The sequence below is a fragment of the Pan paniscus genome, chromosome 1 (assembly GCF_029289425.2).
Source record: "Pan paniscus chromosome 1, NHGRI_mPanPan1-v2.0_pri, whole genome shotgun sequence".
Taxonomy (NCBI): domain Eukaryota; kingdom Metazoa; phylum Chordata; class Mammalia; order Primates; family Hominidae; genus Pan; species Pan paniscus.
The window spans coordinates 37721070-37792661 of record NC_073249.2 but is presented as its reverse complement, the minus strand read 5'-3'; the positions used below and the strand labels follow the sequence as shown (position 1 = coordinate 37792661).

The 71592-nt window shown below is 46.2% G+C and overlaps 1 protein-coding gene, 1 long non-coding RNA gene and 1 pseudogene across 4 annotated transcripts; 1 reads left to right on the top strand and 2 right to left on the bottom strand.

Annotated features, from left to right (window-relative positions):
* Positions 1-47805: 47805 nt before the first annotated feature.
* On the bottom strand, positions 47806-66416 carry NEK2 (NIMA related kinase 2). Of its 3 annotated transcripts, none has more exons than XM_008966804.5 (8): positions 64926-65219; positions 63837-64054; positions 63024-63264; positions 60746-60828; positions 59835-59961; positions 58665-58884; positions 56654-56779; positions 47806-48280 (listed from the first exon to the last, which is right to left on the bottom strand). In XM_008966804.5, the coding sequence occupies exons 1-8, from the start codon at positions 65019-65021 to the stop codon at positions 48225-48227; spliced, it is 1167 nt and encodes a 388-aa protein (XP_008965052.1). In that variant the 5' UTR covers positions 65022-65219; the 3' UTR covers positions 47806-48224. The 3 variants fall into 3 exon arrangements, with proteins under 3 accessions (XP_008965052.1, XP_003814241.1, XP_008965051.1); XM_003814193.5 differs by lacking the exon at positions 47806-48280 and adding an exon at positions 52325-53205 and having other exon boundaries at positions 64926-66416; XM_008966803.5 differs by lacking the exon at positions 47806-48280 and adding an exon at positions 52325-53181 and having other exon boundaries at positions 64926-65319.
* LOC100974869 (farnesyl pyrophosphate synthase-like) lies at positions 49415-50811 on the bottom strand (annotated as a pseudogene).
* On the top strand, positions 65302-69132 carry LOC106634186 (uncharacterized). Its single transcript, XR_001337541.4, has 3 exons — positions 65302-65409; positions 66611-66700; positions 66868-69132. It is a non-coding gene; the product is annotated as an uncharacterized LOC106634186 (long non-coding RNA).
* The last annotated feature ends 2460 nt before the right edge of the window (positions 69133-71592 follow it).

The window sequence follows — 71592 nt, the reverse complement described above, 5'->3', positions numbered from 1 at the left end:
TCCCACCCATTTGGCCGTCAATCACACACCCCACTGTGTGCTGTATATGGAGCTATTTAAATGTTTATTATTTAAATATTTGTTATCAGCCAGGCTCGGTGGCTCACGCTTGTAATCCTATCACCTTGGGAGGCCGAAGCGGGCGGATCACTTGAGGTCAGGAGTTCAAGACCAGCCTGGCCAACATGATGAAACCCTGTCTCTACTAAAAATACAAAAATTACTCGGGCGTGGAGACACATGCCTGTAGTCCCAGCTACGGGGGAGGCTGAGGCAGGAGAATTGCTCGAACCCAGGAGGTGGAGGTTGCAGTGTGCCGAGATCATGCCTCTGCACTCCAGTCTGGGCGACAGAGTGAGACTTCATCTTTTAAAAAAATGTTTTTTAGCTACATTTTTTGTATGTTTGTTTCTTATCTCCTTAACTAGATCATTAGTATTATTATTATTTTTGACTACTCCATAGACAGAGCAGGGCTACCCCATACATAGAGTAGCCCAACTAGATTATAAAATTCCTTAACAATAGAGATGACGACACTAAATTTCTATAATAAAATGATAACAATAAGCAATAGTTACTGAGCATTTACCATGTACCAGGTACAGTTCTAACTGCTTTATAGAACAATTAAAAACACCTTGGTGTAAAGCCCCATCTATCTTATCCCCACTTTACTGATGAGGAAGTTGAGGCCATGACTCACAACCAGTCAGAGGGCTGGTGATTTGCACCCAACCAGTTTGATTCCAGAATCTATGCTCTTAGCACATTGCCCCTTCTCCTGTTGGTGCTGACTACATATTTATTGTGATGAAAAGGAAAACTACCCTCTCTCTTTATGTTGGGTTAGTCCTCACCGACCAATTTGTTCTATGAACACTTACTTTTTGGCCAAAAGCCTCCCTTTCACAGCTAGGAAACTAATGCCAGAGCAACAGAGCAAAAGACAATCCATTTTGAACCAAAACTCCCTCTTGGCTTGAAGCGAGCTCATCAGCCAGATGCTCCACCTCCCTCCCATGTTTTCCTGGCACTGCTTTGTAGAAATCTGGATCCAGGGGCCGTGTGCAAGGTGGCTTCCGCAGGCACAACCAATTGCCAGACAGACATGTAGGCTGAAACGCCAGCCAGCAAATCATTTCAGCCACTTTCATCTTCCCTGCATGCCAAGTTCAGGGGGCAGGGGAGGGGCATCTTAGCCTGGATTCCCCTTGACTGGTGTTGAGGTATCCTGGAGCTAGGGGCTGAGCTATTCCCACCCCAGCAGTCAAACCATTAACCCATGGTCCGCTGGGTCCCCATGGTCACCCCCTGCCAGAGGCAGCTGCACCTCCCTCTCTCCGACCTCTCTGCCAAGGCTGGAAAATCAGCAGGCTGTTTGGCTGTTTGGGGCTGTGGATGCTTCCAACCAACCTCCTGAGGCAGAAGGGCAGGTTTGCCCACTTTACAGATGGAGAGATGAAGGCAGACAACTTATTTAGGGCCACGCAGGTCTGGATGGTTGTCACGGGGAGCACTGAGGTTACCTCCTCTGTCAAGGTCTCATCTAGCTCTAAGCTTTCTCTCCCTCTCTCTCCCTCTCTTCCCAGCACCCGAGTCCCTGTAGGCCAAGCTTTCTGTTTATCACCAAGACCCCCTTCACCTCACTCTCCCTTTTTCGCAAAGCCCTCCCATGCCCTGGGAGCCTTCTGAATCCTGACTTGAGCATAAAGGAGTTAGGGGAAAAGAGAAGAACTGGGTGAGAGGGGGGATGGAAGAGGAAGCAGAGATTCAGCTGACAGTGTCTAATGGTGGAAGGCATGTCTCAGGCCCAGAAAAGCCACACCATGGCCTCTGTTTTTCTGTGCAGCAGTGGCCCTGCCAGGGAGACGGTGTGGGGAACCTGCAGGGAAGCTTTTCTAATGAAAGGGATTGGGGAGGACTTCTAAGGGAGAGAGGGAGAAAGTCCTCAATTCAATCTCTTCCCCCTTCTCTTCCCGCAACCTGTTTGTCTACTGACTTCTTTAGCTGCTCCTCTGTCATTTCCTGAACAGATCAACATTTTCTGAACAGGCACAAGATATGAACTAGGAAGCTCAGGTGTGGAAGAGCAGAGACCTCAGAACTCACCCCACCCTGTCCAAAACTTTTTCTTTTTTTTTTTTTTTCTTTTTGAGATAGGGTCTCGCTCTGTTCCCCAGGCTGGAGTGCAGTGTCACCATCATGGCTCACGGCAGCCTCGGACTCCTGGACTCAAGCGATCTTCCTTCCTCAGCCTCCCAAGTGGCTGGAACTATAGGCATATGATGCCATGCTGAGCTAATTTTTAATTTTTTTTGTAGAGATGGGGTCTCATTATGTTGCCCAGGCTCTACACTATCATTTTATAGCTGAGGAAACTAATGCTCAGAGCGGAGTGTATCTTGACCAAGATCACACAGCTTATGAGTGATAAAGCTGAGATGAAAAAACATGTTCTTTATACTATATGGGGCTGTCTTATTCATCCACACATACAAGATGTCCCCATGGAGAGCATGCAGGGGAGTCTCCCAGTACAGTGACTGAGAACCAGGGCTGCTTCTTACCTCTTCAAGCCTGCCCAGGGGGCCTCAACTTGTCCTGCCATGGATTCTACTTTACCCAGTCACTGTGGGAGCGGAAGACACTCCCAAAGCAGGTCATTCTGTGAAGGCTATGCCCAGAGAGGCAGCCACGGCCCTCCTCACAACACAGCCCAGATGCTCTCTGCAGCCCTTGGCCTGTTTGCCAGGCCAGGTTCTGCTTATGCCCTGGAGTGAGCAATGCCCAGGGCCTACAAAGCCTGTTCCCGTGCAAACTCGGCCACTGGCTGGTGCTGTGCTTCCTGCCCTGCAGGCTGGGCGCTTTGAGGGTTCTGCATCCTCCTCCTCACCACTACCAACAGCTTCTCATCTGGCAACTGGGTGGAGATCCTGCGGACCCCGCTGGACCACTGTAAGAAGAGCTTCACCTCAGCCTTGCTCTCTGACCAAAACTGACAGGCCACCATTTTGAAATGCTGACACATCCAGAAGTGACAGAATGGAAACTCCAGCACTCTCTGGGCACCAGTCAGTGTCCAGCACTGTTACTTCAGGGTCTGTGAGGAGAGTGCTGGTGGCGTGAGGGTGAGAATGAGGGGTAGGGCAGCAAGCTTGTAGTCAAACTGCCTTAGAGAAAGACACCATGAGTGTCCCAGGAAGAGGCTATTAATAGGCCTCCCTGAACACACTCAGCGGTCCTGGGCTGGGGCTGTGAGAGCATGAGTCAGCAGATGGAAGGGCTGATGGTGAGCCCAGGACACAGAGCCAGCTCCCCACAGGGGAAGTGGAGGCTGTGAGACTGCACTTTTGAGCAACCCTGGTCTCGTGCTGCCCCACCCTCTTTTGAGTATGTAATCTGTTTGGATGGTATATTACCAGTGTTGTAAATTCCAATTCTGGAGCCAGAATTTTTTTTTTTTTTTTTTTTTTTTAAGAGACAGAGTTTCACTCTGTCACCCAGGCTGGAATGCAGTGGTGCAATCCTGGCTCACTGCAGCCTCAACCTCCTGGGCTCAAGCAATCCTCCCACCTCAGCCTCCCAAATAGCTGGGACTACAGGCACGTGCCACTATGCCTGGCTGATTTTGAAGCCAGAATTTAAAGCAGCAAAAAATCCAGAAAATCCTTTCCCCCCACTTACCCTCTCTTACTTTCTCTTCATTGACAAAGCTGGGCACAGGAAAAAGGACTCCATCCCCTGCAATGTGAAGGGCTGCTCAGCCATTATGAATGCCCCTCTCCACACCTACCCAGCCACTGACTCACTCCGGGACGAGTTCCCAATGTAGATTAAACATATGTTGAGTGCCAGGCCCTGTGACGGGCGGTTTCACACATATTATCTCATCCTCATAATGACCCCGGGACACAGATATATTGATATCTCACTTTCACAGATGAAGAATCAAAGCTGAGAGTGATTAAGCTATTTGTCCAAGGAGCTGTAGCCACTGTCATTTATCAAGTATCTAACAGATGCCAGGGACTTGCATACAGTTTTTTCTGTTTGTTTGTTTTTGAGACAGAGTTTCCCTCTTGTTGCCCAGGCTGGAGTGCAGTGGCACACTCTTGGCTCACTGCAACCTCCGCCTCCCAGGTTCAAGCAATTCTCCTGCCTCAGCCTCCTGAGTAGCTGGGATTACAGGCACCCACCACCATGCCCAGCTAATTTTTTGTGTTTTTAGTAGAGACGGGGTTTCACCATGTTGGCCAGGCTGGTTTTGAACTCCTGACCTCCGGTGCTCCACCTGCCTCAGCCTCCCAAAGTGCTGGGATTACAGGCGTGAGCCACTGCACCCAGCCTCACAGTTTCTTTAAGGAAGTTAAAGGTCCTCACTTTCCTGATGAGGAAACTGAGGCTCAGAGGGGCTGGGCAGCCTGGGAAGTGGCAGCACCGTGCGTGGGTCTGCCTGCCTCTCAAACCTACGCTGCCTCCAGGCTACAGGGCAGCCGGGACTCCAGCCGCATCTCTGCCTCTAAGTCCACCACACCCACTGCCTTCCTGGCGAAGGACGGCCTTGTGTGCCCTGACTGAACACCTATCAGTCTATGGTACCCGTCGTTATCAGAACCAGCAGAGTGACCTCAGGGCAGATCTTCCTATCTCGCACATTACACCTGTGCACCTCCGTCCTTCTGAAAGGAGACAGCCTGGCAGGCTGATTCCAAGGTCAGGAGAGTTGAAGTTAAAAGAACCTAAAGGGAACACTTTTCAGTGGCCTAAAGGGGACACTTTCCTGCCATCAAGCCCATGGCCATGTGAGCAGAGCTTCCTGTCAGCCCCAGATTTGACTGCAGTGGCCTTAAAGGAAACAGACATAACATCTACCTGCTAATTTCTATCACATCACAAAAGTTCTGTGGTTTGTGGTTGGTAAATTTAGATATGGGAATATTCGACTCCCAGGAAAGGAATATATAGAGGGAATTATGGGGAGATGAAAAAAGGTCTCCAATGGGTATTTTAACTTTTGATTTTTTTTTTTTTTTTTTTGAGATGGAGTCTCGCTCTGTTGCCCAGGCTGGAGTGTGGTGGCACAATCTCAGCTCACTGCAACTTCCACCCACCGGGTTCAAGCAATTCTCGTGTCTCAGCCTCCCAAGTAGCTGGGATTACAGGCACCTGCCACCATGCCTGGCTAATTTTTGTATTTTTAGGAGAAATGGGGTTTTGCCATGTTGGCCAGGCTGGTCTCAAACTCCTGACCTCAAGTAATCCACCTGCCTTGGCCTCCCAAAATGCTGGGATTACAGGCGTGAGCCACTGCACCCGGGCAAAACTTTTGGTTTCTAAGATGCTGCAAGTGGTGGGGACAATGGTGAGTCAAGGATGTTTTAATGCATCCTTGAAAAGGTGGGATGAGTCTTTCTTCAGCCAGTTTCCCCAAGTGCCATTGGCTGGGGAAATCAACAAAAGCCATTTGGCTGAGTGCCGTGGCTCACTCACACCTGTAATCCCAGCACTTTGGGAGGCTTGAGGTCAGGAGTTCGACACCAGCCTGGACAACATAGTGAGACCCTGTCTCTAGAGAAAAAAATAAAAAATGAAATCAATAGCTCTTCCTCTTCCTGTCTATACTCTGCTTTAATTTTTTTCATAGCCCTTTTCTCTAACTCACATTGCACATTGCATTATATGTGTGTGTGTATGTATGTGTGTGTATATATACATATATATATATATACCCCTGTTTATTTTTTTATTTATTTTCTATCTCTCCACTCCCCTGTAAGAATGTAAGCTCCACAAGGACAAGGACTGTGTTTCTTGTTCACCACAGTTTCCCAGGGACTAGAAACATAAGAAGCCTTCAGTAGAGATGTGCTGAATGAATGAGTGAGTGAAGGAGTGAATGCACCCTGAGGGGTAGTTTAACCCCCTGTAAATATCTTCCATGTCAGTTTCTCTGAGGAGTGGGTGTCAGAACCCACAGTCCTCTGAGCCTGCACCCCCTCTCAGCATGAGCCAGAAGAGAGTCTCCTTGGGCTCTGCTCTCTGGGGTGAGGGAGACAGGCTGGTGCTTGTGATAAGCCTTCTGTTGGGACCTACCAAGCCCTGAGCAGAGGATGGAGGAGACACAATTCCCACCGCATCCCAAGGGAATCCCCATCTTGTGAGTTTCCTGACAGGAATGGGGCAGGGTCTGCAGCCAGTCGTCAAGAGCAGGGAAGCTTTCAGAAAGGGCCACCGCCAGTGATTACGGGCCATTCAGTTGTCCACCCCCAGCCTAAGCCCCCTACAGCCCTGCTTCGTTAACCAGTTTTCAGAACGACAGCTAAGCTGCATGTACACAGGAGGCAGACACCAGCCTGTTGTCTCTGTTCCCAGGCCCCAGGATGACAAGACACTTGGTGTGTTCATATGAAAGGGCTCTCATTGCAAAGGGCAGGATTGCCAATCCCACTGAGCTCCCTGGAATGGAAAGCTGGACTCTCCGAACTCGTGATTACCACTGTTGTGGAGATTAAAGACTTCCTGTCAGAGAGAGCAGTCCTCCCGAGCCAAATAACACAAAGGCCTGGCTGGCGGCCATCTTGTGGGGCCTCCCTGGCAGCCAGAGCTGGAGGGACTTGGCTCCCTTGTCGAGGGCTAACCTGCTTGAGGCAAAGTCAAGGTGTCTGGGCCAAAAACAGTCCCTGAGGGAGCCTTGGGCTGAGGCCTGGGCACTCTGTTGGCCTCCTCAGCCCCAGCCCAACCCACCTTGTTGAAAGCAGCTGCTGTGGCACATCCAGTGGGAGTAGGCCAAGGTCCCCGCTCACTTGCCTTTCCTGAGGATTTCTGATGTGTGTGGTGAGGTGGAAGAAGGGCATGCTGGGGAAGCCAGCTCAGGGGAGCCTGGGGGATGGGGGAAGGCCATGGCTTCCTCATTTGCTCCACCAAGGACCTGAACCAGTCAGACCCTAGGCGGCTGGTGCATGTGACAAGCACTCCCTGTTGAGACCTACAAAGTCCTGAGCAGAGGATGGAGGAGACACAGTTCCCTTCAAACTGTGCCCCAACCTGGCTAATGATCAAAAGCATCTAGAGCTCTTAGTAAAAAAGCAGATATCAGGCCGGGAGCAAGGGCTCACACCCTGTAATCCCAACACTTTGGGAGGCCAAGGCAGGAAGATTGCTTAAGGCCAGGAGTTTTTGACCAGTCTAGGCAACAAAGTGAGACCTCATTTCTACAAAAAGTTAAAAAATCAGCCACCAGGCATGGTGGTGCCTGTGGTCTTAGCTACACGGGAGGCTGAGGCAGGAGGATTGCTTAAGCCTGGATGTCGAGGCTGCAGTGAGCTGTGTTTGCGCCACTGCACTCGGGCCTGGGTGATGACAGAGGAAGACCCTGTCTCAAAAAACAAACAAACAAACAAACCATACCTCAGGCCATACCCTGTGAGTTCTGGCTCACTCTATCTCAGGTAGGTCCTAAAAATCTATTTTTTTTAAGAAGATAATCCTGGTGTGCCTGCTCTGAGTGCCTGTGAACAGGGAAAGTAGAATGGGGCACTGGGCGAGGGTCAGCAAACAGGATTCTGGCCTCTGTTCTTTCAGATGACTTTGGGAAAGTTACTTTGCTTCTCTGGGCCTCAGTCTCATCAGGAAAGCACAGAGGTCGAACAATGTGTCCCCAGTCTCAGAGTGTGGCTCAAGGGGATGTGTCACCATGCATGGCCATGGTCCCAAGGAATGCTCTGATCTCTAGGCCACCTTTAGCTGGAAGGAGAACCCCTTAGAAGGCTCTGATAACAACAGTGACAGCCGGCATCACTGATGCAGAGCCAGGCTCTGAGCCCAGCACTTGATCTGCATTGTCTCATTTTGTCTTCACAAACAACCTTTGGAGGCCACACTTGCCCATAGAATTCTCTGAAATAATGGAAATATTCTGTCTGCACTGCCTGAAAACAGTGACCACTAGCTACCTGTGGCTATTGAGCATCTGAAATGTGGCTAGTGCAACTAAGAAAATGCATGTTAAATTTTATTTAATTTTACTTGAATTTAAATGGCTACACATGGCTGGGCACAGTGACTCACACCTGTAATCCCAGCACTTTGGGAGGCCAAGGCAGGCGGATCACCTGAGGCCAGGAGTTCAAGACTAGCCAGGCCAACATAGTGAAACCCTGTCTCTACTAAAAATACAAAAATTAGCCAGGTGTGGTGGCAGGCACCTGTAATTCCAGCTACTTGGGAGGCTAAGGCAGGAGAATCACTTGAACCTGGGAGGCGGAGGTTGCAGTGAGCAGAGATCACGCCATTGCACTCCAGCCTGGGTGACAAGAGTGAAAGTCCATCTCAAAAATAAATAAATAAATAAATAGCTACACATACCCAGTGGCTACCATATTGACCAGCATGACTCCAAGATGTGGCCTAGTAGTATTTTCATCTTACGGATGAGAGAAAAAGATTAGAGAGGTGAAGTGATGTGGTTGAGCTGGGATTTGAATCTGGATCTGAGAGGGACTCCAGAAGTGGTTCTCCTAATCACTGTAAAGTCCCACCAAGTCTGGACGGCAGGATTCTAGTCCCAGCCCTGTGCCTGAGGAGCAGGTTGACACTTCTTTCAGCCGGGGGTAGTGTCCAAGGTCCTTCTAGCTTGGACACCCCTGGCCAGTGTATTTGGGGTGAGGCATGGAGAGAATAAGGGGAATGCAGTTGCCTGGTGTCTACAGCCTCCCAGACACAGAGGCATCTGTGTCTGCCCACCCAGGTCCCTCCTGCCACAGTTCTCACAAGTCACTGGTCTCCTCCATGTCCCGAATGTTAGATGCTTCTAAAGATGGACTACTCCTCATAACACTTCTACGATGTAAGTAGTATCATACCCATTGTACAGCTGCAGAAACTGAGCTTCAGAGCAATGAAGTAACTCATCCAATTTCCCACAGCACAGGGAGTGGTAGAGCCCAGAATTGAACTCTGATCTGTGTGATCCCAGAGGCTGAGCCTTTCACCTCTGCCCTGTGTGGTCAGAGGGTTGAGCTGAGGCCCCAGGAACCTAAGCAGCTGAAAGTCTGCTTTGTTACCAAGACACATTCATCCCCAGCAGGATCCTCTCACCCTGTCTGAATCCAAAAGGGATTCTGTTCTTCCACCAAAGGCCTGGCTTCTGGACCCACCTAGGCCCATGAAGACTCTGGTGTACAGGAGTCTCTAGCTGGAGAACCAAAGAGGAGGAAGAAGCTGCTGGGGGCTCTGTGGGCCAGCCCTTCCCACCTCCAGAGCCCAAACATACTGTATGTGGGGCTGAGAGGAAGCAGAGGCCTCAGTGGCCCAGGCAGTGGGCTTGATTCCTAAGGGGCCACACTGTGCTCTCAGCTTCAAGGCAACGCCCTGCCTGCAGGCCAGTGTCCCTGTTGGAGCCTGTCAGGGACTCAAAGTCCTGACAAAGCTCAAAGGCGAATGTCTTCTATATCTGGAGAGGCTGGAAACTGCCCTCACCAACAACAGTGAGACATATGCTCTGTTCACACTGGCGGCTTGGGGCCTGGGGTCAGCTCCACAGAGTCCCACAGAGTCCCACAGGGCCCCACAGGCAGTGACTACACAGTGCACTTGTGTGCACTTGCAGGCACACGCACATTCTTGGGATGGAAGTCAGAGGCAGAAGGCAAAGGCAGGAAGCCATCAGTCCCTTTAGCCACAAAGGATCCACTCTCTAGGCAATTGGAGAAAGAGCTCCAGAATGCTGGACCTTCCAGAAACAATCTCTGCATCCCACCAACCGTGGCTCCAGGGGAGCACCAGGATCAACTGCAAGGGGACTTTGTGGGGAACACAGGGCCCAGCAGGCTGGGGAATCTCCTCGCACACTCACACTCGCTGTATAGACACCCATTCACACCTACCCACACTCACCACACACAGGCTCACCTCCACACACTGCCGCACATAGGTCATGCACATACTGCAGACACCAACACGTGTGTTCACACACACACACCCCATGCTCACATATGTTCTCATGCATACATTCACACATACACACACACACGCACACACCCACACACACATTCACACACAACCCCACACTGGCTCACACATGGCACACATACACATTCACAGTCACTCATGCAGACTCAGCACAGGTTTGAGCCAAGGAGTGGCATAGAGACAAGACCTTGTTCATTTATAGTTTCTGTGAGCGTGGGGGAAGTAGGGCTCTGCCCCCTCCCGCCCTTGGAGGTGTTCAAGACAAAGGGACGCAGAGAAATACCCAGGAGGGCTTCCCCACACCAGCAGGGAGGCGCCCAGCCTTGGTGGGCTGGCCTGGGCCACCTCCAGAAAGGTCTCAGGAGCTGCCTTTCTCCCCGTTTGTCTGAGGATGAACTGGGCCTTCACTGCTGCTCCTGCCCCTGGGGCTCAGGTCGGGGCTGGACACCACCACAGTCACCCCCCGGTCACGGCTTCTTGGAATTGCTGGGGAAGGGGAGGTGGCACTGGGGAAGGGGAAACACCGATTTCTCAAGGGCTTATGAAAAGCACATAAATGGAAAGAGCTTCTCAAGTTGCTGCTCTTTTCCTGAAGACAATTCTGTCTTCACCACAAGGTCTCTGGGAGCCATATCCCTGTGTCCCCTTTATGGTCAGTCCTGCCCCCACCCCAATATGAGCCCGAGGAAGGTCTTCCCGCCTAATCAGCCAGAGACCCTGAGCCCGCAAGAGGTTTGCCACAGGAAGCCTACCTACCCACCTTCCTGGGGCCTCCCAAGACCCCCTCCCCCGCCCCCGCCACCCCATAAGCACAATGTTGTAAGCTTTGGGTGAGGTTGGGGGCTCTGGAACCAGGAGCAGGAGGTGCTCCTGGGCTGGCTGTGAGGCAGCTGGGCCTCCGGGTCCTGGCATCCACCCTCCAGACCATTTATTTCCTCAAGCTCCTTCCCAGGCAACTCATCCATCTGGGCATGCCCAAGCCACCCTGCGTTCAGGCCCCCCTGTGCTCAGGCCCAGCAGCCATGGCCCTACAAATAGGACCTGTGTATTTTGTATGGTCCCTGGATGTTCACAGGGCCACAGCCCTAGCCTCGGATCCCCCATGTCTGGGCCCATCCGCCCATTGTTCCTGCCTGACTGTGTTCTTGCCAAGAGCTGCCACAGGGAGCCAGTCGGGGGAGGTTCCCATAGCTTCTTCATGCATCCTGGAGGAAGCCAGTTCCGCTTCTGGATTCCCGGCCACGACTTCCCAGAACTCAGCATCTACACCTCCAGCCCAGCCCTGCTGCACAAGAGCATGGCTAAGAGAGGACTGATGACTTCTCAGAGAAGGGCCTCCCCACCTCCTGGGAAGCAAATGGGAGAACCTATGCTCCGACAGGCCAGTTGCTTCTGACAGGAGAAAGGGGGAATTCCAGTGTCACCCATCATTGGCCAGTGACTTCACAGATCAGTTTGGCTCTGGGACCGTGCCTGGCAGAACGCCCTGATGAAGCCCAAGCCTCCTCTGTGCTTGCCATAGCCTCAGCCTCAGAACAGGCAGCACAGACTTTAGGCCCTGGCCCCAATGTTAACATGTGTTTTTCTTTCTTTAACCCTATAATGGATCAGCAGCAACTCCTTGCACCCTGGAGCCTCCCTTCACCCACCCTCCACCCCTTTACTCCCGCTGCCCTCACCCTCTTGGGCTGGCTGTCTGGGCTGGTTAATGAGACTTTGCATTTCTCATGCTCACTTTGATCCCAATTTTAACAAGCCCAGCCCTCCCCAGTGGGGTGCCTGGGTCTGGAGTCAACTCCTCCCTAGGGTGAGTCTATGGAAGAAGTAGGAAGGCTGCAGAGAATTTGGGTCTCTCTTTGCTTGCCATGGGTCTCAAACTCTTATTGGGATTCTGTGATACTTAGGGAGTTGGCAATGGGTCCCTTCAGAGTGCAGAAGCGGGGCATGTCCCACCATGCTAGGCAATGCTACTTATTCATTCATTCACTCATTCATACAACCAACAATATCTACTGAGTGCCAACCTAAGGAGGCAGTAGTCTAATGTGGGGACAGGCCCACAAACAGAGATCAAATTCAATGGAAGCACATGGTTAAGGAAGGTAAGACCCTGCTGCTTATTCCTGGAGAAATGTCAAATAATTTACTTACAGTCTCCCAGACTGTAAACTCCTGGAAGGTGGGCACCATATCTAATTTTTTGTTTCCAGAGCCTAGCACTACGTCTAACACACAAGATTTCCTTAATAAAGGATTGATGAACTGGGCATGGTGGCACATGCCTCTAGTTGCAGCTACTTGGGAGGCTGAGGCAGGAGGATTTCTTTTTCTTTTTCTTTTTTTTTTAAGAAGGAATTTTGCTCTTGTTGCCCAGGCTGGAGTGCAGTGGTGCGATCTCAGCTCACTGCAACCCCTGCCTCCTGGGTTCAAGCAATTCTCCTGCCTCAGCCTCCTGAGTAGCTGGGATTACAGGCCCGTGCCACCATGCTCGGCTATTTTTTGTATTTTTAGTAGAGATGGGGTTTCATCATATTGGCCAGGCTGGTCTCCAACTCCTGACCTCAGGGGACCCACCCGCCTTGGCCTCCCAAAGTGCTGGGATTACAGGTGTGAGCCACCACGCCCAGCCTGCAGGAAGATTTCTTGAGGTTAGGAGTTCGAGGCTGCAGTGAGGTATGATTATACTTGGAGCCACTCATAGCAAGACCACATCTGTAGAAAAAAAAGATTGATGGCTGGCTGAATGAATGAATGCATGAACTAATGAAAGTATTGAAGTTGTAGACCCATGGGCCATGCCCTCTGGAAGGAGGCCTCCATCTCGGGAAGGGCAGATAAGTACACTCCTGCCCACCCTCCTTTTAAAAAATGATTGAGTACAGAATTACAGGTTTTCACACTTTACAAGGGAGAAGGTTGGATGCCAAGAAACTCCAGGCAAAAGTGAGGGTTTGTAGCTGTTGGAGAGAGAAGAGGCAATGGTGGCCTTGGTGTTTATTTAAATGTGAATGGAGTGTGAGCAGGATGGGCAGTGAGCTTGGGGTAACTCACATTCTCATGCTCCTCCAAAACCTTTCAGAAGAATGCCGTTTGGTCATGGTCTTTCTTATCCTTCCAGCAGCCCCCAGCACACCTCTACATCATCTGTGAGTGTGTGCATGTGTAAATATATCAACCATCACAAAACTCAGTTCAGTTCTATTTAACCCAAGAGTTATCAAACTTTTACCAAGGGCCTACTTGTGATAAATATATCAACAAGACACAGTCATGGTTCTCAAGCCCCTGCTCACAGCCTAGTGGGTCTGGCAGACAAGAAGCCAAAATGTTAAGTACAGGGTGGTCCAATGCTCAGCAAATCTGATCTGTCAGAATAGAGTCTATTGAGAAATGGAAAGCCCCATGAGGACGGGCGCTTGTCAACCTCATATTTCCAGCCCAGGCAAAGCACCCCACAGAGACAGAGTACAGGCTCAATGAGAGTAGCTTAAACAAATGAGTACTGAGTGTGAGCTGATTTCAAAGAACCAAAGGAAACAGTCAAATCAAGATAAGAACCAGAACAACTGGCCCCAAAGGAAATGAAGCTAATTCAAGGAACTCTATGATAATTTTAATTTGTAACTTCAGAGCAACCCAAGAAGATATGAATGGAGGCTATAAACCAAAAGCAGGTTGATGTGGAATAGGAACAATTAAAGAAGAAGAAAGTTTCTTGGAAATTAAAAGTATAATCGCTAAAATGAAAGATTTACTACAAGGGCTAGAAGAAAAAGGTGAATCAATCTCCCAGAATATAAGCCAGGAAGACAGAAATGGAGACAGAGAACCAACCTAAGAAGTCCAAACTCCAACAGAGAAAATAAAAGAGAAGAAGTTATCAAAGAAATAATGAAAGAAAGTTTTCCAAATCTGAAAAAGGACTGAAACCTTCCAGTTTGAAGGGGTCCATCCAACAAATACCATGAAAGAAAAATGGGTGGGGGGAAAGCCCACATCATAGGTATATCTTCATTAAATCACTGGGGTCTTCATATGCAAATACAAATGATATTTTGTCCACAGACCATTAGCAGCTCCCATCTGCCATACTTCTTGTGGTGGACAGTGTCCTGAGCCATTCTAGCCCAACAATAAGCTTTGTGGGCATCTCTGTCTACATGAAAGAGCAGACATATGCTTGTATAGACATCATCCCTCACCTGACTTGGTTTTTTCTAAGGGCAATAAAGCAAATAGGCTGCAGTTTGCTTATCTATTTATACTCATATTGTCATTTCCCTTGCAACTGTCCCCCCAACACTAAGTAACTTTCTATAACCTTCTTCTGAGAGGTTAAAAACATGGACTCTGGGCCGTGCGCGGTGGCTCACGCCTGTAATCTCAGCACTTTGGGAGGCCGAGGCGGGCGGATCACGAGACCATCCTGGCTAACACGGTGAAACCCCGTCTCTACTAAAAACACAAAAAATTAGCCAGGAGCGGTCGCAGGTGCCTGTAGTCCCAGCTACTCGGGAGGCTGAGGCAAGAGAATGGCATGAACCCGGGAGGCGGAGCTTGCAGTGAGCCAAGATCGCGCCACTGCCCTCCAGCCTGGGCAACAGAGAGAAACTCCATCTCAAAAACAAAACAAAAACAAAACAAAACAAAAAAACATGGACTCTGCAGCCACACTGTCTGGGTCTGAATCCTGTCTCTGCCTTTTACTAGCTTGGGCAAGTTATTTAACTTCTCTGTGCTTCAGTTTTCTCATCTATAAAATGAGAATGAAAATAGTACCTACCTCTGAAGGTCACTGTGAGGATTCAATCATTAATGTCTTAAGTGCTTATAACAGCCCCTGTTCTAACAATAAGCACTAGATAAGTGACTGCTATCATTACTTAAAAGCAAAGAAGTAACCAATAGAACAATTGCAAAATATCATCAAAATAGCCAGGTGGATGGAGGAGTGCGGTGGGGAGTGAGCAGTGCTGGAGATGAGCTAGGTTCCTGGTCTTCCAAGCCATGGCATTGGTGCCCCCTGTGGATGACAGACCAATATGTGCTGCTTTAAGTGCACCATTTGTAGCTATGGAAGGGATCTTCAGTAGAACTAAAACCAGAAAAGATGATTCCCTCTGGAGGTGGGACTCAGGGTGCCGGGGGAAGATTTCTCATTTTAGGCCCTCTGTGCTGTTTGATTTTCGTATAATATATATATATTAAACACACACACACACACACACACACATATATATATATATAACTTGTATGCTTTAAAGACAAGTAGTCTTTCAGTTTTAAAGAAGTTGCTAACAAAGCCTTCCAGGGCCAGTTGTATGCTGCAGCAGGCTCCCATCGGCTCATGATTTGAAAATCCATGGGCCGTGGTGGAAGTATTTACACCAAGGGACTTAGCAAATGCTACAAGTCAGGGCTTTCTATACAGAGACTTGGTTTCTCAGCACATCACTAGAAAAGCCAGTTATCCCTATGGTAACTTAATCTTTTTGACACCTCCTGCTTAAAACTCCAAAGATCATTCAACCATTGTGGAAGTCAGTGTGGCGATTCCTCAGGGATCTAGAACTAGAAATACCATTTGACCCAGCCATTCCATTACTGGGTATATACCCAAAGGACTATAAATCATGCTGCTATAAAGACACATGGACACGTATGTTTATTGCGGCATTATTCACAATAGCAAAGACTTGGAACCAACCCAAATGTCCAACAATGATAGACTGGATTAAGAAAATGTGGCACATATACACCATGGAATACTATGCAGCCATAAAAAATGATGAGTTCACGTCCTTTGTAGGGACATGGATGAAATTGGAAATCATCATTCTCAGTAAACTATCGCAAGAACAAAAAACCAAACACCGCATATTCTCACTCATAGGTGGGAATTGAACAATGAGAACACATGGACACAGGAAGGGGAACATCACACTCTGGGGCCTGTTGTGGGGTGGGGGGAGGGGGGAGGGATAGCATTGGGAGATATACCTAATGCTAGATGACGAGTTAGTGGGTGCAGCGCACCAGCATGGCACATGTATACATATGTAACTAACCTGAACATTGTGCACATGTACCCTAAAACTTAAAGTATAATAATAAAAATAATAATAATAAATAAATAAATAAAAATAATTTTTAAAAAAACTCCAAAGATCAGAAGGATGGTGAGCCCCTCTCATGGTCTGTGTTCATCCTGAAACTCAAGTGGACATAAAATTTCATCCTTCTGCTCTTCAAGGTGCTTCTGGTCAGCCTGAACTCCTGAGAATTCTGGCATGGCCAGTTGAGCCAAGGTGCCATCCTACTGACATTCTGCTCCTGTCATAGTAACAGAGATTTGGGACACTGGGTGCCATTTACTCATTTATCCAAAATACACATATTGAGTATCTATCACATGTCAGGTGCACTAGACCAAGGGAGCCCTAGTCCCAGCCACAAACCCCTTAGGGCTGCCTTCTGCCTCATTGATAGAGCAAAGGCCCGAGAAACTTCGTAGCAGCTGGAAAGTGATGCTGCCTCCAGAACATCGGAATCACCTGGGCTTGTTAAACGCAGACGGCTGGGCCCTACCTCACCTCCCACCCTCAGTTTCTGAATCGGTAGAAATCACAGGTGGGGCCAGAAAATGTCACATTTCTCACAAGTTTCCAGGTAATGGTGATGCTGCTGGTTTGGGGACTGCACTTTAAGAAATACCAGTTCTAGAAATTCCAAACCAGACTGTGATCCTCCAAGGCAGGAGAGAACAATGAGGGGAGGTTTGTGTTTCTACCCTTGAGCTAATTTACTTAATTACTGTCTCGGCTTAATTACTGCCCTTAGCCAGTGAAAGGATTGGTTGAGAGCAGTTCCTTGATGTGGACTACAAACACACTTGTGAAAATGCACACACATTTGCATTTACTCACAGGCAATTCCAGTCTTCAGCGATAATCCCTCCAGGTCTTTAGCACTGTGGTTAAGTGTGTGAGGCCTGCAGTCTCAAACCCTAAACTTCAGTCCCAGCCCTGTCACTTGCCAGCTGTCAGACTCTGGGCAAATCCTCCACTCTCTCTGAGCTGTCATTTCTTCAACTGTAGGCTAATAATAGTATCAAACTCACAGGACTGTTCTGGGGCATCTGCTGAAGTGGGCGATGCATGGAAAGCACTCGGTACTCAGAACATGTCCAGCACCTGGAGGCCAGCATTAGCCTTGACAGAAATAACAGTACTGCTGCTACTGATTTGTGTTTCTAACTAAATATTAATATTTGTACTAGAGGTAGTTTGGCAGGGGCGGTGTTCTGGTTTTTTTGTGTTAATTTTTTTTTTCTTTTGAGATGGAGTCTCGCTCTGTTGCCCAGGCTGCAGTGCACTGGCACGATCTCGGCTCACTGCAACCTCCACCTCCCGAGTTCAAGCGATTCTCCTGCCTCAGCCTCCTGAGTAGCTGGGATTACAAGTGCCCACCACAATGCCCGGCTAATTTTTGTATTTTTAGTAGAGACAGGGTTTTGCCATGTTGGCCAGGCTGGTCTCGAACTCCTGACCTCGTGATCTGCCCACCTCGGCCTTCCAAAGTGCTGCTGGGATTATAGGCATGAGCCACCACACCCAGCTGGTGTTCTGTTTTTAATGTGTGCTCTGTGTCTGTCACCAGACTAGTATTGGGGGGCTAGGACAGTCACCTTCTTCCTTCCTCTGTGTCCTCTGTGTTCTCAATCCAGTGCATGAGATAGAAGGAACAGAGAAAACTTGGAAAACTCAGTTGTTCTAGGTCCATGCTGCAAATGCAGAAGGAGTTAAGAATTACAGAGATGTCTCAGAAATTTCCTTTCTCTAAAATAGCTATTTTTTTAAAAAAAGGATGGGAGAAATTTAGTTTGTATATGTGTTTGTGTATTTCTTACTGTCTGCTCCCACTCACCATGTATACTGTCAAAAGAGGTTTTAAAATGTGTGTTGTAAATTCCATGTGGTCAAGGGCTATGTCTGTCCCATGTGCCACTGAATCCCCAATGTCAAGCACATTGCCTGGCACAGGACTGGCATTCAATGTATGCTGGGTGGCTTGAATGAATACTGACCCAAGGGAAGGGACTAGACACAGAAGCTTCAGGAAGAAAAGAATGAATTATGAATACTTGAAACTGGATTTCTCCAGCTGGTGACGAGGTGGTCCTGAAAGAAAGAGCTGAAGCAGTAGCTAAGAGCAACGGGTGTGGGCACTTGCTGGCAGGTGGTCTGTAATCCTGAGCTAAGTCAGGACCTCCCAGTGAAAGCAATCACAGCTGCTGATGGCCCAAGGCCCGGTGGAACCACTCCTCCTTCCCACAAATGCCATTTCTGTCTTCGCTCTTGCTGTTTCCTGGATCTAGGATTGCCAGATTTAGCAAATCAAAATGCAGAATGTCCAGTTAAATTTAAATTTCAGATAAATGATGAACACCTTTTTAGTATAAGCATGTCTCATGCAATATTTGGGACATGTACTAAAATTGTTTTACTGTTCATCTGAAGTTTAAATTTAACTGGGTGTTCTGTATTTCTTCTGGCGACTCTGCCTGGGCCCAGAGTACCCTCTTCAACTTGTCCACTGGGGGAACTTCTCCTCCTTTCAGGAGCTTCCTCTAATACTCCACTCCACCCTAGGCAGAACTCACCATTCTAGCCTGTGCTCCACCTCATACCTGGTCATCACGCACAGATGGCCATCTCCCTCCTATGGCCCCCTCTGCATCCCCTGCCTGTGGGTAAACCTGTCACTTAACACCCCAGAACATAGAAGGGTGAGTGTTGAGAAAAGGGATGGGAAAAAGTCAGAAATACATAGAGGATAAAGAGAGCAAGTCTTAGACTTTGTAGGTGTGTCCTGCCTTTCATGGGTGAAAGGCACTCTAGCACTTGATTTCCTTACATGATTCTTTGTAGATTCTCTGAATGGTGAAAAAGGGAAGATGGCTTACCAAAATCCAACGGCAACTTTCTTCCCTAGCAACTCAAGCCGTCCTTCAAGGTTATGTCATCCCATACCTATAAGCATTCTCTACCCTATGATGATCTGAACCTCCTGAATGATTTGATTAAGCAGAAGTACTCTCAATGGGCACAAAATAGTAGAAAGAATGAATAAAATCTAGTATTTGATAGCACAACAGGGTGACTGTAGTCAATAAGAATTTAATTGTAGATTTTAAAATAACTAAAAGCGTATAATTGGCTTGTTTGTAACACAAAGGATAAACGCGACGGGATGCATCCCCATCTACCCTGTGATTATTACACATGTATGCCTGGATCAAAATTTATCATATACCCCATAAATATATACACCAACTATGTACCCACAAAAGTTAAAAAATAAAAATTAGGCCAGGCACAGTTGCTCACGCCTGCAACCCCAGCACTTTGGGAGGCCGAGGCAGGCAGATCATTTGAGATCAGCAATTCGAGACCAGCCTGGCCAACATAGTGAAACCCCATCTCTACAGAAAATACAAAAATTAGCCGGGCATGGTGGCACACACCTGTAATCCCAACTACTTGGGAGGCTGAGGCACGAGAATCACTTGAACCTGGGAGACAGAGGCTGCAGTGAGCCAAGATCGTGCCACTGCACTCCAGCCAGGGAACCCTATCTCAAAAAATAAAATTAAATTAAAATTAAAAAAAAAGAAATGCACTCAATGGAAAGAAGAAGATGGCCAAGGACATAAATCTCAAATGGCTTTGTCATAAGAGAATTTGGGAAGTAGGGGAGTAGCTGATGGGGAGACCACAGGCTGTGCCCATTCTCACACCTTCAGAATCCCGGAGGGAGTCGTGTGGCCACAGGCTATCCTTCTCAACAGGTTTCACAGGCTTTTCATAGGCAGCAGGCATTACTGGGATGTGTTCCTGCAGATAGAGGGCTCCAGGCGCCCTCCCCACACTGCCTCTCTCATGAGTCACCGCCTCCGGAAGGATAACAAGGCTACAGTATCGCCACTGCAGGGGGCCCCCCCGGGACGGGGAGGCTGTCAGCTTATCTCCACAGCCCTGGTGCCACACACTGCATCCACAACTAATGGCCAAGAAGCCAGCATATGACCAAGCCGCCTCACCTCTGCACTGGGCAGCTCCTAGAGGACCCAGCAGCCAGGCTTCCTAGCCACAGGCCAGCCCCAGGACCCTCTCCGTGCCCGGTCGACATCGCTGAGGTTGCCCCCCTCAGCCCCGGGCTACTGTGGAGCTGGAGGGAGTTTCCAGAAGCAACCCCAGTCAGAGAACTGACTCCAAAGCCCCCTGCACACCCAGGTCCCCGTACCTCCTCAACCCTGCCCAGCCATTGACCCTGTTCCTTTGGCTGCCAGGGCTCTGTGTACCCCCACCCCACCCCAGCTGAGAATCCAGAGCAAGGCCCTTCTAGACCAGTGATCTCAGCTGCCCAGGCTCCAACCAGGGGATTGCTGGGTTTGGACCCAGTGGAGGATGCAGCTAAAAAGGGGGCCCTCCAGAGGCATTGGGGAATGGGGAGGGAGTCAAAATGATCTTCCTGGCCCAGAGCCAGAGAAGTCCCATAAATGTCTGTGGGGGTGGAGCGTGGCTGGAGGGCAAGGAGAAGAGAGTGGAGGGGGTGAGATAAGATGACTCTGTGATGTACTTACATGCTGACGTTCCCCAGCAGTGCCAAGTGTGTAAGGCGTTGCTCTCAGAGCTACTATAATTATATCCCAAATGGAAATAATAATAATAATTCCCTGATACATGTTGCCACTAGAGCCAGGCTGTTGAAAGAGTGGGAAGAGGGAAAGAAACTCCCTTTCTTCCAGAACAGCCTGTCACGCTCCCAGATCGTTATTCCTAGGCCCGGTCAGACCCAGCTTCTTTCATACTGATTCCCCCACTCCAATTCAGGAGACTTTCAGGGTGCAGGGGTAGGGGTGACAAGAAAGGAAGTTATCTACACCGGTCTAAGCACTCGCTGGCAGATCCAGAGGCAGGGGGCAGGTTCTCTGGCCCCATCAGGAAAGGGAGCTGTGAACTAAGCCCTTTGTGCTTTTTCTTGATCTTCCTTGGGACAGGGCTGGCTGGGTTGTGGCTACTGCCTGTGACTCCAAATCAGAGAAGGCAACTCTCGCCCGTGAGTATGGACCCCGGCCTCATCCTCTACCTCCTCTCATCCTCTCCTAACCCCAGACAGACAGCCAATGTCGAGAAGAGAAGCAGAGGAGGCTAAGCGGAGACAGCAGGCAGACCCTTGTCCCGACCCCTTAGTGACTGTCCTTACTCCTGGGTTGGGATGTCGAGGCAGAGGCCAGGAAGCCCTGGGAAGACACACACACATAAAATGGAAGTCAGCATCAAACCCTTGACTTTTGGTCCATCTCCCACGGCCAAGGCTCCTTGTAACTGAGATGGGCAAGGGAAAGGGAAGATTAAGAGAGGGAGGGGCTAGGCATTGTGGCTCACCTCTGTAATCCCAATACTTTGGGAGGCCAAGATAGAAGGATTACTTGAGCCTAGGAGTTCGAGATCAGCCTGGGCAACGTGGAGAAACCTCATCTCTACAAAAATTAGCTGGGCATGGTGGTGCACACCTGTAGTCCCAGCTACTTGGGAGGCTGAAGTGGGAGGATTGCTTGAGCCCAGGAGGTTGAGGCTGCAGTGAGCCAAGATCATGCCACTGCACTCTAGCCTGGGAGACAGAACAAGACTCTATCTCAAAAAAAAATGAGAGGAATGACCTCCAATGCCCTGATGGAGAGAGAGGAGGTAAACGCGCAGCCTACTGAGTTTCCGCTGCTGAGCTCATTGGCAAATTTTGACCTTGGCCTTGGCAGACATGCCTGCTGCGGGCAGTGGGGCCTGTGGACAGAGGAGGGCAGGAACAATAGTTTATAGCTTTGTTTTATGGGAGGAAGCAGCATTGGGCCCAGTTCCTGGAGACTGTCCAGTGAGCTAATAGCTGGGGCACATTGTTGGCTTCAGGGTAAAAGCACAACAGAGGTTTCTGTGTGGGCCCACCACAGAAACCACCGATAGTGCCCCATATACAGCTCTACAACCACATTCTCGCCCAAGCTCCACACAGTCCCCCGGGGCCTTGCTCAGAAAGGCCACTGCCAAGCAACGCATCTAAGCGCAGTGTGCTTTTGAGGCTTGGAAATTCATGGTGGCAGCTCTGCCACTCGCAGCCAGGCTGGTGGCTGCCGAAGCCTAGAAAGGACAGGGCATCCACCAGGCTAGGATGGGAAGGCTGTGAGTAGGGGTGAGCCAGGAGTCAAGGTTGGAGGAGCTGCTCCAGGCTGCGGTGGGATCAAAGCTACCATAGCCCCCCGACATCCCCGACCTGGCTGCTGGTCAGTAGAGGCTAAAGGAGGCTGCCCGACATCGCCTTCCTGTTCCTCCTCCCATGGAATTCCCCTCGGCAAGGGCCACCAACAGCACAGCCACCCCGTGCAGGGGGCACTGCCAGACAAAAGCGCTAATGGCTGCAAGCAGAAGTTGCTGCCAGTGGAGTCTTGTGCCAAGATAGGTACTGGCAGCCGAGGTACCCTTGGGCCACACCCTGTGCAGTGGGGATTGTGGGTATACCATCCCAAGCTGTGAGTTTTCTGTGGTTTTCCCTAAGAAACCACAGGCTCTGTTACAGGCCTGGGATTTTTTCCCCTCCTGCTGCAGAGTCATGCATCAGAGGGGGTTCTCTGAAAGCCATCTCTCCCACCCCACCCAGAGGGAGCCATGTGGCCTGGTCCCGGGGGAAGACAGTGAGGGGGCAGGCTTCGTCGGGCTGTGCTCCGAGGCACGGGCCCGTATCTGTGGCTGGGCAGGAGAGAAGGTCTCCGCTGGCAGCTCACTCAGCCCCGCAGCTCCTCTCTCCCCACACGGGAAATGCAGCCAAGGCCACAGGCCTGTGCCTGGCTGGAGAACGCTCAGTGTTGGCAGCATGCTTGAGAAGCTTGGGCTGTTCCCCTCACCTCTGTCTTGGGAAGCTTCCAGGGGAAGCTGTCTCTGGGGGAAGGGCTCCACAGACTGTGCAGTTGGGTTCAGAAGGTGCAGAGCTCAGCCACTGGGAGCTGGTGTCTCAGCCCAGCCACTTCCTACGTGTGAAACTTGGGTGAGCCACCTGGCCTCATCAGGTCCCAGCTTTGTCAGCTGTGGATTGGGGAATGTCAGCCTGCACGGATTAACTAAAACCATACCTATAAAGCAGCCCTTAGTGCCTTGGCAGCACATAGGGAGGGGCAGGAGGAGGGAGATGAAGAGATGAACTCAGACAGGTCAGGAGATCAGTGGGTGGAGACTAGAGCCAGAAGGAGACGCAGGAGAGACCGTGAGCAGGAGAATGCAACAGCTGGGAGATGCGGAGCGCACGGGAAGTGAGGCAGATGGGACGATCCTTCACGGCAGTCATCATTCATTCATTCACTCATTTAACACATATGTATTGAGTGCCAGCTGTGCAGCAGGCCCTCTGGACACTTGAGTGAATGTCCTGTGCAGCAGGCTCTGGACACTTGAGTGAATGAGGTAGTGCCCCTGCCCTTGGAGCCAAGGGCTCTGTGATCCACTGGACCCATAGAAGATGGGTAGCTCTTACTTCTGGGTCCCTTTCCCACCTACACACATATCTCCAGGGGAGACTATTCCTCTGGCATCAATAAATGGAAAACTATTTCACTAAAAAACTGTCATTACATCAACCTCTCCAGTGTCAATGTTTATTCCATGGGCAGCTCCCACGGCAGGGTGAGAGTGAGGCAGCAAGACCACAGGCAGCGTGGCCCCCAGGGCTGCCAACACGTGTCCCTGGAAAGCCTTGTCTCTACTCATAAGGATCTGCTCTTCTCCTGGCTACCCAACTCCCACCCCAAAATGCCCAGGGCCACAGACTGGAGAGCAGAGGGAGGAAACCCTCAGAGATCTAGGAACATGGCAGGAGCAAGAGCCCAAAGCTTGGAGACAAAGGCAGTGTGGAAGATTGCGGAGAACTCTGGAGACCAAGACAAGGGTTCTTGGTTGAAATCTGGGCTCTGACACTGACAAGCTGTGTGATCCTGAGTATGTATACTCTCTGAGCCTCAGTTACTTCACTGTCAGATGAAGATCACATTTCCCGTGGTAGCCATAGGAGCTGAAATGTCTGTGAGTGTGCAAGCCCCAGCGTCAGAATCCAGCTCTTTATAAGCAGAATCAAGGGAAAGAAATCTGTATCTTCCTCCCTGAAGACACATGCACAATTAGCTGCTGCCACAGGCATTCAGGAGCCCATTTCCAGGGTGCTCGACCACTGCCGGGCCTAGCAGCCTGGGCTTCCATACTGTAGTCAATAGGGCTGGACCTCAAGAGTTGGAGACCAGCCTGGGCAACATAGTGAAACCCCATCCCTACAAAAAATTTAAAAATTACCCGGGCGAGGTCACATGCCTGTGGTCCTAGCTTTTAGGAGCAGGGAGGCTGAGCTGGGAGAGTCACTTGAGCCCAAGAAGTCGAGGCTGCAGTGAGCTAGGATGGCACCATATCACTGCACTCTGGCCTGGGCGATGGAGCAAGACTGTCTCAAAATAAATAATAACTATAAGAAGGCTGGCCTAGCTTTTTGTGAGAGTGATTACCACCCTCCCCCAGGCTGCTGAACTTGCATAAAAGGATGGATTAATATTTTGCCCCCAGGAACCTTAAATCTGCACAGCTCTTTTCAGTTTCAAAGTCTTTTCCCATTCGCTACCAACACCACAGAGTAGATAGGGTAGGTATTAGTAAACCCATTATACAGATGAGGAAACAGAGGCCCAGAGTTGTTAGATAGTCCCAGGGTCACTCAGCCGGGGAAGATCCCCAGAATTGCCATTCGGTTCAGGGCATTTTCTACCAAATTGTGCCGTAGCTCGGAGGAGGACTTCCACATACCAGCCTCTAGCTCATCCATCAGCTGAGGCAGATAGGGACATGTGACAGCCCTGGGGAGGCTTATAATTTGGTTCTCCATCTCTGCGTATCCACACAGCCTTTATTCAGAGTCAGTATATGGAAACCCAATTTTTCCTTTCTTTTCTTTTCTTTTTTTTTTTTGAAGCAAAGTCTGGTTCTTGTCCCCCAGACTGGAGTGCAATGGCGCAATCTCGGCTCACTACAACTTCCGCCTCCCAGGTTCAAGCGATTCTCCTGCCTTAGCCTTCTGAGTAGCTGGGATTACAGGTGCCTGCCACCACACCCGGCTAATTTTTGTATTTTTAGTAGAGAGGGGGTTTTACCATTTTGGTCAGGCTGGTCTTGAACTGCTGACCTCATGATCCACCCGCCTCAGCCTCCCAAAGTGCTGGGATCACAGGCGTGAGCCACTGTGCCTGGCCAATAAAAGTCTTTCTTTAAAGGTCAAAATAAGGGATTTATTACATACATTGGGTATAACAAAACATTTTAACCTAATCAAATTTGTCTTTCTTTTCTGTTTTTCCTTCACTCATAAGATTAGTCACTCACATACATCAGGAAAGAAGTAACTCGCAGAGATAGAATTACAAAATATTGCTTTAAAATTGCTACAAAACATACTTTAATTTTTTTTCCAGCATTCACATCAGCAAAATAATTCCCACTTCTCTGTGGTTCTGTTCATTTTTGTTTTCTTCTGTAATTTTTGAAACTGGGCAACTTCTCGGAAGATGCATCATCTAGGCGGCTCATAGCTGTAAGAGACCTAAACCTCAATTCAACAATGAAGAAACTCATTGCTTCACAGATCCATAGACCCACAAATCCAAAGGTTCGTGGATTGCCAGCTTCAAAGCACCTCAGTCCAGTGGCCCAGCGATCCATGCAGCCGTGTTTTCCTTCAAGCCTTGCTTCATGCACAAGCTGGCTCATCTCAGAGGAGCAGAATTAAAATTAAAAACAGAATTAAACAGAATTTAGGCTGCAGTGACCAGCCTAAAAAGGTGGAGGTGATGCCCATGTCCATCGATAGACGAATGTATAAACAACATGTGATGTATACGGCCAGGTGTGGTGGTGTGCACCCGTAGTCCCTGCTGCTCCAGAGGCTGAGGCAGGAGGATCGCTTGTGCCAGGAGTTCAAGACCAGCTTGGGCAACATGGTGAGATCCCATCTCAAAAAAACGAAGAGGTTAAATGATAAATTTTATGTTATAAATATGTTACTGCAATTTTTAAAAAAATGGCTATAGTAGCCACAGAATTGCCACCACATCCCCCTGAAGAGAAAGACTCTCTTTCAAGGGAAAGGACACTTCTTTTCCAGATACTACTAACAAACCAGCCCTCTCATTAAGGTTACATTCTCTCACTCCTGAATCATCCCTGTGGCCAGGAAGCATGCTCTGCCCTGCTGGGCTCAGGCCCAGGTGCCTGCCCCAATCACTGTAACAAAAGGCCTGTGTTGACCTTTAGACCCATCAGGCCAACCCCAGTGGAGGAGTAGAGTCAGCTGGGCGCGGTGGCTCACGCCTGTAATCCCAGCACTTTGGGAGGCCGAGGCGGGTGAATCACAAGGTCAGGAGTTCAAGACCAGCCTGGCCAACATAGTGAAACCCCGTCTCTACTAAAATACAAAAAATCAGCTGGGTGTGGTGGCGGCCTCCTGTAATCCCAGCTACTCAGGAGGCTGAGGCAGGAGACTCACTTGAACCCGGGAGGCAGAGGTTGCAGTGAGCCGAAATCACACCACTGCACTCCAGCCCAGGACACTGCAAGACTCCGTCTCAAAAAAAAAAAAAAAGAGGAGTAGAGTCAACCGCCCCTGCACTATCTGGGACAGGGGCTCTAGCGGGAGGCAGAGGAGCATAGGGATCGGGGAGTGGGGCAGAGTGGACACCTGCACAAAAAAAGGAGGCAGTGAGAAGGGGCAGGGACAATGGAAGCTGGTGGGGAAGCAGAGACTGTGGGCCATCTGCCAACATCCGTTCTTCCCTCTTCCTGGACACAAAACCAGACCACATCTCCCAGCCTCCTTTGCAATGGAAGGGACCTGGATCCCTAAACAACTGTGCCCAAAACTAGGGCCACTCACTCCACCATTGTTACATAGAAGAGAAATTATCATCTTTAAGCTGCAGCAGGGGTGGGCAAACACTGGCGCTGCCTATTTTTGTAAATAGTATTTTATTGGAATACATCCACGATCATTCATCTACATATTGTCCATGACTACCTTCACTCTACAAGGACCGAGTGGAGCAGCTGAAGCAGAGAAGATATGACCTGTGAAACCTAAACTATTTACTCTCTGGCCCTTTACAGAAAGTTTGCTGGTCCCTGCCCTACATCAGTATTGGATCTCTTTGTTACCACAGCCTAGCCCTCCCTTGGCTAATGCAGTACACAACCAACACTGCTAACAAGAGGAGATACATCAAAGTGGTTTTGTTTTCTTTTTTCTTTCTTTCTTTTTTTTTTTTTTTCTTTTAAGATGGAGTCTTGCTTTGTCACCCAGGCTGGAGCACAGTGGCACAATCTCGGCTCACTACGACCTCCACCTCCTGGGTTCAAGCGATTCTCCAGCCTCAGCCTCCCCAGTAGCTAGGACTACAGGCATGCACCACTGTGTCCGGCTAATTTTTGTATTTTTAGTAGAGACGGGGTTTCACCATGCTGGCCAGACTGGTCTCCAGCTCCTGACCTCAGGTGATCCGCCTGCCTTAGCCTCCCAAAATGCTGGGATTACAGGCCTGAGCCACTGTGCCCGGCCTTAATTTTTTTTTTAGAGACAGAGTCTTGCTGTGTCACTCAGCCTTCACCAATGGTGCAGTCATAGCTCATGGCAGTCTCCAATTCCCGGACTCGAGCGATCCTCCTGCCTCACCCTCCTGAGGAGCTGGGAGTACAGGTGCATGTCACCATGCCCGGCTATTTTTTTTTTTTTTTTTTTTGGTAGAGACAGAGTGCATAGCGAAAGCTCTCTCTGTGTTTTTTGTCAACTGTCACACCACAACAATCATCAACACAGAAGACTTCTGTGACCAAATGTGGAGGGTTTTCCCCCACACACCAAACAGCAGACCCCAGCCGGGTGTCCTCTAATTCAGTCCCAACACAATCTATCCGGAGACAGTGTCAGGCCCCACAGGTTGAGGGCTCAGACCCCCAAGACTGCCCCCTCGCCCCACCACACAAACTAGTTGCAAGTCCAGGCCTCCAGAGCTTTTGACTGACCAGCTTCAAGTTCAGGTTCCCATGGCCCCCTCTTTGGATTTGATTAATTTGCTGGAGCGGCTCACAGAACTCAGGGAAACACTTATTACATTTACTGGTTTATTACAAAGGATATCGCAGAGGATACAGACAAAGAGGCATGTAAGGCAGGGTATCAGGGAAGGAGTGTGGAGCTGCCATGCCCTCCCTGGGCGCTACACTCCAGGAACCTCCCTGTGTTCAGCTATCCGGATAGAAGCTCCCTGAACCCTGTCCTCTTGAGCTTTTATGGAAGCTTCTTGACATCAGCATTCTTTCCCCCAGGGCATAGGGTGGGACCCTCGCATGGGAGAGTCTTAAAATCCACAATCAGAAAGGCGAGGGAATGTTAGAGTGAAAAGAGCGTGGGAGAAGGTCAGAGGCTGCCCCTGAGGCCTAATGCACCCAACATTCTAACAAAAGACTGAAACAAGGGCTATGGGAGTTATGAGCCAGGAACCCTCTTGGACGAAAACCAATCTATTTCATAACACCACACCGGGTGTCCCTATGTTGCCCAGGCTGGTCTCAAACTGGCCTCAAGCAATCCTCCCGCCTTGGTGTCCCAAAGTGTGGGGATTACAGGCATTAGCCACGGAACTCAACCCATCAAAGTGTTTTTGTTTTGTTTTGTTTTTGAGACATAGTCTCACTCTGTCACTCAGGCTGGAGTGCAGTGGCGCGATCTCGGCTCACAGCAACCTCCGCCTCCCGGGTTCAAGCGATTCTCCTGCCTCAACCTCCTGAGTAGCTGGAATTACAGGCATGCACCACCACGCCTGGCTAAATTTTGTATTTTTAGTAGAGACGGGGCTTCACCATATTGGTCAGGCTGGTCTCGAACTCCTGACCTCGTGATCCATCCACCTCGGCCTCCCAAAGTTCTGGGATTACCGGCATAAGCCACCACGCCCAGCCTCTCAAAGTGTTTTAAATTCAGTTAATAAACCACTTATTCCCTGGAAACAGCTCCTGTCATGGCACAACCCACTTCAGGAAAAGTTGTACCAGGCAGCCTGTGAGAACATTTTCAATAGAAATGAGTGGACCAGGGACAAATTTTATTCCTACTCAATGGCTGTGTTTTCTTTGGCAGAAGCTAGACCAAGTTTCACATCACAGTTGAGAGGAGACGTGCATAGAAACTGAGTCATCTGGTTCCACACTCGCTCCAGTGATGTTTGAGCCCCAGCATAGATCAGCATGCCAGGAAGCAGCCCACTGGACCCATCCCTGATCATGGCTCCGGACATTGTTTTCCGTGCTTTTCTCAGGCTGGTTTCTGCCTGTCCCAACCCTGGCCATGGCTGACAAGGGGCCCGGGGGCACTGGAGCAGAGAGACCTGCTGGTCCTTGGGGTTTCTTGCAAGGCAGGACTCTACATCCTCCCTTGGGGACTAATTGATCTGTCAGTAAAATGTAAACTTCTGACTCCATGGATCTGTGAATCAGCTGCCTCTAAAGGGAAATATCCCAGGACTGATGAAAACTTGAAGATCGAGGATTGGATATAAGCTCAGAGGTGAAGGAGGGAAATTCCTCGGGTCACCTTTAGCAGACTGATCCATGGGGTCTGCCAAGAGACAGGAGCTTGAGGGTTAAACCCAAGCACTCGGGAGTCAGATGTATGAATCTGAATCTCAGCCTCTTGGCTTGCTGTGTAATCTCAGGCAAGTGACTTTTCTGTTCTGTAAATCAGGCTGATAGCAGGGGAACCTCTCTCACAGGGCTGCTACAAAGATTGCATGAGATCTTGCTCAACAAATATTAGCTGTTGGCTCCAGAGTTTAATACCTCTGATCACTACAAGCTTTGAAGGCAAGATAAAATAACTTCAACATGTGAGTACCAGGAGGCCTTGGTGAAAAGCAAGCCTGCCGGGAGATAATACCTGGCTGGGTCAGGATTCTTGGTGCTTATTGACCACTGGGCACTTCAGAGCAGAACTCATCAAAGCCTCTGTATTGGGACAAGGGCTAGGGTGGAGGGGAGGATTGGGAAGGGAGAGGGGAGACTGTCCTTCTTTCTACTAAAAGTTACTGGCAAGAGAATGGGAATTAACCAGGCCTGGAAAAGTAATTTAGGTATTAGAACTTTGAACTCTTTTTTTAAAAACAAAAGACAAAAACAGCTTTATTGGGATATAACTGACAAATAAAAATTGTGTATATTTAAGGTGTACAACTTGATGTTTTGATATATGTACACATTATGACATGATCACTACCATCAAGCTAATTCACATATCCATCACCTCATACAGTCACTATTTTCTTCTTTGTGTGTGTGAGAGATGAGAACACTTAAGATCTATCCTCAGCCAGATGTGGTGGCTCACGTCTATAATCCCAGCACTTTGGGAGGCTGAGGCAGGCGAATCACGAGTTCAAGAGATTGAGACCATCCTGGCCAACATGGTGAAACCCCATCTCTACTAAAAATACAAAAATTAGCTTGGCCTGGTGGCGCGTGCCTGTAGTCCTAGCTACTCGGAAGGCTGAGCCAGGAGAATCGCTTGAACCGGGGAGGCGGAGGTTGCAGTGAGCTGAGATCGCACCACTGCACTCCAGCCTGATGACAGAGTGAGACTCCATCTCAAAAAAAAAAATTATCCTCTTAGCAAATTTCCAGTATATAATACAGAATTGTCAACTATAGTCCCACGCTGTACATTAGATCTCCACAACTTATTCATATTGCATAACTGAAACTTTGTACCCTTTGACCAACATGTCCCCATTTTCCCTCCCCTGAGCCGCTGGCAACAGCAATTCTACTCTCTGCTTCTATGAGTTCAACTTTTTTAGATTTCACATATAAGTGACATTTTACAGTATTTGTTTTTCTGTATCTGGCTTATTTCACTTAACATAATGTCCTCCAGGTTCATCCGTGTTGCCGAAAATGTCGGGATTTTTAAAGGCTGAATAATATTGCATTGTACGTATATACCACATTTTTAAAATCCATTTATCCATTGAGGTACATTTGAATGGTCTACCCTCCTAACCAAGGCCAACCCTTTAGCCCAACCAAGCTCTTGGAAAATGCCCAAAGTTGCTGCAAAGCCCCTGGCTAAATCCTTCTCATCCTGAGACTCCGCTTCAGCGTTACCTCCCCAGGGAGGCCTGGGCTGGGTTTGATCCCTAAGTCAACCCATACGGCACTTTGCATTGTTAAAAGAAATACTTCAGCCAAATTAAATTTAAAGGAGTTTAATTGAGCAATGAACGATCAGGCAGCCCCCAAATCACAGCAGATTCAGAGATACTCCAGCGCAGCCACATGGTGGAAGGAAATTTATGGACAGAAAGAGGAAAGTGACGTACAGAAAATGGAACATTTTCATATTGTTCAGTGAGTGTCAGGGGCCCCAAAGAATCATGATTCCACAGCATAACCACAGCTAACATGTATTTGGTGTTTTCTATGTACCAGGAATGGCATAAGTGTTGTCTAGTGAATTCACTCAACAACTCTGTGAAATAGTTTCCCTTCTCACTTGGTTTTTAGTTAAAAAAAAAAAAATTTGTAGAGATGGGGTCTCACTATGTTGCCCAGCCTGGTCTCAAATTCCTGGGCTCAAGTGATCCTCCTGCCTTGGACTCCCAAAGTGTTGGGATGACAGATGTGAGCCACCATGCCCAGACCCCTTCCCACTTTTGCATCTCTAAGCTGCCACCTTGCTGACCCACACACAGCTGTGGGTGAAATCCAATGGGCTCAGCAGCCATGAGCTAATAGCACTGCTCCTCCTGCATAGAGAAAGATTTATTGTTTCGAACCTTTGACTTAGCTTAGAAAACAAAATCAGTAGGCCCCACTCTTCAATGTTTTTAAGGTATGGTCTCCCAGGTGGATCCTGAGACAGCTTTCATCTCTAGGGTTAATTAGGGTCTGGCCATTGCTCATGCGAAGATAGAAGACTAAAACACGCAAATCTAATGCCCCATCTTTGGCTTCCTTGGGAACAGGGGGAGGCTGGGGTGGGATGGAATGGAAAACACAGAGAAGCAAATAGCCCACCCAAGAAAGTGTGAGCCCTCCTGCCTTCACTACCTCTGGCCACCAAAAGAGACCAGACAAAGGGGCTAGGGGAAGGAAAGAATTGGGTGGGGGTAAAAGTGGGGGTCTTAGTAAACTCTAAACTCTTAGAAATAAATGTAGAGTTCAGATTCCACCTGGGCTTCCAATGTCCTTCTCAGAGGCAGTCAGGGACCACCAACCAGGGAGCGCGTATGAGGGCTCAGCTTGGTTCTAGAACCTTTGTAAACTCATGCTTGCTATTTTGATGATCACTTACATGATTTTCCAGAGGAAAACTAACCCAGGGAAGCAGGGAGGAGAGGCCCATGAGCCTGTGTTGGAGGAAGAGGAGGGGAGGTCAGCACTCCACCTTCAGCCATGTCCTAGCCAGAGAGGGGAGTGACAGCTTTCTCAAAGAGAGGAAACTGGGCAGATCCCTGGGGACTTGATCAAGGATGCAAGGCAGGGGAGCACAGGGGGGCTATGGGCTGAGAGGGGCCTGGAGGGTGGCAGTGGCTGGGCCTAGAGGTGGGCTCCGTAATGACACAGGGCTGGGGCAATGGAAGCGCCTAGCTCAGGAGCATGGTGGATGTGAGTGTATATCCGTCCACCCCAGCTAGCAATTCACTAGCTGTGTGACCTTCCTCTATCTCCACTGATTGTTTCCAAGCCTGAGTTTCCTCACCTGTGAAATGGAGATAATCCAGCAATTGTGACGAGAAATGTGAGAAAATGCATGTCTGCAGCTATTACAGGGTCTGACCTGGAGTAAAAGCTCCATGAATACTGGCTGTCCTGTGGCCTCCCCCACACGTCCCCCCTGCTGGAAGGCTTTCCTCACCATCTCCCTCATAAACAAAGCCAAGGTCAAGGCTGCAGCCCATGGTGAGAGCAGGGAGAGCTTGTGGGAAGTTCACTGCCCTGCCACGCCCCTGAATGGTGAACCTCTTTCTTTGGTGTGGGCTAATATCCGTGGACTCAGAGGCCCAGAATGTGCGAGACACGCCAAGGCTCGGTCCCTGGGCGTCTGTTTCCTGAGCAGCCTGGGACACAGGTTGCCCTGGTGAGATGACCCACAGTCAGCACCCTAGGCCTTGGCATTATGCGGGCAGCTGGTATGAGCCCTGCCTCACCCTGCACAGAATTTGCCAGCTTCACAGCATTCCTGCCAGCCCAGCCTGCTCCCAGACCCAGCCAAGTTTCACTCAGGCAGCCTGCATTCCCATTTTGTGCACCTTGTCCTGCCCAGAGGCACCGGCTGCTGAGGGAAGCATGAGGTCCTTGGAAAGGAGCTGCCCCAGCAGGCTGGTGTCCTGGGAGCCCTCAGACTCTTCTACACTCCCGCCACCCCCAGCCCTGCATCCTGCCCCAAGCTGGCTGCCTGCCAGCTTCTCGGGTCTCATTTACTTATTGCTGTTTGTTTTGGAGGCTTCTGGGAAGCAAGGCTCCACCTGAGGAATCTTTGGCTGAGGGGACTTGTGACACCTGAGACTTTGAACTTTCAAGAAAACATAAGGCTCCACTGGCCACTTCCCCGGGTGTGGGGACAAATGTCACTGCAGTGCCGTGGGCTTGCCCCAGGCCCCTCCTCCTCTCCAAAGCAGCTAAGGCAGAGCTCATGGACAGGGACCTGCCTGAAGCAGCCGCCATCTGGGGGTCGACGGCTGCCTGGTCTCTTGCTCCATCTGGAAAAAGAAACCATAAGCATTTCATATTTATCTTATAATTCATTTGGATTTGTTTTCATATGAAAGTAATGTCTAAGGGAGGATTAGTCAAGTAAATTGTGCACATGTTCTTGTGATGACCTATTAGCAGATGCCACAGATTTACCCTAGTTTGAGAAACAAAGGTGAGAAGTATCTTTTGTAGGCCAGGTGCGGTGGCTCACACCTGTAATCCTAGCACTTTGGAAGGCTGAAGTGGGTGGATTACCTGAGGTTGGGAGTTCAAGACCAGCCTGGCCAACATGGTGAAACTCCATCTTTACTAAACAAAAAAAAAAAAAATTAACTGGATGTGGTGGCACTCACCTGTAGTCCCAGTTACTCGGGAGGCTGAGGCAGGGGAATTGCTTGAACCCAGGAGGCAGAGGTTACAGTGAGCTGAGATTGTGCCACTGCACTCCAGCGAGATTCTGACTCAAAAAAAAGGAGTATCTCTTGGAAAACCTCTGTTCAATAATTGACTTTTAAATGCACAAAAAATTGGAAATACACCAATTTTTACTTTTTTTTTTTTTTTTTTTTTTTTAGAGACAAGGTCTTGTTCTGTTGCCCAGGCTGGAGTGCAGTGACAAGATCATAGTTCACTTTGGCCTCAAACTTCTGGCCTCAAGCAATCTTTCCACCTCAGCCTTCCAAACCCCTAAGATTACAGGCATGAGCCACCCAGCCCAGACCTCAATTTTTAAAAATTGTAAAATGAACTTTTAAAATCCCTATTAAGGCTGGGCATGGTGGCTGACTCATGTCTGTAATCCCAGCACTTTGGAAGGCTGAGACAGGTAGATAAGGGGTTTGAGACTAGCATGGGCAACATGGTAAAACCCCATCTCTACAAAAAATAAAAACAAAACAAAACAAAAACACAACAATTAGCCCAGCATAGTGGCATGTGCCTGTAGTCCCAGCTACTTGAGAGGCTGAGGTGGGAGGTTTGATTAAACCTGGGAGGTCGAGGCTGCAGTGAGCCAAGATCATGCCACTGCACTCCAGCCTGGGCAATGAGGCAAGACCCTGTCTCAAAGAAAAAAAATCCCTATTAAATTTGGTAGAATTGTAATTTAAGCAGGTTTATTATAGTGAGTTTGGAAAGAATAAAGAAAAAGAACTAAGTTACTCCCTCACACAGAGATAACTCTTTTGGTGTACATTTTGGTATATTTAAGATATCATACAATATATACTTCTTTGGTCATAGTTAGCACTCTTATCTAAGTATTTCTTCCCAATCAATCAGTGTTCAGCAAGATTTTTTATTTTTATTTTTTTGAGATAGAGTATTGTTCTGTCTCCCATTCTGGAGTGCAGTGGTGCAGTCTCGGCTCACTGCAACCCACCTCCTAGGCTGAAGCGATTCTCATGCCTCAGCCTACTGAGTAGCTGGGACTACAGGCATGTGCCACCATACCCAGCTAATTTTTGTGTTTTTAGTAGAGATGGGGGTTTCACCATGTTGCCCAGGCTGCTCTCAAACTCCTGGCCTCAAATGATTCATCTGCCTCGGCCTCCCAAAGTGCTGGAATTATAGGCATGAGCCACCGTGCCAGGCTGGTAAGATTATTTTTTATTTTTAGTGGCAGCATAGTCCACTGTGTGGACGAACAAAAGTTTTGTTTGTTTTTTGAGACAGAATCTCACTCTGTCACCCAGGCTGGCGTGCACTGGCATGATCTCAGCTCATGCAACCTCTGTGATTCTCCTGCCTCAGCCTCCTAAGTAGCTGGTATTAACAGGTGCCCACCACCATGCCCAGCTAATTTTTGTATTTTCAGTGGAGACGGGGTTTCACCAGGTTGGCCAGGCTGGTCTTGAACTCCTGACCTCAAGCGATCTGTCCGCCTCAGCCTCCCAAAGTGCTGGGATCACAGGCGTGAGCCACTGTGCACAGCCTAAAAATTTTTTAACCGTTCGTTTTTTGACATTTAAGTTGTTCCTATTTTTTGCTGTTATAAAAAACATTCAATAGCCACTTTTGCACAAACATCTTTGCACATTTATCTGAGCACATACTTAGGATAAACTTCATAAAATTGGAATTGCTGGGTCAAAGGATAAGGACATTTTAAGGTTGTTGGTACACCCTGCCTTGGCTGGTTTCTTCCTTTGCTTCTATGAAAACCATTGCCACCTTGAGATCAGGGACGTATTTGCCTAAATTTTCAGTAGTGCTATGATTTTGTCATTAGATGTTTAGATTATAATTCATCTGGACTAATCATAACACTAATAATAATATGAGGTAATACTTATTGGGTGGGGACTATGAGCTGCACATTGGGCTAAGAAATTCTTATGCATAATCTTTCTTCACCCCTACTATTATGATCAGGGAACTATTTTTATTTCATCTTACATAGGAAGAAACTAAGATTGTGAGTTTAACTTGGGATGAGGCAGGGATCTAGCTTTATTTTTATTTTCCTTTCTTTCTTCCTTCCTTCCTTTCTTCCTTACCTTCTTTCCTTCTTTTGTTTCCTTCTTTCCTTCTTTCTTTCTTCCTTTCTTTCTTTTTCTTTCTTTCTTTCTTTCTTTCTCTCTCTGTTTCTTTCTTTCCTTTCTTTTCTTTTTTAAAGACAGGATCTCACTCTGTCACCTAGGCTGGAGTGCAGTGGCGAGATCTCAGCCCTCTGCAGTCTTGACCTCCCTGGGCTCAAGTGATCCTCAGCCTCCCAAGTACCTGCAACCACAGGCACGCGCCCCCCGTGCCCGGCTAGCTTTTCTTGTGTGTGTGTATGTGTGTTTGTGTGTGTTTGTGGGCGTGTATTTTGTAGAGATGGGATTTTGCCATGTTGCCCAGGCTAGTAGCTTTGTTTTTCCATATTATTCCAACATCATTTATTAAACAATGAATCTTTCCATCACTGATTTGAATATCCCATTCAGCATACACTACCAATTTCTTTTTATACATAGGATCTGTTCCTGGGCCTTCTCTTCTTTTCCACTGAGCTGCCTGTCCTTTTTCCATTTCACACTGTTTTTTGTTTTTTGTTTATCACTGAAGCTTTAAAATGTATTTTACTGTCTGGGAATGCAGAACCACCCTGTTCTTTTTCTCCAAGAAATTTTATGATTCCATTCATATATAAATTTATTTCCAGGTGAATTCATTTTGTCACATTAAAAGTAAACCTTAGATATTTTATTAGAATTGCATAAGACTTATGCATTTGGGCAAATGGCATTTGACAGTGTTGAGTTCTCGGTGTGGTGTGTTTTGCCTTTTATTTAATGTCCCTCAGTGTCATTCAGCAGATTTTTTGTTATGAGTTTTGCACAGTTCCTGTGTACTTCATTCCTTGGCTTTGCTATTGTAAGTGGGAACTTTTTGCATTATATTTTGTGGCCAGTTCACCCTAGTGTATAGAAAGCTATGAAATGGGTACTAGTGTTTCTCGTTTACAGATGAAGGAGTAGAAATTAAGGGCACAGTGCCAGGTGAGACTCTAGTTGAGGACAGGGCTATTCAGAGGTGCGGCCGTGTCTGAACCTGCCTCAGTCATAACCACCCTCTTGGAAGGAAGCTGCCTGTGCTCTCCAAAGACAGTGTCTGGTCAGACCCAGCTTGGTGTCTGCTGCCTGGCTTGGTGCTCCTGGCTTGGTGTCTGCTGCCTGGACAGTTCCAGATTCAAGGGCAGCCAAACATTTCTGGGCAGCAAGCTCCCTGGCCTGATCAAGCTCTGGGCCATGGCTGTGCCCCGCAAACCCCAGAACCCAATAAAAGGAGTCCCCATTAGGTGGGCATGGCTGCAGGTGACTGTCGCACAGTAGGACTTTGGACCACTTATTTGAAAGCAGCTGTTCTTACTGTTCAGCATCAGAGAGAATCTGATGAACTCTATGGACTCTCAGACAAATGCCCCAAATGCTGTTGACACTTTCAGAGGATGTATGGACAACCCCAAAACACACCCAAGGATCTTGGGTTAAATTAATATTCCTGTGTTAAAACAATGGCCCAGACAGGGATTCTTCCAGGTGGGAGGTGCCCAGGGATGGGGTCACGTTCAGAGGACAGAAGTCCTTGTGTCTGTGTGACCTTGGATGGGTCACTTCCCTCTCTGAATCATTATTTTCTCCATGAGAACAATATCTACCCAGTCTAGTTATGGTGTTGTTTGGGAATCGTCTGGTATCCTGTCTTGTGACAGTGCTTTGAAAACTGCAGTTAAGTAACACAAAGGTAAGAAATGACTCATGCCAGGAAAGGGAATAGCATGAGGCCCAGCTCTGATATGCAAAGGCCTCTGAGATTCTTAGAGAATATTATTGGCTCTCACACCACCAGCTGCTCCCAGTGAACTTGGCCTTCGACCCCAGGAATGGCTGATAAAGGCCTTCACTGCTTTCCACTTCTGAGCTGATGGGACTGTTTTAGCTGACCCAGCTAAAACCATGATTAAGTGGCTGGATATTGGAAAAGAAGTGTCGGGGCTCATGGTTCACAGATACGTTTCTGGGTTGTTATAAAAATTAATAATTAGGCTGGGTGCGGTGGCTCACTCCTGTAATCCCAGCACTTTGGGAGGCCGAAGCAGGAGGACCACTTGAGGTCAGGAGTTCAAGACTAGCCTGGCCAACATGGCGAAACCCTGCCTCTACTAATAATACAAAAATTAGCCAGATGTGATGGCTCATGCCTGTAATCTCAGCTGCTCAGGAGGCTGAGACAGGAGAATCACTTGAACCTGGGAGGTGGAGGTTGCAGTGAGCTGAGATTGTGCCACTGCACTCCAGCCTGGGTGACAGAGTGAAAATGTGTCTCAAAAAACAAAATTAATAATTAATCCTCTCCTGCATGCTGGAGGGGAACTGCCAGCAGCCTCCGAGTTATGGAGAGCACTCCTGGTCACCAGGCTCCCAGTGAGTCCTGGCTCTGTGTGAGCCCAGGCCAGCCCTCCTCTCTACTCCCCTCCACTGGGTCCCCATGGTAAAATAAGGGGCTGCACTTGATGAAAGTGAATTTGCAACTGAAAAAATATGTAATAATAAAGCCAGATCCCTTCTAAGAGACTTTAAAGGTCTTCCAACTTGTCTTCTTCCTGCTCCCAGTAGATTATGTCCCCTGTCCTCATGCCCCAACGTGAACTTCAGGCCCTGGACACATCAGCTTGCACACACATGTGTGTTTGTGTGGGGGTGGGTGGGTGTGCATGTGTGTCCTTGGGGGAAGCTGGGGGAAAGGGGCAAAAGAGAACCCTCACTGGGAACCTTTTTCTAAATACAAATGGCTGCCCCCTTCTCCCTGGGAAATATCTGAATGGGGTGAGGGATATACTGCTTTGGTCTTCCGACCATCCAGATCCCCATCTCCAGACTCTCCAGCCAGAGGGCAGGGCAGTAGGGGGACTGGCAGGACTATTTTGAACGCCTGGTTCTCAGAACCACCTCCCTGCAGTGCTCCTGTTCAGAGGTCAGAGGTGTGCAGCGTCCTTTCATCCTCTCCTTGGAGAGCAAGCCTGATGAGGCAGGGAATATCTTTCTGACTCCCCGGTTCCTGGCTCCGTGGCAGGCATGCAACAGAAGCTCTCGGACAAATAAATGGGACCTTCCCCCATTCTTTGCCTAAACCTTCTTATGTCCCTTCTCTGCTCCCTCTTTACCAATGTGGGTATCTCCTCTCCTCCCAACTTCTGCTCAAATTGTAGCTTCTGGGGATGCCTCCAGCTGAACCCCCAGGCCTCCCCAGGTCTGTGGCCCCAGCCCTGTGTCCCTGCATCTTTGCTGATCCCAGCCAGAAGCTGCCAGGTATGCATTTTCATCAATAGCAGTGAGGACTATTTATTAATTTATTTATTTTTGAGACAGAGTCTTGCTCTGTCACTCAGGCTGGAGTGCAATGGCGTGAACTCGGCTCACTGCAACCTCTGCCTCCCAGGCTCAAGAGATTCTTGTGCCTCAGCCTCCCGAGTAGCTGGGATTACCGGCGTGTGCCACCACGCCCGGCTAATTTTTGTGTTTTTAGTAAAGACAGGGTTTCACCATGTTGGCCAGGCTGGTCTTGAATTCCAGGCCTCAAGTGATTCATCCTCCTTAGCCTCCCAAAGTGCTGGGATTACAAGTGTGAGCCACCGTGCCCAGCCAGTAAGGACTATTCGTTAAGCAGCATTATAGATCACCTTTGTATGTCTGCTAAAAAAAAAAAAAAAAAAAGGGCACCCTCTCGACCCAGATGAGCAAAGGTATTTTTTCTGATACCTGTAACAAATCTAATATTGCCACAATTGCTACATGATTAGTGAGAGAAGCATTTGATAGGCTAATCAATTGATTCGTCTGGGGTAAATATTCAGTGAATCCAAAGTTCAACTCTAATGAGCCACTTCACTTCTCCTGGGCCCTCTTGGTAATGTGGTACCAGGAACTCTGGAAGTCCTCATGGCATTGCTCAAGGGAGTGGTGGGATGGGTCCCCAGCTGCTCCTTGCACAGCTCTCTGCTCTAGGTGACTGTCTGGTCCATGAGCTGGGCTGGCCCAGTCTGTCTCTGGCAATCCTGGGAACATCTGCTGTTGACATCCTTGGTGAGTGTAACCTCCAGCTTACACAACCCATTGGACACCTCCTCTGCTCTCAAAAACTCTGCTGACCCCCAAAGTATGGTTGTGACTCCCATTAAGCCCAAGACCCACGTAGACCCTATGCCCCCAGCCAGATCCTCATTGGAAACCCCCATGGGAACATGCAAGAAAGTGGATCTCTTCCAGTTCCTCCCACATTACGTGGCATCAAGGGCTTTGGGAATGTCAAACCAAATACTCCCCTGTCCTCAGCAGAGCACCCTCCCCTTTCCCAACGCCCCCCCGCCCCCACCACCACCGGGCTAACGAAGTTCTAAATGGGGGTCAGGGCACAAAATACTCTGTGTTTGCCTTTTCTCTCAATCTATTCAACTGCTCACCCCACCCAACTCCCACCAATCCAGTCCTCTACCCTGGGACTTTAGCCTGCAGTAGGAAGATCAGCCCACGAGTGTGACCACCCAGGTCCCCAACCTCAGCCCATCTTCTTCCCAGTTTCCTGGGCCTGGAGGGGAGCTCTAATCCCTTTAAGTTTTAGCCTTGATATCCTTAACATCTTTGCCACTAGACAGTGGGCCACGGACGAGCTGCATCAGTATCCCCAGAGCTTATTAGAAATGTAGACTCTCAAGCCCCACCATGGACCTGCGGAACCAGGGCTTGTATGTTAACAAGGTGCCCAGGTGATTCACATGCACATTAAAGTCAGAGAAGCGGTGCTGGCTTGCAGCACATCCTGGCGGCCTGTTCTTAGCTTATGTCAGACTCCAGGATCTGGTCCGCCAGGCCTGGTTCTTAGTATGTTAGTGGAACTCAGCAAATTTAGGAAACCCTTCTCTCTCTTGTCAAAGCTTGACTTCTAGATGCTGCAGACTCAACTATCTTGCTCCATGCCTTGGATGTCACTGGCTGCATAAGGACATTTTCTTTCTCTTGACATTCTTGCTGTAACAATCCCAGTCCTCCTCAGGGCATTCTTCTTGAAAATGGCACTGGGGAGAGAGGCAAATATACAGAATGGAGAAAGAGAGAAACACATGAACATACTTGAAAACTACTCTCCCAGCTACAATAGCTTTTGCTGACTTGAGCTTGGGGTGATGCCAGCAGGCTACATGGAGGGTAGAGGTGAGAAGGGGTGGCACACACTTCACAGATGTCACAGAGGAGGACGCTCCTTCTACCACACTGTCCCTTGTCTAAGGACACAAAGGAGAAAAGCCTTGCCTTAGCATCCAGAGTGGTTCAATATTACCTGAGCAAGTGAACTGCCTTTATTTTACAGGCTTCTAGGGCATAACTATCCATTTACCCTTTTTTGTTTTGGCCACTAGGAAGCTTAGAGACAGATTTGTGGTCCAACAACGGTAAGTGTTTGATCATGTCTAATTCTCATGCTGGACTGATCCCTGGCTTCACCCTAGCTTGTCTTCTTCCTCCTTACTTTTAATATATGCATTTTATTATAACCATGTATTAGTATAAGCCACTTTAAATCTCTCCTGAAGCCAAGTGAAATAACTTTATAAGTAGGTACAGTTCTAGGTCCATGACTATGGCGTATTCCCTCTTGATCTTTGCCATTGTTACCATCCCCATTGCACAGATGGGGACACTGAAGCGCAGAGAGGTGAAACAAGCAAGCCAGGCTCAGGGCAATGGTGAGTGTCCAAGCCAGGGTATCTCAGCTCTCTGTGTTCAAAGTTTGGGCCCCAGAAGGGACCACCTGGATCCTGTCTTGGCAGCAGGCAGGCCAACACGGCGCTGAAAGGGAGCTGAGGGGAGGTGTGGGTCAGATTTCTGGCAAGCCCTGAGGCTGTCAGTGAACCGCTGTGGGGTACCCCCAGCATGTGCTTTGGGGCCACACCCTAATGGGGGTCTTCTTTATGTTATGACCACTCCTGCAGTTAATCAACCACAAGGTGGTTGTTGTTGTTGTTGTTGTTGTTGTTGTTGTTGTTTTTGAGACAGAGTTTCAGTCTGTTGGTCAAGCTGGAGTGCAGTGGTACAATCTTGGCTCACTGCAACCTCCATCTCCCAGGTTCAAGTGACTCTCCTGCCTCAGCCTCCCGAGTAGGTGGGATTACAGGCGTGCACCACCACGCCTGGCTAATTTTTGTATTTTTAGTAGACACGGCGTTTCACCATGTTGGCCAGGCTGGTCTTGAACTCCTGGCCTCAAGTGATCCACCCGCCTCGGCCTCCCAAAGTGCTGGGATTACAGGCGTGAGCCCCCGAGCCTGGCCTTAAGCACGAAATTCTTAAGGATAGCACTGGGACCAGTGATTCTGTGACTGGAGCTGATGAACTGCTTTGTGGGAATAAGTAGGGGCTTCAAAGATGTGTGCCCATCTCGGCTGCCAGGCCCTGAGTTCTTGAGGTGGGAGCTGACTCTCCACCTTTCTGGCTGATCTAGGCAGGCTAGTTCCCTGAAGACTCAGGGTAAGCTGCCTTCTAGAACGAACTTGGGATGAAGGTAAATGATGACACAGGGCAGCTGTCTGAAAAAGAAAGGTTTATTTATCTAAACCAACAAGAAAGGATTCTTTTTAATTGGAAAAACAAAGAATAGTGCATGTATTCAGATCCTATTTTTCCCAGTGTGTTTTTGTTGTTGTTGTTGTTTTTGAGATGAGGTCTCACTCTGTCACCAGGCTGGAATGCAGTGGCGCAATCATAGCTCACTGCAGCCTCCACCTCCCAGGCTCAGGCAATCCTTCCACTTCAGCCTCCTGAGTAGCTGGCACCACAGGCACACACCACCACGCCCAGCTAATTTTTTGCATTTTTGGGTTTCACCAGTTGCCTAAGCTGGTCTCGAACTTCTGAGCTCAAGTGATCTGCCCACCTCAGCCTCCCATAGTGCTGGGATTACAGGTGTGAGCCATTACACCCAGCCTACGTGTGTTTTAAATACACATACTCAGATGGATCCACTCAGACACACACACAGACCCCCATGCACAGAGACACTCTATCCCCATCCCGCAACACACACACACACACACACACACACACACAGTCTAGAAAGGACCACCAAACACCAAAGTGTTAATAGCTACTTCTGAAAGCAGAGATAGAAACTAGGCTAATGGGTGAGGAATGTTTACCTTTTAATGTTCACTATATATACTTTCCATATTGTTAGAACTTTTTACAACGATGTTGTCACTTCATGATTTAACTGTTTTGTTTTGTTTTGTTTTTTAATAGAGTGAATCATCTGTGAACACTTCCTGTGAATGTGTGACTATGATTATGGAACACTCTGTTGCATGAAGATGGCCAGAGATTGTCTCAGAGTCCGGGCAGTGGGAGGAGGGGGGATTTGTTTCCTGGCTGGGTGGTCGTAGGGCATCAAGGGATGAGCAGCTTTGGTTGTCTGGGATTTCAGCAGCTTGAGGGGAGCTGTAGGGCCCCAGAGCTGTCGCTGTGGCTGTGGTGTCAGAAATGTAAGCAAGGTGCCTCCATGGAGGTTAGCGAGGGTGCCCCTCTGAATGCAGGGTGGAATGCAACCTTTTGCATGGAGGAGGCCCTCAGCAGCTGACCTCTGTCTTCCCTGTGTAGAGGGAGGGAGGCTGAGGCTGGGGCTGAGCAAGGGGTAAAGTAAGCCACGTGTCTCATCAGCTAGCCAGCAGCAAGCACAGCCCTCTGGGAGGGCTGGTTCTATCCTCCTCCTTGGTGTGAAATCCATCAATCTAATAGGGATCCTTATTTTCCCAGCCACCAAGTCACAATGAGCAATAATCTCTTCTTGTTGGTGCATATAAATTTGCTTCATTCTTTTTTAAACAGCTGCCTTGTGTCGCCTTTTGCATTCAGCCCAAGTCCAGCCTAGGAGGACAGCCTTATCTTAAGTCACTGAGGGAACTAGCTTGCCTAACTGAAAGGGCTTTGCCCTGGAAGGAGAAGGGTCTTCTGGAAACATAAAACGTTTCAGGGGAGGGCAGTCCTGAATGAGATGGCTCTAGGGGGTGGGGGACATTGGACCGCCTGAAGGTACTGGGCATCTGGCCTGGGCTTTTGAGGAAATGCAAAGCCATGCTATAGATGATGCTGAGCAAAGGCGGGAGAGAGACGTGGGGGTCCTACCGGGGTCACTTGAAAACCCCTTCTCCGGCCTCCCCCACGCTAACCCATCTCTCCTGGCACGCAAGTCTGGAAAGGCCACTGGCCCTAACCATGCTGGCTCTGCGTCCACCTTCCTCTTCAATTCAAATGGCTTGGATAAAGCCATGGGTTATGACGCTTAACCCATCACTGTGGGAAACTGGATGACTTGGGAAACAAAGCCAACCTTTTGCTGTCTTGCGGAGGCAGGCAGTGGAGGGTTATTACCAAAAGCCTGAGCTCCGGAGCTGTGATCTCTGAGTCTCAGTTTCCCCGTGTAAAATGTGATTCGAATGATACCTACTTCACAGGGGTATTGTAGGGATTGAAGGAAATAATGGGGAGAAGGCATTTATCCAATGCCCGGCATAGACTCTCGCAGTAACTCCCAGTTGCTCAGGCTAGTCGGGGAGGGTGGGACTGCGGCTCTGGCAGAGCCATGGCGCCACCTTGCGGTTCTGTCGGCCAGGACAGTCGGTTAATCAGATTCAAATCCAGTGACCCTTTTTCAAGCGCCTGTGAGTAGGCCTGTGCTGGGTTGAACTCATTATTATTTAAACATGTAAACTGTGTAATGGTAAGTACAGTGCTAGTGTCTAGCAGAACATCTTGGAAAGATCTTACAGTGTGATGCTGGAGAAACATCGTTTGGAAGGAACCCGCTCTCCACGCCCCCATCAAAGGGACCCCCTTCTAAGCTACCATGGCTGCTCAAATACCCCAGACGTTCCCAGCTTCCGCGACTAACTGGAAACAAGGTTTTGTTAGCTTAAGAGCAAGGAGAGGGGATTCATGATCAGATTTAAAATGTCTCCTCAGTTTCCAAGTCCTGCCATATTGCTTCTCCCAGTTTCACTCAAACCCCCGCTCCCCTCCCCAGCCCCCTAGCCCACCACTGGTCTGCTGTCTTTCCTCTCCCCGGACCCGCTCAGGTCTCCCATTCCCTTTGCTTTTCCCCTCCACCCCCACCTCCACTGTAACCTGCTATGGTTAGTCTCCCCCTCTTCCTGCTGCACCCCTCATCACCACCTCTTCTGAAATTGCAAGCCCCCACTCCTGCTCCTCTTTCCCACTTTGCTCTGCTCCTTAACGCTTATTGCTGACATGCCCTGTGGCTGATTAGTTGCTGACTGTCACGCCCCATTTGAAGGGGGCAGTGAGGGCAGGGATTTCAATGTTTCTTCATGGCTGTATCTTCAGCACCTTAGTGCCTGGCTGATAGTGGGTGCTCAATAACTGCTTGTTGGTTGAATTAAGCCATGAATGAAAATAAAGGTGAAATCTGGGATGGGGAAAATTACAGAAGTTGTCCAGCATGCCTCAGGTTTCAAAGTGAGAAGAAAACGTATTATTTTCTAAGGTAGAAAGGAGTTTCCTAGAGAAAGTGGTGGTTTCACAGCCGAGTAACCTGCACAGCCATACAGGACCCCACATGTAGAAAAACCTGGTATTAGGAAGGGCCTGGCACCTGGAGTCTAGTGCTCTGAGGTTGAAGTCTTGAAATTCTTAATACTTGTATCTTTATATTTATTTATTTATTTATTTTTGAGACAGAGTCTCACTCTGTCAACCAGGCTGGGGTGCAGTGGTGTGATCTTGGCTCACTGCAACCTCCACCTTCCAGGTTCAAGAGCTTCTCCTTCCTCAGCCTCCTGGGTAGCTGAGATTACAGGCGTCCTCCACCACGCCCAGCTAATTTGTTTTATATTTTTAGTAGAGACAGGGTTTCACCATGTTGGCCAGGCTGGTCTCAAACTCCTGACCTCAGGTGATCCACCCCGCCTCGGCCTCCCAAAATGCTGGGATTACAAGCACGAGCCACCACGCCTGGCTACTACTTGTGTCTTTGAATTTGCCTTTTGTAAGTGGAGTCCAGTGGGACAATGGGAGCCTGCGTGGTGGCTCAGGGCCTCTCATGCATGATCCCACCTCCCATCAGCCCCATAGACTCCCAGGATGATTCTCAGACCCCTCCCTACCCTCTAGTGCACTGGGCCCCACCCAACCTCCCCTTCCCATGACCAAAAGGGGCCTGGGCACAGGCAAGGGAAGGGTCAGCATTGAGTATCTAGACTCCAATGCATCCCCAGGCAGGTCATGGCAGCGGCTGTTCTGAAGCCATTTCCCCTCTCCCCCATGGCAGCCCCATGGCATGTCTGGTGGCCATGTCTTGACAAGGGCCATCAAGGTACCCTGATCCAAGTATAAAGTCCCAGCTTGGAGGTTTAAAGATCCTTGGAGGTGGCCAAACTGCCATGGGCTGGGGCTGTTGGCCTGTGCAAAAGGAAGATGCCAGGCTCTGCTCCTCCTGGCCTGGCATTGCATAGGTCTGGTGACTCGAGGAAAGGGGAACTGAGCAGGTGTCAGAGTCAGGGGTTCCCAGATGCCTGAGGGTCTGGTGTGTCTGTCTCCTCTGGTCAACTTGAGGCACCCGCAGAGAAGAGTCACAAAATATGAATTGTGAAATTCATTCCGTATCTCAGCTGAATGCTCTGCTATTTGCATTTAAAATCTGCATTGCACGATATAAACGGTAAAATTCATGCTAATCATTTAAATTTTTAATTTTTCTTCACTTAGAATATTAAATAGCAAATAACATCACAATAAGCAGAGAAAGAGAGAGAGAGAAACCTTGGAAGAAAGAGAAAAGCTTTGTAGGTACCTTTCAGGGTACTTGTTTCCTGCTTTTCGAACAAGAGTCCCACATTACCATTTGGCACTGGGTCTTGCAAATTTTATAGCTGGCCAGGAGTTATACTCAACATTCATGTCAAGGTGATTCTGTTAGGATTAAAGGTCTGGTAATCAGTTTCTGATTGTGTTTGGATAGTATCATTTGTACTTGATGGAACTATGCTGCCAGCTGTGTAATAATCCTACCTATATAAAGGAGCTATTTCCTCTCATTTATTGTTAACCCTTTAAAACTTGGTCTTCTTTCATTAAGCTAAAAGGACTAGCATTGCCAGGAAAATCTCACAAAGGAAAAGGCACAGCATAGACTGCTAATTTATACTAAAAGTCAGATATATACATATTTAAATATCCATCAAAATCCAAAATAACTTTCCTTCAAGGCTGAGATATGTCCCAACAAGTTTGAGCTTAGATCAGGTTTCTCAAAAGTGGCACTATTGACATTGGGAGCCGATCATAGTCCCAGGAGATACAATTTTTAATGCCATAATCCCGAATGTCATAATCCTGAAGTCCCAAAAGGTCAAAATCCGTAAAGTCTAAAACCTGAAAATCATAATCCTGAAAGAGCAGAATTCCAAAAATGTAATTCCAGAAAATATAATTTAAAAATTCTTTAAAAGATAGTTATTTACTTTTTTTTACATTTACATGTATTTACATTTTTAAAGGGAATTTATTTGAGAAACATATGAAAACACAGAATACTTCATAGGTCACTTTATGCAATAAAATAGGCAATAATAACATACATTTTTGTGCAAGCATAAACATTTATATATACTAATGAAAGTTGCATAATTATATCAGTAATGAACAGACAAGCCATATTCATAAAGAAATAGGTCATAAAAGGGCTGGGCGCAATGGCTCATACCTGTAATCCCAGCCAAGGTGGGAGGATTGCTTGAGCCCATGAGTTCAAGACCATCCTGGGCAACAGAGTGAGACTCCATCACAGGAGGCTGAAGTGGGAGGATTACTTGAGCCTACGAGGCCAAGGCTACATTGAGCTGTGATCACACCACTGCATTCCAGCCTGGGCAACAAAGTGAGACTCTATCTCAAAAAAAAAAAAAAAAAGGAAAGAAAAAAAAAAGAAATAGGTCAAGAAGGGAAATGTAAATGCATATCCCCATGGTTGGTAAATGTGTGCACCCAGCTTTATGCCTTTGGTCATCTGAAATACCATAACAACCTAAGATTCTTTTGATGAGATCTATCAAAAACAGGATGGGTCACTACTGCATATGCAGCCACCTAAAGAGCCAAGATGTTCAAACATTTTGCCTTTCACAAATGCAGATGTACAAAAAGGACACCTCTTCACTTACTGAGGATGCTTCAATGTTTTTATGTACAGGAACAATGCTTACACACAGTCAATGCTGTGACAATGTACTTTCATGGAGTCAAATTTGCAAAAAAACAGAACTTTCTAAGTCTCTACACAAATTATGCCTCCAGTATCAGAAATGATTTGAAGATGAATTATATAGCATAGCAAATTGTAAAAAAGAATGCCAACAATTTTAAATAGTGAAAAAAAACATAAAACAGAAAAAAAAAAACAAGATAATTTGACATACGAAAAAGTGTATTACAGGAATGGATTATGGGCAATTGCATGGAGATAGTCCATAAGAGCTGGCCAACCTCCACAATCATTAACTATATTTTAAAGTCTTGCATCATGAGGAATAGCTGCTTTTTCTCTTTTAGGGCATGGCTCTACTTGGAGAATATGTTCACATTCATTTTCTACATGGTGCTGTTCTTCCTGGCATTCTTCTATGATTCCATATACACTGACATGAGCATTCCCTACTAAATTTCCCTATTTTCTGTGTCATGCTTCTGTGTTGTTTTGGGTACTCAGAAATCTGTTCTGCATGCACTCATTAGGCCACAAATTTGACAGAAACAATACTGGTGATCAAACAGCAACACCATTGTGTATTTTCTTATCCTACCATGTACATATTTATTTTCAAAACAGTCAGTAACTTTGCTGGCGTCTTCAGGCAAATGTGGCTTTAATTCATTAAAAGTTTCTAGAATGTCATCAGCTGGAAGGAATTCCAAGGCAGGCAAATGACACATTTTTTCCCCATCTCTTAATACATACTGTACACAAGGAAACACTCTTCCCCCACCCCCCACCCACCCGCCCTTTAAGAGACAGGGTCTCTCTCTGTCTCCCAGGCTGGAGTACAGTGGCTTGATCACAGCTCACTGCAGCCTCCACCTCCCGGGCTCAGACAATCCTCCTGCCTCAGCCTCCCAAGTAGCTGGGACCACAGGCACACGCCACACCTGGCTAACTTAAAAAAAAAATATTTCTAGAGACAGTGTCTCACTACATTGCCCAGGCTGTTATGAAATTTCTAAGTTCAAGCGATCCTCCCTCCTTGGCCACCACGCCCAGCTGGAAAGTGCATTTTTAAACTGAAGTTTTTTGTTTTGTTTTCAAGGTTACACAGTAATTTATTGAGAGCCTCCTCCCCCTGCCCTTGCAGTCTCTAGGTCACTTTTTCCGCTTGTAGATTTTGCACGCCAGCCCCAGAAAGATGGCTGGGAGCAGCGGCATTGCATACTGTTCAATGAGACCCATAATGTGGCTGTAACTGTCATCCTCATACTGCAAGAACACGGCCAGCAGATCTAGCTCCTCATATAGTGCCTTCTCCTGGACCACCTTCTTGGCCTCCTTCTGCCCATAATTCTCCTTCAGGATCTGGTACTGTTTTGGAGTGGCCCATTGCAGACACTGAACCACCAGCCAGCTGCATTTGTTGTCCTAGATGGCAATGCCAACTTTGTCAGTCACAGTGGAGTCCCCAAAGAGGTCAAAGTGATCATCCTGAATCTTAAAGAACTCTCCCATCTCCAGCAGGATCTTCTTGGCATTGGTGTGTGCCTTCTCACCATCAATGCCTGCCATATGCATGGCTGCAGCTATAGGAAGGTAGAAAGAGTAAAAAACTGTCTTATACTTGACAATTTGTACTTCTTTTCCTTGAATCTGCCAAGATCCACATTGCCCTGGGGGGCTGTGATGGGGTCCAGGGTCTGCCCAATCTCAGTCTGATAGGAACTCTGCAGGAAGAGCTCAATCAGGTTCAGGTAATAGGGCTGCTCCCAACAACAGAGCTTCAGCAGGCAGTAGACACATGCTTCCAGAAGTATAGCATCATTGACGGCATCCAAACCCACGCCCGGCTTCTGATACCAGCAGATCTGTCCCCAGTGGGTGAGGGATGAATCCGTGATGTCATCTACCACGAGGAAGAAAGCTTGCAGCAGTTCCACACGCCAACCCACCGTCAGGGCCCACTGGAAACTATCAGCATCCTGTTTCCTTGGCTCCACCAGCTCCCGGAATGCTAAGCACCGTCAAACCCCGGTGATAACTTGCCTCCGATGGCATTGTACTCCAGGACCTCCTTGAGCCAGGCGATAGCATCTCCTGTCTCTGGGTGCCCCATCTCATCCTCAGTCAGCACCCTAACAATCCGGGAGAAGTGCTGAATGAAATCCTGTTTTTCTTGGGCATAAGCATCTGATTCTTGGTCTCCATTCATTCTGAGGGAGGAGCAAAGGGCTCTATTCCTGGATGCAGGTTCCTGCTTCTAAACTGAAGTTTTTGTCATTGCTGTATCTCATGGCCTATCTACTCATCTAATTTTCTATCAAATGCATTGGGCTGAATGGAAAAAAAACAAACTTTATCGGTAACACTTTGAAATTCACTTTTAGAAGCTTTGATCACACCTAATTCCAAATCTGTTGTTATGGTTTGGGGATTCAATCGAAAGCTATTTTCTTCTGCAAAGTGCAGCAAATCTTCAAATAATTGTTTAAATGACTAGATAAGTTCTAGAATCTTCAGAACCAACAGGGGCATGAATCATGTATAGTTGATAAAAACCAGTGGGGATAGTTTTGAAAGTGCCGTTCACTAGCCAAGATGAAACATGCGGTAGTTTTTCTGTTAGATTTAGTGGTAAATATAAGCAGTCTATCTTCTTCAACAGTCAAATCCCTAACCAAGAACAGTTTGGTTAATGAGTTTTGTTAACACTGGAGGAACCTCAGTATCAGCAAGTGTCTTTGGTTCACAAGGTTGCTCAGCTTGTCGAATTTTATTCTCTGACAAAGGGCATTTTTTGAAGGCAAGCGTGGCACTATTCATGAAGGAGCAGAATTTGTACATAACTGAATAATTTGGCAGGAGAGATTTCTTGTACTTTTCACCTGAAAAGTCACTTTTATGATCTTCAAAACACTAAACATTGAGGAAAGATATTCCCCACCTAGTCTACTGAGACTCACATATTAACCTCCTCTGGAAACACCCTCACAGACACATCTAAAATAATGCTTTACCAGATTTCTAGGGATTCCTTAATCCAGTCAAGTTGACACATAAATCAACAAGTTCACCCCTTATCAACTCGATATCCATCCACATCTCTTAAACCATACTTAATTTCCAAATGAAGACAATAACAAGGTAATAGTTCTGCCTAACATGATGCAATTATCCTGTATACAGCTGAAACGGCACTAATCCCTAACCTCAAATTTGGCTTTCAGGATTTTAACATCCGGGATTTTAATCTTTCAGGATTGTGATTTTGGAAGTTCACACATTAGGGATTCTGATCTTTTGGGATTTAAGACATTAGGGATTTTGGTCTTTCAGGATTTTCGCATTTGAGATTGTATCATTCAGGATTATGATCCAAACCCATTGACATTTTGTTGTCAGCGGCTGTCCTGTGCATTGTAAAATGTTTACAGTGTCCCTGGCCTGTACCCACTAGCAGCCAGTAGCACCCTACCCCAAATCATGACAATCAAAAATGCCCCCAGACATTGCCAAACGTCCCTTGAGGAGCAAAATCACCCTGTTAAGGACCACTGGCTTACACACATGGATTAATGAGATGGGAGGTAAAGCGCCATACAGTTTAGGACTGGAATGCCACTCCCTTGAGCATCAGATCCATGTTTCCTTCTGTACCCTACAATGAAGACCTACAAATCATAAACACAACTCCCATCAACTAAGAGACCAACAAATGCAAGACACATAAATACAGGGAAACTGAAGAATTCTTTTATTTAGTGGGAAAGAAGTAGGTAAATGACAGACAGCTCATATTCTGTTAAACAGAAAAAAAAAAAGAATACAAACATCACAGTGATGAATTTTCACAAAGCTAATAGATTTGAACTACAGAGCAATGGAATATTTATAAGCAAGATGTCATGGTATTAATGATCAAATTGCATCTAACTGGGTTTTCTAAGCTCAAAAACATTTAAAATCTCAGACTTAAAATTTAAATCTAGACATGACAATTGTAAGCATACCACTCAGTCATTTAAAACTATTCGGTGAGTGCTACTCCTCCTGCATAAATATTTTTTTCCTAACATTATTTTTTCTCCCAAGATTTAGAATGTCACATCTCATGTTCCTACTAGTAATCACGCACAGGATTAAAAGCCCAACCAAGAAAGTATTCTTTTTATAATATGTTCTTAAAAGAAGAAAGAAAAATTAAATGTGAACATTTTGTACAATAGTTGCTGAAGAACAGTAAAACCAATTCCAAAATATCATGTGTACTATACAGAAAGGCATGGCTCATGGAACCAAGTATTCAACACTACAGCATTTGAATATCAGTCTTTAAAGGTTGGTAATATTACATCCTGTACACAGCTCTGTGTCTCTCTACCAGGCTAGCGCATGCCCAGGATCTGTCTGCTTTTCAGTTGGTAATTTTTCTCAATATCTGACAGGGCTTGAGCCCGCAGCTGGGCAGCGTGAAGCCTTTTCTTCAGGTCCTTGCACTTGGACTTAGATGTGAGCTGACTCTCAGAATTCTCACTCCTCATGATGTTCTCTTTACTTTCCCCACTGAAATGAACTTTCTTCTTAATTACTGAGGATGGAAGATTAAGAAGTTCTTTAGAAGGAAAAAGAAAAAGGGCTTTGAGTTACTTGAACAGAGTTCAACTCCTTCATACTTATACTTATCAAAAAGTATTTGCTCTTATGGCTCACATTTGAAATCTAGGTGCCTGTTTTATTTTCTCTGGGATAGGAGGTTAGGGGTGTAGGACTAGCAGAAATCAGCCTTTTAATCCACAGCATTGAAAAAATAATATTGGAATGTGCCAAAATTCAAGGAACATAAGTTTTATTCTCTTAACAACCAACAATCAATTTTACTCTTAAACACACTGAGTATTATGGACAACATAAAACTTTTGGAAATCAATGTTATTTATCTCTCTGTCCTTGAAAATAACTGCCATTCTATGCAGAACACCTTACCTACAGAAAAGTATAGAAGCAGAGGTTTTTTTTGTCTTTGCTTTTTTTTTTTTTTTTTAATAGAGAACACCTACAGTTTTGGTTAAATGTTCAAGAACACTTAGTTTAAAGCATCTTAATGGACGAGAAATCTGTTTCCAAAAAATCTAAACAAATTCAGTGTGGAAAAGGTAAATCAAGTAAGAGTAGTAAAAACTGTAAACTATTCTTTACATGGAAAAAATAAATAATAATCATATTTACTTAAAGTGGCAACACTATTAACTGCTGACAGAATTACTGGGGGCTGGAGGCTTACAGATTCTAGAATCCTTTTATTTTTCCTTGGTGTTAAAGGAAATATGTTCGAATATTTACTGAGCTCATAGGATGGGCCACTGTGAACCAAACAAAGGCCCTATTCTAGTAGGAGGAGATAAACCAAACACAAATAAACAAGTACTGGTGGGAAATATTTGATGGTAATACGTGCTATTAGGAAAAATAGCCCTGGAAACAGGGACATGCTGGGTGGTGGGTGTAATGATACAAAGCCTCATACAGCATTTCTGAAGTAAGAAGCCACAGGGCTGTCTGGATGAAGAGTGCTCCAGGCAGAAGAAATAGGAAAGGCTGGCACACAGATGCACTGCCTTCCAAGGGTCCTGTGACTTCCCGCTTCATACGTCGCTTCTGCTTCAAAGCAAACTGGATTGCTTTTAGACCTTATCTCCACTGTTTCAACTCTATCCACCTTCTTATTACCACAAATACCTTTACATTTGTAAGTCAACATTGTCTTACTAATGGCATAGTTTTATTTTGTTTTTGTTTCTGTCTGAGATGGGGTCTTGCCATGTTTTCCAGGCTGGAGTGCAGTGGCTAGTCACAGGTGCAGCTGTAGTGCACTACAGCCTCGGACGCCTCGGCTTAAGTGATCTTCCTGCCTGAGCCCCAGAGTAGCTGGGACTATAGGTGCACCACCACACTTGGCTCTTAATGGGACAGTTTTATAAGAAAGAAAGTGTTTTAAAAACATTTTTAAAATTCTTCCATTAAATAGAAGAATGAATATTTCATCAAGTAAGAAAAGAACAGCTTTAAAAAAAGACACTGCTGCCTGCTGTGATGATTTCAATATACTTGTGATGGCTTCCTCATGTGTGGATTTTATAGCCCAAGGATGGGGAGAGGATATTTCCAACTGCCCTGAGTTCAGAATGGTACCCGCTCCCCACTGCTATGATGCTTATCTTATAGCTCTGATGTGTTCACTACTTTCAGCACTCAATACCCTAAAATGTCTGCTTGCCCCAGTGGATACTTGATTCCTATGGCTCATTTGAAATATTTGCCATGATTCACATATAAGTAGATTCCCATACTTATCTGTGTATCCTGTAAAGTAAAACACATCATCCTTACTTAGCTATTTTCATCTTTTGCTCAAAGACTATCAGGGCAAATGTAAATAAACTCTTTAACCGAAGAGCCATCCCCAACAGGGTCTTAAGTAATTCTCTGCAATGGGTTTGATGCATGAAATTCATCCAGGTAAAATTTTCTCCTCATTTTATCACCTAATCATGATTTAAGTCTATTTTGTCTTTATGGATGACAGTGTGGAATCTATGAAAAGCCAAAATAAATATTTTTATAATATTGAAATGGTAGACTGCAATATTGGGAAAAAAGAAGGTATTTTAACAGAGATGAAGCCAAAGTTTCATATAATCCTTGTTTCATTTACTTCTATCAGTAGTTTCATTTCTTTCCATCACTTATTCACTACAAAGTTATTGTGATCATCAATCTAACTTAAGTAGGGTTTTTTGTCTGTTCCATTTACAAAATGCTGCCAATGCTCACTAAATTGATCACATTACATCTCAATTTATTAAAGATGGGAATAATAGCTTTCATATATGCTGTCCTACATGGAATAAGGGAGTTATAAAAACTCTAAATTTTATTGAAAATTCAGATGCTCGATTTTTGAAACCAACAACTTTTAACAGTTAGTTTGTGTCATAAATCAAGCAAAAAGATGTTTCACAGTTTGCATTTTACATAATCTTAAAGAGTCGATTAAATTAGATTGAGGGTTTCTATAAAATGGAGAATGTTAGACAATGGTTCACTGGTATATACGATAACCACATCTCAGTGCGGCAGAGTGAAGGGACAATGCCACACAAAGGCAGGGCCCTGAGAAAGCTGAATATCTACATACCAGACTTTAAATAAAGAAGGAAATGCAGAGAACATATGTAGATATTAAACAATCAAATTTCAACAAATATGTCTTTCAACTTGAAAGGGTGTTAGCAAAGATCCAAACGTGACAGCCTATTCTGCAGGTGGCTTATCATGCCTTTTAAGCCATGCTTTCTATGAAAAATGAGGCATGGCAATATTAAAATGTTGATTTTTACTTGAAATGCAGTTTATCTCTCTGAAATCTGAAACATACAATAGTTTTGTAAATGCCCTAATTTTTAAAAATAAGTATCGGCCGGGCACGGTGTCTCATGCCTGTAATCCCAGCACATTGGGAGGCCGAGGCAGGCGGATCACGAGGTCAGGAAATCGAGACCATCCTGGCTAACACGGTGAAACCCCGTCTCTACTAAAAATACAAAAATTAGCCGGGCTTGGTGGCAGGCATCTGTAGTCCCAGCTACTTGAGAGGCTGAGGCAGGAGAATGGCGTGAACCCGGGAGGCAGAGCTTGCAGTGAGCCGAGATTGTGCCACTGCACTCCAGCCTGGGCTACAGAGTGAGACTCCATCTCAAAAAAAAAATTTTTTTTAAATGATAATAAAAATAAGTATCAATTACTAAACATGTAGTTTGATAAGGTAAAGAAAATCAAACATGAAATTCTATGACTCACTGCCTCAGGTCTATGAACCCAGGAAATAAATCATTGCTATAACAGAATTTTGTTTCCATTGAAATGCATATATTCAATGAAATCCATCTTAAAATTTGAGATTTGTAAATGAAAAGGGCTACCTAAGCCACTTTGGGAGCAACACTGGTGCACATTTCTTCATTTGTAGCACCAGCTTCTGTTGACCAAGTTGATTCTCATACCTGGATTACTTGCCAGAGACAGGAACTTCCGTTCCTTTAGCAAGCTGTAGTTCTTCAACAGATTTTCTGCTCTAGCCAGTTTGTCCTCTGCTAGTCTCTCACGAACACAAAGCTCCTGTTCTTTCTCTTTAAAAAGAGAATGGAAAAAGAAAAAAAAATTAACAACTGACCTTGACTAAAAAACAATTTACATTTGGCAATCTTATCACTACTAGCATGCCTGATACTGATAAGCAATGTTTGGGGAAAGGATTCTCACTATGCCTCAGTCAACCTGATTATGTTAGTTTTTAATTGAGTGTTTTAGTAGGCTGTATGTTATCTTAGATTTTCTTGAAAGGACTTGTTTAAACAAATACAAAGTTAGCTTCAACCTTTGGTCATCTTTTGTGGGAGTAACTCATTTGGGAAAACAAAAAACTAAAGCTATCTCTGCTCTTCACTGAAGATAAGCAACAGCTAATTTTCAGGGCATGATCTGGCCTCACAGTACAAAAATCTCCTTCTTCTGGTTGAATGACCACACCCAAACAAAAGAAAAAAAAACACAATTCAGTTAGGTGGTAGTTCATAGGATTAGTATTAATAACAAAGGTTACTATTTATTCATGGCCCCAAATTCAGAAAGTATTCAGATTTCAGTTGCTATATGAAATTATGGCTGGGCACAGTGGCTCACACCTGTAATCCCAACACTTTGGGAGGCCGAGGCAGGTGGATCACCTGAGGTCAGGAGTTCAAGACCAGCTGGGTCAACATGGCAAAACCCCATCTCTACTAAAAAATACAAAAATTAGCCAGGCATGGTGGCAGGTGCCTGTAATCCCAGCTACTCAGGAGGCTGAGGCAGGAGAACTGCTTGAACCCGGGAGGTGGAGGTTGCAATGAACCAAGATGGTGCCACTGTACTTCAGCCTGGGCAACGAGAGTGAAATTCCATCTCAAAAAAAAAAAAAGAAAAGAAATTATGAAACACTGGGGAAAGCTATAAGAAAAAGCTTTCTTATTTTTTACAGAGGTTTCCAAGTAAGTATAGGTTGTACCTATACAGTAAGCATATCTCACAGGACTATACAATATTTCATTATTTAAAGCCTGGATTGGGCATAAAGCTGCAGAAGTAAAATCAGGTGAGTCATGAGGGTGACAGGTCACAAATACGACCCCATCTCTCGTCTCCTGATGTTAAAATGAAGAACCTCACTCTGTAGCTACCTTGCATAACCCTAAATGCTTGCTAGTAGCTCTCATCTTGGTGGAGTAGACACACTTTCAATATCAAAACTAAATTAGCATCTAATCAGTTAATACTCATAAGTCAATGTTAATACCCACCAGAGTATTATTTATAGACTTAAAATATCTTGTATCTAGATTCTCTATTGAACTGCCTGAACAGACCAGATGTGGTAGGTCACACCTATAATCCCAGCACTTTGGGAGGTAAGTTGGGAGGATTGCTTGAGCTCAGGAGTTCAAGACCAGCCTGGGTAATATAGTGAGACCCCATCTCATTTTCAAAAATAAAAAGTTAAAAAAAAAAGAAAAGAATTGCCTGAACATATCTCATCTACATACTGTAGGGTTTTAGACCTGGAATTCTGTTGGAGTGGCCATTTCAAAAGACAAAAGTCATGGTTTTTTATTATGGAAAGCAGCAATTTTAAGACCTTCCTTTACAGTGGGAAAACATTAGGGTATTCACAGTAGAGACGAAAAAGAAAAAAGTAACTCTAGAGTAAAATACAAGGCTATCGTATTAGGGCCATCACAGTTAAGGCCCAATAATATATAACTAGCAACTGATCTCAGAGAAAGATGTCCAACATGAAGATGCCAGCAAGCCTGATTATTAAAAAGTCTAAAATACATATTTTGGTTTCTCAAGTATTTTTCAAAAGCTTCTAATAAGATCTGTATGTATAAAATATTCTGCTCAAAGAGATATTCAGACACATCAAAATAACCCACTTGGTAGTTCTCCTTTGCTTTGACCCCCATTCAGACTTACGCTCCAAGCTTTCTTCTCTTGCTTTGAGAGCTCGCTCTCGCTCCTGTAACTGAATTTCCTTCAGTTTCAGCTCACTCAATACAGGGCTGGAATCCTGCGATTTTTCTGGCTCTCCTAATTGTCGCCCTCTTCTCTCAAGATTTCTTCTTTGCTCGTCTGCAACCAAATCTGCTATTAAAGGGTTCTCGAGAATTTCTTCAACAGAAGGTCGATGGTAATCCTGGGGAAAAAAATACTCAGTATTATAGTCAGATTGCATAACAGAATAGTCCTCCTAAGACAGCAGTTAAAATAAAAGGACAAAAATGTGTTTCCAAGACAAAAGAAAGGACTCCTTTATGGCTAGGTCTTAAACACTTGGAAAAATAAGTTCACTGGTGGTTTTAACTCATGAGGTTCTGGGTCCACAAGGTAATGCAGATGTTAACTTACCTTTTTTCCCTTTTCCCCTTTTCACCTTTCTAAGAAGGTTCAATCCCTGAAGATTGGCACATCTTGTGCTGGGGCTTGGTAGCATTGCTAGGGTCTGTTTTAGGGGAAGTACTGCCCTTGCATTTCTAAACTACATTTAGCAAGATACTCTCTCACTGACTCTCAATCCTGTCACTTCATCTGTATCCTTGTCTGTGATCCTACGGCATTTTCCTTCTTCTCTCATGTCAGCCTGATCCCCAGAACATCTCCTTCCCCATTCTATAGCCAGAGTTTTTTCACATAATCTCTTTATTGATTTTCCCTCTGCTTTTTAGCTGTCCTCCCTCCGCCCTCCATCACCCCTCCCCTTCTTCTGGTCTTTAATCTCTCAATTAGAGCTAGAGGCAGAGTAATAAACTCTTATTTCTGGCCCATTCCCTCACTACCTGCCACTGTGAGGTAGGCAAGGACAAGGGGAACGAGATTTTGAATTCTTTTTGCAATCTTTCCTTGCTACCAACCATCTGTTAGCATGACAGAGTGGGAGGAGAAATAAAGAAAGCGCAGAAGGTGGGCCAGCAAGGATGTGCAATTTGCCAAATTTACATATGTTTTCACTTGTGTTAACACAGTAAATTTAGCTAAGAAAGTATATTTAACGTTTCTTCAGTCTCCATTGATCTACAAGAGAGAATATATGCTCCGACACTTAACTGACAGCTAGAAACAGACAATATATCATCTTATCATCTTTACCTTTAAGTTTAACATCCTCGTAATAATTTCATTCAATTCATCAGAGTAACGGTATGGAATTCGCCTGAATTTGCCTTCTCTGATTTTCCCAGCGAGTTCTTTCTGGCTAAAAGCTGTAAATGGAGGCCTAGGATTAAAAAAGAAGAAGAAGACAACGAAGACATTTTCAAATTGTAAAAATGAAAATATACAATAGGAACTAAATCAAAAGCACAGCTTAAGCTCCAGTTTGTATTTAAGTTTCTACTTCTGGGATTTTCTTCTTATAAGTTTCCCAACCTTGGCACTATTGACATTTGAGGTCATATAATTCTTTGTTGTGGGGGGCTGTCCTGTGCATTATAGGTATTTTGTAGCCTCCCTGCCCTCTACCCTCTAGATGCCAGAAGCACTCCCCAGCTGTGATAACTAAAAATTTATCCAAACATCATCAAATGCCCCATAAGAGGCAAATTTGCTTTCCTTATCCCTAGTTGAGAATCACTGCTCTACAGAATAGTTTCAAAGGGAAAAAAAATGAAAAGAAGTACAAAGGAAAAGAATTGGAGCTCTTCCCTGCTCTACAGATCCCCAGACCTCTACCCGAGTCGTTTCATTTCTTCCACATCCTTACAGTAGCTTTAACTTACCTGCCTGACCTATGTGCTCTCCCGTGAGCTAAGTGTCAATCTAATAAGAAAGCGCCTAACCAGCCAAGACCCTTGAACAGTCAAGACCCAGCCTCATGGCTTATAGTTTTAATTTGTGAATAGTTTCTTTTAGCCTGTTCATCTACCTTAATTTTACCCAGGGTACAATTCTTTCAGACTTGAATATACTTTCGTTAGCACAGAGGCTCAAAAAACTGAACCCAGTGAAATGTGACAAACAGTACAAACCTTAGACTAGGAATCTGTCTTCATCATACTTACATTAATGCACATAACTCATACAGCAAGCAGCCCAATGACCAGATATCTGATTTCTCATTGTAGGACATGCGATTCATTTGTTCCTATACAGGGAAAAAGGGTAAGAAAGTGGAAGGTGTTAAGAGTTTATTTTGTTTTGAAACTTAAAAAACACATTAAATTACTCCTGAGATAAAAACAGAACCTCAAAGTTTTTAGCTTATACTTTATCTTGAAATTTATAATGGAAAAAAGGCAATGATCTTGTTCCAATACACTCCATCATACATAATTCATTCACTCATTTTCCATTCACAAATGAAAGTGCTTAGTATAGACTAGGCACTGACAATACAGAGGTGAATATGAGAGACTTCTACTCTCAAGGCAAATTAAGAAACACCATTTTAAAAGAACTAGAGGAAATTTAAGAATAGTCAAAATATGTATCTAGTCCACATTTAAATGGATATAGACATAAATAGCTAATTAAATTATCCATTTATATTTTGTCTTAGTCCACTCCATAAATCACAGTAGTAACTAATATTATCCTTACCTATTTTATTGTTTGCCTTTCTTCCACATCTACAGTAACAACAGCCTACCAGAGCTCCTATTCTCAACAGAGGGAATAGAAGCAATCTCTAGTGGCTGGTTAGTGTTTTAAAGTCCAACTGGTGAGTCTGATGCCACTTTTTGACAATCAGTGCCTTAGGAAAGCTGAACCACTCTAATTACAAGGGCAGGAGGGAAAAGGAACAAAAGAATAGGTTTCAAATTTCCCAAGAACCACTTCTGGATAATTGTCCTTTATGTTAAAAACATTCTATTTGGAATTTGATACAGTGAGAAAATGGTACTGTTCTGGCTATTTTTAGTCAAAACCAAAATCATTAATTTACAAAGTTTTATACTATAGTAAGATCTGTTAATATAATTTATAAATATTTGGAAAATCCTAGAAAGGTGAACTACTAAAATACTAACAAATATTTCTTCATCTTTATCTGTTCAGATGTCATATACTAACACATTAGTGCTATCACAATTGACTTAAACTTTTTAAAAGCCATCAGGCAATATCTAATAACAGCCATAAACATTTACCCCAGCAATTTCATTTTATGAGCTACACTCCAAGGAAATAACCAAAAAGGAAGAAAGAATAATTCATACAAAGATATGCAGAGCAGTACTTCTAAGAATGGTGAAACATGTTGGAAACAAAATATCCAGCAATAGAGGTAATTGGTGAGTGGACTCAGCAAGATATTTCAGGGATAGGCAACAAAAAAATAAAATGTACAAAAAGTTAACGTTGTAAAAACATGCTATCTGAAGTGAGCAAACTTCCTGAGCTCTGATTCTGCATGCACAAGAATCATTTACAGAGCCTCTTAAATGCAAAGTCTAAAATAAAAAGTAAAATATTAAAAAAAAAAAACAGACTTCAAGAACCCACCCAGAGATCGAAATTCACTCGATGGATTTGGGTTTGGGTTTGGGACCCAGAACTCTGCATTTTAAACAAACACTCCAAGTGAGTCTGATGCAGATAACCAGGACCTACACATTGGGAAACAACTCTTGAGGGCAAGGACAAAATCCATTTCATTTTTGTAATCCTTGAGTTTAATGCATCATAGTCATTCCATAAAAGCTTGAACTGAATATGCTTTAATTTGCATGAATGCTCAAAAAATTGAACCCAGTGAGAGATGACAAACGGCGCAAACCTTAGACTAGGAATCTGTCTTCATCATACTTACATTAATGCACATAACTCATGCAGCAAACAAAAACTGATATAGACTTTATTGGTCTGGTGGTCCATGTGGAAAAATATAACAGTATTTTCAATTCTTGGCTACTAGATATTACTAAACAAACAGAAAACTCAATTTCCCTGCTTCAGAATGCTTAACATTAAAAGATGTTTTGGCTGGGCATGGTGGCTCACGCCTGTAATCCCAACACTTTGGGAGGCTGAGGTGAGCAGATCGCTTGAGGTCAGGAGTTCGAGACCAGCCTGGTCAACATGATGAAACCCTGTCTCTACTAAACATACAAAAATTAGCCAGGCATAGTGACATGCACCTGTAGTCCCAGCTATTCTACTTAGGAGGCTGATGCAGGAGAATCCTTTGAACCTGGGAGGCAGAGATTGCAGTGAGCCAAGATCGCACCACTGCACTCCAGCCTGGGCAACAGAGCGAGACTCTGTCTCAAAAACAAACAAACAAGAAAACAAAAATAAAAGATGTTTTAAAAAGTAGCTAAATTCTGAAATACTTACAGGAGACATGTAATAAGGTGTGCCAACAAATGTTTTTGCAAAACTCGTGTCGTGGTTTAATATTCTAGCTAGCCCAAAGTCTCCAAGCTTGACGTTTTGCTTGCCATCCAGGAAAACATTGGCTGGTTTCAGATCCCGATGCAATACGGTATGACCACCATCACTTCGTCTGTGGCATTCCTTCAGGGCCAGAGTCAACTGAGTCATCACTCGAAGAACAAACTCTTCATCTAAGTATTGCCTGAAACCAAAGCAGTTATACAGCATATAACTTCTAAAAAAATCATTGCCAAGATGGGATGATATAAATTATCCAGTGTACAAATAGGGAAATTATTTATTTATTTATTTATATTTTTTGAGACAGGGTCTTACTCTGTCACCCAGGCTGGAATGCAGTGGCACGATCATGGCTCACTGCAGCCTCGACCTCCCAGGCTCAAGCAATCCTCTTGCCTCAGCCTCCCAAGTAGCTTGGACTACAGGCACATGTCACCATACCTGGCTAATTTTTGTAGAAACAGGGTCCCACTATGTTGCCCAGGCTGGTCTTGAAATCCTGGGTTCAAGTGATCCTCCCGCATCGGCCTCCCAAAGTGTTGGGATTACAGGTGTGAGCCACCACACTCAGCCTATAAATTGTTATTTTGATATAAAATATGGGTGTTGATTCACCGGGAATTTTCTGAAGTACTATGGACCTACCAAACAAATACAAGTACACTCTTCCATATTACTGATCCCAAAACAAGATGCTTAAAATAAATGAAACTAGACCAATTTCAGCTTACATTTTTAAAAGATTATGCTTACCTTTCCTTGGTTCCCTTTGTAATTACACTAGCCAGATCCCCTCCTTCACAATATTCCATTACAATGTACAGTGTTGTATTGGTCCGGTCAATAATCCGATCATAGTAACGAACGATGTTTGGATGTTTCAGTTCACGAAGCAAATTCACTTCAGAAACAAGCATCTGTTTCTCAGCTTCTGTCATGGAGCCATAGTCAAGTTCTTTCCAAACTAATATCTGAAATAAGAATTTCCAAGGTATGAATGAACTCATTATGCTCAAAAACAAAGAATGAAAGTTCCAAGATTTAACAAATTACCTCTCTTTTAATTATATCCTACAATCAAGGTCATTATCTAATTTAGTTCAATGAACTTAAGGAGCTGTGAGTTTACTTCCATAATCTTCCTCCAGTTCTAAGCAGTAAATGATGTTGTGGGGAGATAAACGGGAATGAGGCACATGAGGACTCCCCCAACCCCTACCCTCAGTTGATTAGTGGGAAGTTGGCTAAAAGGTACTATAGTCAAAATTGGGGTGAAGGTGGTCAAAGTCCCTGCCCCATTCCACCCCAGTCGTGTTTCCCCAGGATGAGACACCTTGGTAAAGATCCCTCCATCAGCAGCCAGGCAGTTTCCTGTCCAATGTTACTTTCTGTAAAAGTTCTACCTATATACATTGGGAAATATGAATCCAATAATCCTAATAATGGATATTTTGAGGGAGTCTGACTGCAGATACAAAGCTTCGGGTTCTGGTAGTCCTGCCCCTTTCTTGTGCCTGAGAGAGGGCCACTCTTAGAGCTCTAAAAACAGCTCAGGAATTAGTTACGTGTCACCAATGGAAGGTCCTTAGCAAGCCAAAGCAGGAGAAAGAGAGAAATGGGGAGAGAAACGGGAAAAGATGGAAATACATATATCAAAAGAAGCGGTCTCCCATCCTTTAAGCCACCCAGGACAGGCTGTCAGATGCAGACCCAGGAAAGACGGTTTAGTCTTCCGGGCACCCATTTCCTCAGCCCTCTCGGTTCCCTTCGGTGGCGCAGGGCGCTCGCCCCGGGGCGACGAAACCTAAGCAGGGGCAGGCGCAGGGTAGGTCCCACGCTCACCTTGCCATCACTCTTCCTCCGGATCTTCTGGCAGCGGCCGTAGGAGCCTGTGCCAATGGTGTACAACACTTCATAGTCCTCAGCCCGGGAAGGCATGGCCGGCCAGTCGCCAGAGTCGCGCTGCCTCACGCAGGTTGCGCCCCCAAGTGCGGAGCTCCAGGGACCAGGAGCTCCAGGGACCTAGACGGAGAAGCCCCCGAGCAGCACTGACCCGCCACCCCTGCCTTGGGCCCCGTTTAACCGTCGCGGGCCCTGATCTTGCAGTCTATTGGCAGGCGGTGGGCCCGCTTCGCCTCTCTGATTGGCTAAGAAGAACACAACAATACCCTAGGCATTTTGGGAAAAGTGTCACTAGGCAACCGCGTCGGCGTCTGCTTTTAACCTGTGGGAGAACTGGGCGAGCTAAGCCAAACGGAGGGCGGGAGAAAGGAAGCGGCAGCTGGCGCCTCTCGGCAACTCTAACCCTCTGGTAGAGATCGCCAAGGTAACCGAGATCTAAGGACCTCCCCTCAGGCTTCTTTGCACACCGCTTCCACCAGATGCCTTCTGACCTTTGCACTCTGGCCCCTCACACTACCTACTCTCCCCGGCACACGCCTTCCTCGCTCAGGTTCCAGCACCCTGAACCTGGGTGGGGTCACGTTGAGGATATGCTGAGAGCTGAATACAAATTAGAAATACAGACTCCCGGGTGGGCGCGGTGACTCACGCTCGCCCGTAACCCTAGCACTTTGGGAAGCCGAGGTGGGTGGGTCGCTTGAGCCCAGGAGTTCAGACCAGCCTGGGCAACAGGGCAAACCTCGTCTCTACTGAAAATACGAAAATTAGGCCGGGCGCTGTGGCTCACGGCTATAATCCTAGCACTTTGGGAGGCCGAGGCGGTCGGATTGCTTGAGGCCAAGAGTTCAAGACCAGCCTGGCCAACATGGCGAAACCCCGTCTCTACTAAAAATGAAAAAAAAAAAAAAAAAGTAACAGAGCATGGGGTTGCAGGCCTGTAATCCCAGCTTCTTGGGAGGCTGAGGCATGAGGAATTGCTTGAACCCGGGAGGCAGAGGTTACAGTGAGCCGTGCGCCACTGCACTCCAGCCTGGGCGACACAGTGACACCCAGTCTCCAAAAAAAAAAAAAAAGAAGAAATACAGTCGCTCTCCTACCAAGTACTTTACACGTCTTGTCCCGTTTATGTGTGCCAAATACATAATTAACCCTATTGACAATACTTCATTGAACACAGATTCTCTTTTACGCACCCACACAAACCAACGTTCTCAGCTTACCCAGCCAAATGAACAGCCCCATATTTACCGGGGAAGGAGGACTTAGAGGCCTCCATCCAGGGCTTGTTAGAGGAATATGTACATTACCAGAAAGCTAATAATTTGGAAATGCATGAACAGGCCAGTTTTCTTTAAATATCTGTTCAGCAAAGGATTAAAAGACACCTGATTTTCTATTAATAAGAATTTAAAAGCTCTTTATGTAAAAATAAGGGACTTATTACATGCCCTGAATATAACATAAGATAATTGGAATTGCCAACCAGGAGAATTTTTAAATTAACATTCAAGGGCACTGTCTTACCTCAGGGGAATAGGACCAATTTAGGTTTCAAAAGTTATGTAAGGAACTGCAAGTGGCTGTGTTAATTAGCATCATTTTTTTTATTTTTGTGCCTCTTACAGATTGGTATCCATAGAGCTTGCTGTGGTTTGAATGTATCCCCCAAAGTTCATGTGTTGGAAACTTTATTCTTAATGCAAAAGTGTTAAGAGGTGAGACCTTTAAATTGATTGGGTTATGAGGGCTACGCCCTCACGAATGGATTAACGTAATCACAGGAGTGGGTTATCTTGAGAGCCGGTTGGTTATAAAAATGCATTTTGGCTTTCCCTTGCTGTTTCTCTTACCATGTGATGCCTTCCGCTATTTTTTGACCCAGAGAAAAGGCTGCTGCCAGATGCTACCCCTTGATCTTGGACTTCCTAGCTTCCAGAACCGTGAGCCAAATAAACTATTGTTTATAAATTGTCCAGTCTGTGGCATCCTATTATAGCAACATGAAACTGTATAAGACAGAGCCCTGGCCGGGCATGGTGGCTCACACCTGTAATCCCAGCACGTTGGGAGGTCAAGGCGGGTGGATCACGAGGTCAGGAGTTCAAGATCAGCCCGGCCAACATGGTGAACCCCGTCTCTACTAAAAATACAAAAATTAGACGCGATGGCAGGCACCTGTAATCCCAGCTACTCGGGAGGCTGAGGCAGAAGAATCGCTTGAACCCGAGTGGCAGAGGTTGCAGTGAGTGGAGATCACACCATTGCACTCCAGCCTAGGCGACGGAGTGAGACTCCGTCTCAAGAAAAAAAAAAAAGAGCTGTTTGGTTATCCTGCCCCAAATCCAGTCCTGCACCTTCTCTCTGGCCACTTCTGCTTTTGCTCTAAACGCACACTTTCTCAGTTCCTCACCACCACCATCATCTTTGCACCTGTGATTGCATTTGTCTAGAATACTGTCCAACCCACTCCACTCCCTTATCCACTCCAGTCATGTCTGCCCAGAGGACATAACGTGTCCTTCAAGATTCAATTCCAACTTTCTCTCCTGTAATCTGAGAAGCCTCTCTGGCGTACTTGGACAGTCAATCCTCCATCTACAGTGTTCATAGACCACTTTATACATAAATCAAAACTTATCATTATTTGTTTACATGGCTCTCACAGTAGCTGAACTCCGAACTGCTTATAGCCAGCATAAGTCCTGTAATAGAGAAGGCATGCAATAAAGCTTCGTTAAATAAAAATCTGCGAAAGCCCCTTATTAATAATTATGCAAGGATTTTGAGTGGGCGCTCAAGTACTCAATTGCCAAATGCCCCAGCTCTAGGCAGAGACTAAATATCTGGGAAGGAGCCATCCCAAGAGTATGGAATGTGGCTCCTACGCACATATGCTCATTTAACAAGTATTTATTGAGCACTTGCTATGGCCCAGGTATGATAGGTATTGACATGCTGGCTTTTCATTTAAAAAAAGACAGTGGAGCCACAAAGACAATAATAAAGAGTAGCACAGGAGGCTGGGTGTGGTGTCTCATGCCTGTAATCTCAGCCCTTTGGGAGGCCGAGGCAGGCGGATCACCTGAGGTCAGGAGTTCAAGACCAGCGTGGCCAATATGGTGAAACCCCGCCTCTACTAAAAATACAAAAATTAGCTGGGTGTGGCCAATATGGTGAAACCCTGCCTCTACTAAAAATACAAAAATAGCTGGGTGTGGTGGCACGTCTGTAGTCCCAGCTACTTGGGTGGCTGAGGCAGGAGAATCGCTTGAACTTGGGAGGCAGAGTTTGCAGTGAGCCAAGATCGCACTACTACACTCCAGCCTGCACAACAGACCGAGACCCTGTCTCAAAAAAATAAAATAAAATAAAGGCCGGGCACAGTGGCTCAAGCCTGTAATCCCAGCACTTTGGGAGGCCGAAGTGGGCGGATCACGAGGTCGGGAGATCGAGACCATCCTGGCTAACATGGTGAAACCCCGCCTCTACTAAAAATACAAAAAATTAGCTGGGTGTGGTGGCAGGCACCTGCAGTCCCAGTTACTCGGGAGGCTGAGGCAGGAGAATGGCATGAACCCGGGAGGCAGAGCTTGCAGTGAGCCGAGATCGCGCCACTGCACTCCAGCCTGGGCGACAGAGCGAGACTCCGTCTCAAAAAAAAAAAAAAAAAAAAAAAAAGGGGTAGCATAGGAATCACTCACATGACAAACCCTAAAGGTTGGCCAGAGTTAGCCCGCATCATGAGTGAGGGCAGGACAGCCCAGCAGAGACCACTAGACACTAGAATAGAAAGAGACACTGGGAGATGAGAAGCATGTGGGAGTCAAACAGGGACAGGTTACAGGGAACATCCTTTCCCCTATAACTTCTTTCCTTTTTCCTTCATATTCCATCCATTCTTTAAGTCTCAGCTCATGCCCAATTTCTTCTCTGAAATTTTTCCTGATTGACTTCAACCCACTATGATCTATCTTCTAATTACTCTTAAGAGTAATCAACTGTGTTTTTACTCATTTAGAATTATACTAGGCCATATTACTAGCTTCTCATGTGCATGTATCTTATCTGCCTTATTAAATGGAAAATTCATCCTGCAACAAGTATAAATAGAGGCTCAGCCAGGTGCCAGATGCTGAGGATACCACAGTGAATAGGACAGACATATAGTCCTGTAGGTGGAAGAGATGGATGTAACCTAAGTACACAGAGAAACTCCACTGTGACAAATTGTGGCAAGAATTAAGAAGAAAAGAAACGAAGAACTGAGATGATTCCATTTAAACAGAGAAAGAAGATGAGCAACTCTATAAGAGTGGGGCCAACCCTTGAACTTCTCTATAACCACTCTCCCCACACCCATGGTCTAATTCACTGTCTTCACACTTTTCTTGCTAACTGTGCTCATGTTGTCAGTTTTCATTTAAATTTGGTGAAATCTCAAATAAGAGAGTATTTGCACTTGCATTTTCTCCCACAGGCACTCTGTACATGTCCATAGAGACACTGATTACTATTATTATTATTTTTTGAGACAGGGTATCACTCTATGGCCCAGGCTGGAGTGCAGTGGCACGATCACAGCTCACTGCAGTCTCAACCTCCTGGGCTTAAAGCAATCCTCCCACTTCAGCCTCCTGACTTAGCTGGGATCACCGGTGCACACCACCATGCCTAGCCAATTGTTTTAACTTTTTGTAGAGATGAGGTCTCACTAAGTTGCCTAGGCTTATCTTGAACTCCCGGGCTCAAGCCTCTCGGCCTCCCAAAATGCTGAGATTTCAGGCGTGAGCCACCACGCCTGGCCTGATTAATTTTAATTTTAATTTTCTTTTTCTTTTTCTTTTCTTTTTTTTTTTTTGAGATAGAGTCTCACTCTGTCACCCAGGCTGGAGTGCAGTGGCGCCATCTCGGCTCACTGCAACCTCCGCCTCGCGAGTTCAACAGATTCTCCTGCCTCAGCCTCCCGAGTAGTTGGCACTATAGGTGCGGGCCACCATGCCTGGCTAATTTTTGTATTTTTAGTAGAGACAGGGTTTCACCATATTGACCAGGCTGGTCTCAAACTCCTGACCTCAAGTGAACCACCCGCCTCGGCCTCCCAAAGTACTGGGATTACAGGTGTGAGCCACTGCATCCGGCACCTAATTAATGTTTAAAAGAAGCTACTTGAAGATTAATGAGCATCCCAGACTTAATGTGCCAAAAATCAAGTTCCTGATCTTCATCCCAAATTTGTTCTCCTCTCCATCTTCTTAGTCTCCAGTAACTAATGTATCTGATTTTGTTGCTGTTTGTTTGATTTACTGCAGTATTCCCAGCACCTAAAATGTGCCTGGAACAAAGCAGGAACCCAGCACTTGTACATCAAATGAATGGATGAATGAACAAAGCCATACTTCATTGCCCTCAGCTTCGTTTTTTTATGTTGCATTAAAGACCCACTAGAGGGCTGTACATCACTGCATAATAAACGAGGAGCTGGCGCCTGCGCGGCAGCACTACTCCGCCTGTCCCTACAGGAAATCCCCAGATTTGCATGTGTAGGATTTAAAATCAGACAAGACATTTGTGTATAAGTCTTATCTCCACAATTACTTGAAGCAATTTGAAGTCAGGGATTATGGCAATTCTTTTGAGTGATTAAAAAAGATTTCTAGAAAGAAAAAAGGAGAGATTCTTTGTTTATAACAATCAGAAGCTAAGAGATGCTTTTAAAAAAAAGATGCATGACATACTATATGCTCAACAAATAACCACGTTCTAGAACAAAGAATGAGGTGTTAGGCAGACTGTTCTTAACAGCCACATACCACGTGAGATAAACAGGACAAGATGTAGACTGAGAGACAGCTTCAGCTAAATGGCAGGCAGCTGGAGGATATGATGAAAAGAAAGTTATCTTTGAAACCAAACAGTGTTTAGTTAAGAGCTCCATCACATTTTAAAAGGGAATAGTTTTGAATTTATACCCAAGGGTACAAATTAGGGAAAAACATATTTCTTTTCAATATAAGGATAAACTTTCAGACAAAAACAGACATTCATAATTTTCCATGTTTTTTCCTGTTACTTGTAAATTCAGGATATTTGTTATCTCTAAGAATATTCATCACCTAAATGTGATAAGACAAATGTTAAAACTAATTATGGACGGTGGGGCCTGCTAGAGTCTGAATGCTTGTGACCTCCCTAAATTCGTATGTTGAAAGCTAACCCCCAAGGTAATGGTATTAAGAGTTGGAGCCTCTGGGGGAGTGATTAGTGCCCTTATATTAATACAAAAGGCCCCAGGGAGTTTGTTTGCCACGTGTTTGCCCTACCATGATGTGAGGACACATAGAGCATGCCATCTGTGAGAAACGGGCTCTCATCAGACACTGAATCTGCTGGCACCTTGACCTTGGACTTTCCAGCCTCCAGAACTGTAAGCAATAAGTTTCTGTTATTCATAAATTACCCAGTCTAAAGTATTTTATTATAGCAGCCTGAACCACCTTGCACAGGACCATAATGTGTTTCTAAGGGACTTAGGAGGTTTTAGAGAACACGCCTACCTTTTCCATCGGGGGGCAGCACAGTGATGGTAGGAGCAGTGAGCTTGAGCTCC

Coding starts and splice junctions, on each gene's coding strand:
- NEK2 (XM_003814193.5), bottom strand. CDS start 65,021: ATGCCTTCCCGGGCTGAGGACTATGAAGTGTTGTACACCATTGGCACA. Junction 63,265..63,836: donor ACAAAGGGAACCAAGGAAAG/GTAAGCATAATC, acceptor CTTTGGTTTCAG/GCAATACTTAGATGAAGAGT. Junction 58,885..59,834: donor CGAGGATGTTAAACTTAAAG/GTAAAGATGATA, acceptor TTTTTTCCCCAG/GATTACCATCGACCTTCTGT.